Source organism: Taurulus bubalis, assembly GCF_910589615.1.
Source record: "Taurulus bubalis genome assembly, chromosome: 7".
Classification (NCBI taxonomy): domain Eukaryota; kingdom Metazoa; phylum Chordata; class Actinopteri; order Perciformes; family Cottidae; genus Taurulus; species Taurulus bubalis.
Window position 1 is genome coordinate 12,374,146 of NC_136595.1, and position 60,948 is coordinate 12,435,093.

The window sequence follows — 60,948 nt, forward strand, 5'->3', positions numbered from 1 at the left end:
ACACACACACACACACACACACACACACACACACACACACACACACACACACACACACACATATCACGCACACACATACAGTCCCTACACACACATGCAGACACACACTTCACAGCTTGGCCCATTAGGGGTGACATGTGACGTTTCGATGGGGCAAATGAAGCTCAACAATTGATGTCAGAGCCTTACAAATTAAACAAATGGGGTACCGCCATGGTGTATTAGGCCCCAAACCCCCTGATGAACACAGCCGAGGCACACGCCAGCAGGACAACATTGTCTCGCTCTCCTCTCCTCCCCTAAACAAGGATCTGAGAATGAGGGACACACACACACACACACACACACACACACACACACACACACACACACACACAGGCAGTCAACAGGCAAAATTAAACTAACCGTGCATTGATTGCCAATTGAGTCCTCTGACAAGCAAATAAACAGCACCGATTCTGAGGATCAATATGATTGACATGTCATCTGGTCTGTGATGCAGCGTCCCGTTGTAGTGTATGTGTGCAGACTGTGAGCACAGTAGGTCAAAGAATGGATGTCAATGAGTGAGTATTGCTGGCAGGTGAGGCGCTCACCATTGTTCAGCTGTGTGTGTTTTATTGGCATCTTACTGTAATGCTGCTGTGAAACTCACTTTATATTTGTATCTTTACTTTTTAAGACATTTTGTTGCATGATTTCTTCATTGATTCAAATGATCAAACAGGATTCATAAGTCAAATTCTTTATGTTTGTAATTACTTTTAACAGTAGTTGAGTTTTGAGTGAAGGTTTACCTAAATGGACAATATTCATTTTTGTCCAATGGTTAAAAACCACACAAAAGTTTGTTTGGATCTAATATGCACTGCAGTGTCGGCTCACAAAGCTCGACAAAAAGGAAGATGCTCCTTCCCAAATGCAAAACTAAGATATTCTATATTTTGTAAAAATAATATTATATTAACAAACGCGCCCATTAAGAAAAGTAAGAAATGTTAACAATATCATGAAACATAACAAAATCCATCTGCAAAAGATCACCATTGGTCCTTGTAAGATTATTGTGGTGAGATTATTTTATCAACAGATGAATGAAATTCTTTCAAAAAATTATGAAAAATCATCTCTGGGAATTTCACAGAGGTTTTCATCTCTTTATTCCCCAAATGTTGAGTCTCTATGTGTGAGTCTCTATTTGATTGACAAACGTTAAAATGAACATATAATGTTATATAATAAAGAGCGTTGTATGTACGTTTGTTGACAAGACATGATTGTGAGTCTGTCCACACTATAGGTACGTGTGTGTATGTGTGTATGTGTGTGTGTGTGTGTGTGTGTGTGTGTGTGTGTGTGTGTGTGTGTGTGTCTGAACATTTGTTAATCCATATGCAAACACATTGTCCTATCGACAGACCTTCTGAGGGGTGAAACGTCCTGGGAACAGAGGAGAGGAGCGGGGATGAGTCACGATTAGGATCTCTACGATTCACAGCACCTGCACACACTACATGCCAGACACAATCACATCAAATCAAACTCAAGGCACGCACACACACACACACACACACACACACACACACACACACACACACACACACACACACACACACACACACACACACACACAGATAAACAAAATATAAAGTGTAAAGCGGTGTTAAGGGTGCACAGAGTGCAATAGGACCCTCCTGACACCCCACAAACAGATATAAGGCTCATAACACAATCCTGTAAAAAAAGAAAAATACAAAGTGGAAACACGTGCACACACAATCCAAGAAAATCCTGGCTTTCACACACAATCACGCATGTACACAGGTGTGGCAGGTTCATTTTGTTTTCACTAACCCCCACAGCCCTTTGCACAATCCCCAGCAAATAGGACTGATGTTACAGGGCAGATATAGGTGTACAATTTCTTGTTTGGCTTTGTGAAAACATGGCGTAATGGCAGTGAGAAATTGTGTTGGGAATAAATGCATCACCTCTGTTTGGGAGGGATGCCTCATCATAAGCCATCAGCCTGTATACTTGTTTGTGTGTGAGTGTGTGTGTGTGGGTCGGTGTGTGTGCCTGTGTGTGCCTGTGTGTGGGTGTGAGTCTGTGTGAAGAGGAGGAGAGGAGAGAGATGGAATATCTAAAAGGGGTTAAGTGCCAGGGTTACCCATCCAAGGAACATTAAATGAAGGCTCTCACTTTGATGGACACCGGCACCGGGATCCCTGATGTCCCAAAATATTAGGTTTCTCTTCTAATAATGTTGGAAATATTGCCTACTGTCATGATTAATCTGGCTGGCTGCTGGGCCTGATTGCAGGTGACGCGGTCACAGCACAGTGCCTGTGTTAGTTTCCACACACCGTCAGCTTCGCTCCACACAGAGCCGCAGCCAGCAGCAGGGCTGATAGCAGCCATCGCAGCTGCCGCTAATGCAATGTGACAGCAGAGAAGGAAACCTTTATTTTAATTCAAACAACAAAAGCCAAACAGCCAAACTTATCTGCGAGCCCAACATTTTCCCTCCAACAGTTCTTTTCCTCTTTTTTCCTCCATTCCTTCCTACATTTTCTCCCCTCCTGTTTGAGGTACATCTTGTGTAAGCCGTCAGTTCTTGCTGGAACAGTATCTGGCACAGGAAGAAAGAAAGACAGAAGAAGAGTGGACGCAGAGAAGTGGAGGTATTTGCAGATGTGGAGGAAGGCACAAAAACATTTGTCAAATCAAAGCCCTGAATTATTGCACATAGTCGGGTCAGTTTCACATGCCACTTAGAGGTCCCATTGTCCTGATGTTGAACAAGACCCCCTTTATGTGACAGGCTTGAAAAACAACGTTGGCCCTCCTCATAATCAAATCTGTCGCTCCCAACAGGCCAGCAGGCCCTGCCACTTGGAATTCTTTGCATTGGCCATGGTCAGGACGTGCCGTTTGGTCCCAACAATGGCAACATTGATTTTAGTGCCATGAGAATTTTGGTTGAGCTGTAAAAACTGGGACCGGGGGGGAAACACCGATCCTTGCCTTTCCCAGGAGGGTGTGTTGCGGGGGGAAGGTGAGTCAGTCTTCGGCTGCAGGGCTATGACCCGTTGGACCCCTGGCTTAATTCAATCAGTCCAAGCATCATTAGCCCACCATTATCAGACATTATCTCCCAGGCCACGCAGGACAGTTATCCCGTGCCTGCTTTGGAGAGAAAAAATTGCAACACACACACACTTCCTGTCCTCACTTTGCTTCCTTTTGCACGCCTGTGCGCCACAATTGGAGGCTGATTGTCTCGCCACAATTGGGCCTTGTTTTCACGCATCATTTTGAGAGAGTACAAGCCGGTGTTTTGGGGAACTGATGTTACATTGATGTCTCGTTGCTATGGGGCTGGGGCTAAGGCCAAGGCACAAAGACATGACCTTCCTGTTTAGCTGCATAATAACTTACTGAGTTGATACAAATTACCCCACTTTTCAATCTACCAATTTAGTGGCTGCTTATTTTGCAGGGGTCAAACCGAGCCCTTTCATATGGGGCGTCTTTTGAAGTGACTGCAGACTACTGTGAGACTTTAGCACCGTGCTTCTTGATGCAGGGGGAGGGAATGTGAGGGGATGAGAGTCCTGAACAATGGGCACCCCTTAGACCAGCCTCTAAATCTTGGCGGTTAACTTCTAAAGAGCCCCTGGTGTCAAAGCCTGTGTTGTGGCTGGAGCTGGACACGCTGTTTCTCCGGATATAAATGTTTTATTAGAGGGCACACCTCCTCGGGCTCACCCTGTCACTGTCAGAGGTAGGAGGAACAAGGGGACACTGTGTGCCCCTGAGAGCGACATCAAACATAATGGGCTTTGCATGCATGCCCACAGCCAACAAAAAGTTATTCATTAAATTGTATTATATGTTGACTTTTATTTTTTACAGCTTTGCTCAGGAGCTTTCATTCTGCCAGAGGAACTTTCTAAGAATATCTTGCAGAATGAATGTGATCAAGATAGAAAATATATAAAAAAATATTTGGTTAAAATGAAACACTTTTTCACATATGAAATCTGTGTCTAATGAGAAAATTCAACACCAAAAAAATGCTCATTTGCCACATGCTCACGCTGATGGTTTGGGTATGTCATATGTAGCATCGCGTTGCCAGACAAATATCACAATTTGCTAAAAGTATACATAATTCATCACCAATCAGTCTTGCCTCCCCGTGCCGACTCCTGTGTTATCCCAGAGAAGATAGATGTGGGAGCGAAGCCCTTTGAGATCCAGATGGTACATTCCCAACAATAAGGTTTGGGCTTCCATTGGAAAATGATCCTTTTCCTGTGAGCGACACTAATGTATCATCGTCAGCCAGTAATGAGATGACGCCCTTGAATGGAAATCTCAGAAATACATGTTCTTTCTGCCACTAGAATTTCTTTCTTTTTTTCAAATTAAAAGCAAGTGTGTTTGCTGGCAAACTGCACAAATGCATTTTTTTTTTCAATATCACTGGAAATGTGTTGAAGAAATTAATGTGTTAAAGCAGCACACACATTCTCGTGGTTATATAACAAACTTATGTATTTGTTTTCAGGTATTTGTTCTTAGGATACAACATGTTTGTTTACTATGTGACATTTAGCAAGACTAGATACACATAATGAGCAGGGAGAAGAATGTGAGGTTTTTGATCTTGATTTGTGTCAGATTTTATGTCATAAAAAACTATATTGTTCGGTCTGTTTGCTGCATTATTGGTTAGTTGACCTTCCATCCTTTTCGCCCAAGCTTGGATAATGTTAATCGAAACCTCACTTGGCCTCTTTTCTGCATCCAACCTGTACTTTTGTCAAATTATATCACACACAGCCGCTCCAAAAATCTCAAGACGCACTGCACCTTCACCTACTGTCAGCAACAGTGAAATATGGCAGCTCTTCCACATTTACCAGAACTGTTTGGAAATTTAAAATTTTGATCTCTTTTTGCGAGGGCCTTTTGTGACCCCTATTATGCATTCTAGACTTAACGTCAAAGAGCGAGGAAGAGATTTAATTTGTTGACGATTGCCACCGATCTCCTTTAAACGTCTTTTAATTGATAACGGCAAGGGAGAGCGGTGAACTTTAAATAGACATTCTAATTATCGGCTTTAAGAAGCAGGGGCTTTTTGGGAAATGTTATGGCATTTGGAATGGGATTAATGGGCAAGTGAGGCGCTGGCCACCCCGCAGCTAAATGACATTAAAGAGGGAGATGAGTGGTGCTGCTGAAGGGAGCAAACCCACTAGTCACAGGAGCCAGGGCACCCACTGCCTTGGGCACACACACCGTGGGGTAAGGTGCGGGGGAGGAAGAAGGGGAGAGTATTACATTATCTAGTCCTCCTGGACTTCACCCCACACACACAGACACTCTGAGACTGTTTGACCATACTTTACCTATGCAGATAAACAGAAAACATGTATGAATGTGATCTGACTTGAAAAGTTTTAAATACTAATGGAGAGTGTGGCTTTTTTTTTACACTGACAAATGACAAAAAATGATTTATATGACCATTTTCTCACCATTATGGTTAAGATTTGATTCGGGTCAGGGAAAGAGTGTGGTTTGGGTTGAATACTAAAAATAAACCAACATTGAGTGTCGGTAGGAGAGGGAAAATGATCAACCAACACTTTCGACCCATCCGCCCACACAAACAGCCTGCCAACAGTGACGTTGAGGCTTTATAGAGACTTTAGAGACTTTATCACAATAATGATAATTCACATGGCCGCTGAAGGTTGTTGTCGGTTGAATATCATTTCAGGGATTTTCCTACACCAATGATGGTGTCCATTTACTTGTATCAACTCAGTACTTACTAGTCTTTTTAAAATAGCTTGTATCGGTAGAATTGTATGATGTTGTAATGCAAATTATCGATTACTTCTTACTGAATGTACAATATGTTTTGTACAATGTGTTTTGTGTTGAAATGTCAATACTGTACATTTTTGCTTTTTTCAGTTTATTGTCTTTGTATTCACTCAGAAGACAGTTTGCTTTATAATCTAAAAACTTCCCAAACTGTCACACTGTGCTGTGTGAAGTCAAGATGCTTATGGCGACTCTTGTATGTAAACTATAAAATAAATCAGCCATCATATAAATGTTTGAGTAAGAAAAAAGTTTTTCAAATTCTACTTTTCTGTGCAATTGTGTAGCCAGTTTTATTACAATTATTTTCTTTTCTACTTTATGTTAAAACATCTTGACATAGTTATTCATGATTTTTACATTTCTTTGATGTATTTGCTATTTGAAGTTATTCACAAGACGGACAGTAAGGTCTTTATCGGCAGTCTAACCAGCTCAGTGCCGATGCTACAACGTGCTGCCTAACCACTCAGACTCAATAAGGTCTTAGTGCACTCCTCAAGAACCATAATAGCCCGAACTAATTCAGCATGCCTGGCCCTCAGCGGGTCTCAGTGGTCTTGCTGGGTGTTCCAGACAGAGATCCCAGTCCCCTGTGGTCTTAGACTGGAGACCCCGGGTCTGTAGATGCTGGGGGCCGACCGGCGGCTCTGATGGATCAGCGGAGGTTTGACTGTAGGGGATCAAGCCGGGGCCTCAGGGTGCAATATGTGAATATGTGACATGATGGTAGGATTGACAGTAAGCCATACAAAAAAGACAGGTAAATATCCCTTAGACATTTTAGTTTCCTGGTTAACCTCTTTCACTTCTCCCAATCTTCACAGCTTTTATACACTGAAACTTTCCCAGACTTTTTTGTGTCTTTTATATTAGCAAAAATATCTCTCTCTTAATTTGAAAATATTCTATGGCCGCAATAATAAAATATTTATAGAAAAAAATGAGAGGACGTGCACATGCAAATTTGATTCAAGCGTTATTATTTACAACAACTGCAATACAAACGAAATAGCTTTTGACCATTGAACAGCAGTTTTTTTTTTTCTCATTAGGAGCTTCTCCCTGTTAGACATTATTTATTCTTTACATTCTCACAAAATAAGCCACATGTTTATGGTTTCTAACCAACTTGCCTGCAACTGTTTTGCACATTTATGAGGTCAGCCAATTGTTTCACCTAAATACTGTATAGTTTGCAGCCCAATTTTAAATGTTTAGCTTATGTGGACACTTTCATGGAAAGTATTATGGAAATAACTAGTCATAGTTATCATATCGTAAGTGTGTTCAAATTGCACGGCAAAAAAAATTAATTCATGTTAAACTACCGAACCTTAGATTTTTGTGTTATTTGATAGCAATGCAACAAATGCCCTCGGCTGGAATTTAATTTGGAAGTACATGGTAGTTATGTATTTATTTAATGTATTTAATGTTTTTTTTTTTTTTTATTATGAATTATTTATTCATAGGGAAAAGTATATAGCATCCAAAGAAGGGCCCTCTAAAATACTCAACAGTAAAAATAAACATAAACAATAATAAAATAGAAATAACATAAAAGAACATAAACAATGGTACAATACAAATAACATAAAAACATGAATGACTACGGTATGCAATTGTAGATACTAAACTTAATAGATAATGGCATATTTACAGTCTAAAACTAATAATGAAAAATATGGCTGGAGAAGACTAACTTCTCCTCTGAAAATCACACCGTTGCTGCACAAAAGCAGATTGAAAAAGCCTGACAGACTAATCTCTTCATACTCTGAAACAGAACCAACAGGGGTCATCCCATCAAGTCCTAAACTGTGTGAAGGGCCAGACTTGGCCTGTGGACATCACTTTGGTTGGCCCTGGGCTAGAGGATGAGACCTGGGGAGAGTTGAGATGAGGCTGTCACACTTCCCATAGATCAGTCATTATCACTAATCCAGTCACAGCACTGGGATCAGCACCAGGCCCATTCATCTAGAACCGTCATTAAAGAGCTAAATGAGAGCTGCCTCTGCTAATGAGGTAATGAGAATTTCTGTGCTAGTGTGTGTGAGTATGTGTGTGAGAGAGGGAGAGAGACAGTGGCTGAGAGGGAAAGACAGGACGGACAAAGAGAAGCTGAAAGGACAGAGCAAATTTTAAATGACTGAAAAAGAGACAGTAAAAAGACAGACAAGACAGACATACGACAGACAGAGCAGCAGACCTATCTGATCCATCTTGGCACGTGTGTGAATCAATTTGCAGCTCTCCCATCAGTATCCCTCACCCGCCTCACCCAGCTCTGTTTACTGCTCTCCCTAGCCACATGTAAACAAAAGACAGAGTTGTACTTGTTCGCAATCGCTCTTTAATTCAACACAGCCTTGAATGCATGCATGCAGCTGTTTTCTTCTGTTAATTGCAATACCACCCGGGTAAACATTATCGTCCTCTCAGTCATACTCCGGCCCAAAACAAGCACTACTGAGGCTGTGTGAAGTGGGGATGTCGTGCTTTGCTGTGTGACATAAATCAATTATTTATGCTTATGAAGCTCCAAAATATTTATCTTGCCTCGTGGTATACAAAGCTGAGGCCTCTGAAAAACAAATAGATGTTTATATCAAAGGCCTACGGGTGTAAACAGCAGAGTGGAAAGACAATGTACGACCACCCGAGGAAGGTGGCGAAGTTTGGAGAGAGAAGTTTGGGAAAAGCCCAAGATGTATTACAAAATGCACATCAAACAGAAAACACATTTCTGCAAGATAGAGATCGCAAGATAGAGATCGTCTTATGATCATATTATATCTGAAAACCCTTTTACAGTGATGGAGTTATTAGATAACACAAGAACATAAATTAAAAGCGTGATCAAGATATGGTTTACCCAAAACATGACCAGGGGAGGTCAAAGACACATGTGGCTCCATCAACAGAAAAAAATGAAGATGGGATGCCCTATGTATCAACTATGTAAGCAATAACAGTGTATCGTAAATATCCAGTTATGGAACAAGTTGAAGTGTTTACACAAACCTTCAGCTAAAAATGGATTCTAATTGCGTTTTTGGGGAAATAAAGGTTTTGATCTTTGAAACACGCAGCGTATGTATTGATTGTTGTTGAGGCCAGCTCAGATCAGTATCCTGGTGAATAATGTATGATTATGGTTTTGTTAACATTTAGCATCTAAAACCACTTTGTTAAAGTCAAACGACTGTTTGCTGTGTAAGAAATAGATGTCACACTACTTCCTGACATACCTGAACCTGTATTTCTTAAAGGTGCTCAATACGAAATTCAGAGCAAATCTATTGCCTCCACACAGCCCTCAACATGGCCACGCCTGAGCTTTCAGCTAATGGTATCAACAGTGCAAACAACGACAACAGTGCTAACAGTGTTAACCTGAAGGGGATCAGGAGTGTTTTCACGACATTGTAGGGCAACGCCATCGCCTGGGGCGGTATTAGCTGCAACGTTGTGTGAAAGGAGAACTAGCCAGTGGCGCACGTTCACGTGCACAAACGTGCGCTAAAAAGCACACATCTCTGTGCTATATAAATAAAGCACAGAGAAGCACGGATTAAAACACACACATAGGAACGACTTAATTCTCTGCTCCGGTAGACATTGCTCCACTATATCTTTACATTGCGAATAGTTGTTTGCAGCTAAATCAATGCTCTGAATATCCTATAGATAACCTTGAAACTAAATTGTTTCAAATGAACAGAAACCTTCAGATCAGTTAACCCATTACCCCCCTCCGCTCCCCCTGGATGCTAAAACTAAGCAGAACGTTCACAGACAATGTATGAATATTTTATTGGGAAATGAGACGATATAATACATTTATAAATAAATTAGGCGCTTGTCCCTGTCTCAAAATAATTCAGGTACAATTCAAAGCTACAACCAATACCATAAAAGTAAGTATGCAAAATGCACTGACATCTTTTTTTGTGCAGGTGTCCAAAACTGTAACTGTGTTTTCTGCTTCCGAAGGACTCACACTAGAATGCTCCCATTATAACACTAGAAAATGTAGGTGTCATCTGTACGAAATAAGAAACTAATATAATGAACTTTTTCTTATATTATAAAATTAAATCATTTAAGAGAGCATTCAGCAGTGTTGGGACTATAAAATTACCTAAAATGACGGTACAGGAGACATGATGTAAAGGGAGTCATTGTCAAAAAGGCACAGACGTACGTCTAGTACACTTTCATATACATGAGACATACACACTGTTTGTCAATTGAAACCCACATATGAAACAGCAATTAAGCCTTGAACCTCAGCTTCACTTCCACCTTGTTGACACTCACTCACACACACACACACACACACACACACACACACACACACACACACACACACACACTGACGCTCTCTCAGGTCTGAAGGACTCCTTAGTATTTCAGACATGGTGCTCCTGGGAATACAAACATGGGCTGCTGCTGGACTGGTTTATAATTCGGTGTTGAAGTGAGTGGTGTAAGACAAGTGGAGAGTAAACAGAAGGAGTGTAATGATGATTTGCTCTCAGTCTGTATCCACTAATCCAGGGATAAAACCCACACAGCAAAATGGTTTCTCTTGATTATCTCTCTACAAAGCACTGATAGCACACATGTGCACACACACGTCAATAGACACATGCACATATGCACATACACATGCACATATGCACATACACATGCACAGATAATGCAAGAAACAGTTGTATTTCCAGGAAATTATACTTAAAACGTGTCTTGAGCTACTAGTTCCACCTACTAACTAAAATAATTAGTCGGTGGAATTCAATTATTTAAGTGGATAAATGTATTTTCCTCAGGAAAGTGGGTGCAAAATTGAAATTAAAACAATAGATACAAAGGTAAAAGCGATAAAATTGATTTAACTTGAGAGGAAGTGTAGGTTTAGGACAGGTCAGTCAATACCATTACATGCACACAAGGAACCAGGTTACTTAGGAAATCCGACAAATTTGACAGCCAATGACCTAAACAATTTGCTTGTCTCTGAGTCTAACCCAAATTAAATACAGGGAATAAGCCTTTGAGCTGTTTTTTTGGTTTAAAAAACTACCGCAATTATTAGAATAAGACCAAGGTTGCGTTTTTCCTTTAAGAATTCAGGTTACTACAGAACGCTTACACTAACTTGGCCCCCTTAAAGCCAGTAAACACGCTGAACATCAATGATCATGAACCTTCATCCCTTCACCTGCCTCCTGTCATCTCGGTCTGAACTGAAGGGGGGCGTGAGCCAGTGCCTCATCACCATGCTAAGTGTTTACAAATTGTTTTGGTCCCCTTGTTGTGGGGGTTGTTGGGAGGTAGCTAGCGCTCAGGATGGGCTGCCCTGCGAAGGCTGTTGATCTCTGCATGACACGGCGCCCTTATGGTGTTGCACATGGCCCTCCATTAATAAACAAATGAAGGGCTCACCCTGGAGGTCAGGGGAGCTCAGCTGGCCTATTTGCCACAGCGATCTCTCGGCTCACGGGGATCCAAAATGGCCACCCACCACGTCTGCCTGTTAGACGGCTGCTAACCTTGTCTTTGGTGACGGGCAGGAGGGCAGGAGAGGGGAAAGAGGGGGGGGTTTAAGGTGGGGACACACAAAAGGGGGGCATAAGTTGCCCCCCTACCTCCCCTTCGCTGATTAGTGTGAGTGACAAAGTGGAGCAGAGAGTCCACTCAGGCCTTCATAATAAATCTATCAGGGAGTAATAGAATTCCATCAATCCTCGCTCCTCAGCCTCCCTGCCCTCCCTCCTGCTCCCCACCCCTTGGGGGGTCACCATGTCGGGGTGTGTGTCTGTGTGGTGGTGGTGGAAATGTGGGGGGGGGGTCCAATCCTCTGGGATTGTACAACTGTTATTATTCAATTACGCTCCCTTTTCTTCTCAGTTAAAAGACCATGATATCATTATCACTTAATGAATATATATAATTGGATCTTGGCTGCCGCTTCCCCCTGGTCTGATGAATACCACTCACTATTCATTCGGCCTCTGCTCATCCTCCTTTACCCGGTATCCATTACAGCAGGCTATGGAGCTCGAGATGATGATGATGATGATGATGATGATGATGATGATGATGATGATACTGTCACTAAAGGGAATTTGAAAACATTTAGTTAAACTAAAAGTATATCAGAAATAAAACTTAGGAGTTGTACTGTCAGTTTTAAATTTGAAAGAGCCAGAAAGATGCTAAAAGTACATTATAGATTAATCAATATAAAATGAGACCGAGACTGGATTCAGGCTTCTTTACACTCTGAGCATCACAAAACCAATTTTAACTTAATGAATGAGGATTTTATCGCTGAAACAATGCTTGCATTCTACATGCAATCATTGCAGTTTCCATGTTTGGTTTAATAACCCCATGGCAATTTACAGTGCAATTGTTTGCGGAAACTCATTAAGTCCACAGATAGGATCTGGATTTCATCTCCTTTTCTTTGATGACTGCACATGAAAAAAAATGTTTGGGAAAATCCTGCAGCATTACGGCAGATGGAGGATGCAGAGACTTCTACAATGGCTCCACCATCACAGATTGTTCCTATTTAAATGTGTCTCATGGTCAGCGTGAGTGTGGACAAACTCCCAAAGGACATTAGGAGAAGACAGGAAAAACCTTGATAGCTGCAGTCGTGACAGTCATGGCCATCAATACCCTCTCAATCTGCTAGGAAACAATGAGAGAGTGGGGGATAAAGATGGTGAGGAGCAACACTAAAAACATTGATTTAGCATTTGTCCACTTCATTTGTAGTGAGACAAGGGGGCGACAGGGAAGGGAGGGTTGGGGCCCTTTGAAGAGGCAAAACCGGGGAGTGTTTAGCCTCCTATTCAGATGTCGCCCTCTTGTTGAAAACCAAAAGCAACCGTCCCTCCCCTCCACATTGTTGAGGGTAAATGTGGCATGGCGGGGGTTGATCATGTCTGTGTAAATCAGACACGGGGAGTGTGTGTGAGGCGATGGGAGTGTGTGCATGTGTGAGCGGACATGCTTGTGTGTGAGGGAGGCCTGCACGCTCATGGAGGGGTACGGGGCATAAATCGTCATTAATCCTACTTAAAGAAGACAGTGTTGGCAAAGTGGCAGCACCCCAATCCAGCTGCTCCCCCCACAGAGACATTTCAGACACCCTATCTGACCCCCCTCCCCCTCCACACAGACAGCACACACCCTTCTGTCTTCCTACTCCCTCACCCCACCGCCTCACTCCTCCATCCCCATCAACTTAGTCCTCTCCACCTTAGCCCCAGTTTCCCATCACTTTCCCACCACACACCGCCCAAAACCCAGAACCCCACTCTCATTCACTCACCCATCCCTGCCATACATCACTCCAAATTAAATTTACATTAGGCCCTCCTCTATCAAGGAAGCCAAAAGAGAGGCAGAGAGAGAATGAGATCGAGGGGCTGACATCATTACCCGGCAGCAGAGCACATGACCGTCATCTATTAAACCCTTTTATACACATGTCTCAGGATTTTACCAAAGTTCATGCATACCTAAGTGCAAGTTTGTGTTAAAAATTAAAAGCTCTTTTAGGAGGACAAAGGAGTTTCTGAACTGTTGACTTTGAGAGGGGCTTTATTACCCCCAACCATGGATGTCTGGCATCGCTGTAGACAGCCCCCGTCCCTTCCTCTCTCCTCTCGTTTTTTTCTCTTCCTCTTACCTCTGGCTCCCGCCGACTCTACTCCCATCATTCGACAGCATTTGGCCGACTGTCTGAGTAATAGACAGAATATTAAAATGTTATCTGCTACAGTAAAATACTGACTTTGCACTGAAGCCTCACTGTAACTCAGACATCTCTTGGCTGTTCATAATGGGACATTGTGGCTTTAATCAGGCCACTGCACTGGAGTGTGTCACATGTCTTCTTCATGTTTCAGTGTTTTGTTTCACTTTTGGGACATATTTTCTATTGCGGTGTTTACTTTAATACAAATCTGAAATGGCATGGAAAATTAAGTGAAATCACCCACATTTGTAATCTTTCTAATCTGTTAAGGGACTACAACTCTCTGTCTGTATGATTATGACTGTGAATTATTTTGTTTTTTTAGTTCCAAATATAAAAAACGGATTTTGTTCTGCACTGCACTTGAACTTTTCATCAACATACTCTGTCATGTCCATCTTGTTGTTGTGTTCTGTGTTGTGCCTGACAGTGGAGTGGCTGTGGCTCAGTAGGGAGAGTGGGTCGTCCTTTCATTACAATGAGAAGGTTCAATCACCGGCTCCTCCTGTCCTCATGCCAAGTAGTCCTTGAGCGAGACACTGAAACTCACCTTGCTCCCCGGGCGCTTTGCAGCAGCCCACTGCTCCTAAATGGGAAGGATGGGTTAACTGCAGAGAGATAAAAACACATTTCCTACTATTTGATTCAAAGGATAAGTCTGGTGATATTATATGATTTTCTTATGCTCACCGAAAGAAAAAGACCAAAACAAACAATACTTTGATCCTGTTTGTCTACGTAACCAATGATTGATATCACTTATTTCTCTCTGCCATAGACTTCCATCGTCGTCCAAAACAATTAAAATGTCATCAATAGGTTACACTCATGCACTGGGGGACATTCTCCTTCATTACAAAGCAAAGAGGTACTGGAGTTTATTTTTTAAACAATCCCACATTCTCTATCCAGGCACATTAAATACTCCCAGCAAAATTTGCCGCTGAAAATAGTTCCCAAAATAATGCACCGTGACCAGCTGTTTTAGGAAATAATTTAGCCTTGAGCTGCGAGCCATTCTTCTGAGAAAGAGACAAAGTTAAGGGCTGGCCTATACTTGTGAAGAAGTGGTTCAAACGACAGTCTGGAAGGCATGGTGGCTACGCGGATAGCTATTCATGGCGTGAGGTGGGTGTGGATGTCACGTTGTCTGTTTTGAGTAGTTACAGAAACGGTTGGACACAGCTGCCTTTAATGCGACATTGGAAAGGTTTGAAGATGCCAAAACTATTCCACCATCCAACAAGCTGTGGTGAGAGAGTCTAGTGGCCACTTGACACATTGGTTCTAGTCTCTTCATGGCATTTGTTAACAATAAGAAAAATATAGAATAACATAAGTCTTTTTCTTTGAAAAAAAATACAAAAGTTCATAAGTGCTACACAAGGTGCAGGCTAAATATGAGCTGGCCAACAAGAACTTTGCCTTCGTAAATTATCTATAGGTGACAGCATTTTGAATTAAGTCAGGATCTATCTAATCAAAGAATACTTGTACTCAACAATTAGCACAATTGTGCTATGGACACATTTCAGTCAAACAGTACGGAGATTCAATACCCAGCTATAGTTGTAATGTGTTGCAGTACTACAGTGAAAAATGTCTTCATGCCTTTCATAATTGTTATTGTGAAAATACTTGTGAAGTATTGTTGTGGTGTGTTATCTTTGAGTTGCATGATTTTGTGCCGCCCCAGCGTGTGTTGTATTGCGTCGTATTTGTTATGTCTTCTTGTGCTATCTTGTATTATCTCGTGCCATGTTGTGTGTTGTGCCATCTTGTCGTGTAAATGTTGTGTCAGATTGTGTTGTACTTTGTCACGTTGCATTATGCTGCAGCATGTCGTGTTGTGCTCTCTCCTTCAGTTTATATCAGTGATGTATTAGGACAGAGTGTTACCTCCCCTCACCGTTGGGGATATATTTGCATTGGAGCGTCTGAAAGCAGCTGGAGTGAACCAGCTCAGTAAAGGCACCTGAGTGCTGAGCGCTTACTCTTTAATTGCTTCATTATCGCCTGTGCTAATCCCTCTCCAATTTCGACACTCTCATTTTCCACACTAATTTGTCCCGGTCCCTCTCCGGCTCTCTCCTCTCACAGTCCGCAGCGCTATGGCACCTATTTGCTTTCCAAGGCAATGATAACAATTAATGCAGCAGTCAGCGGCGCTTGTTCCATATAAACCTGTTTTAGCCGACTAAACAAGGGGCTGCTGATAAACAGACACCGGAGCCAAGGCGCAGAGCTTCACAGCACCATTTGTCTCTCTAATTATGCTTTAATTACATTTGTGTATACTAATACACTAAACATTTGCATAGAACATTCGCACAACTTTCTGATTTCTCTTTAGGAGTGCTGCAGAAGGAGGATAGATCAATAGCTCCGGTGCTTATTGAAAGAGGCCTGCACTGTGTTAAATTACATATGGGAATTGTTTAGAATTAAAAACAATGCCACAGTGCCACAGTGCTTTCTGACAAACTGTTTATTTTATATTGTTAGAGTGATTATAGAATTAGGTGGTTATTAATTTCTTAACTGTAAAACACGGTGTTACATTCATAAGAATGTAACAAAGGGATTATATATGCTCGACAAAGAGAAGTGGTGATGTTTTCTCAAATGAACTTGACGGCAGAAGGATGATGTCACATCCCATCCTGAACAATAAGGAAGTTGTTGTCACAACAGTGATCTGAACCCACCGATATACAATCGATCGAAAAACATTGCGCGTCTTTTAAACATTTTGAATCTCACTTTGGCTTCCCCTTCATCCTATAACTTAATATTTTATCGAGTCTCAAATTTCCCTCTTGACCTTGGAAACAGCAGTTGACAAAACCGTCTCACCTCAAGGTCCATTGGGCAGCCGCTCAGGAGCTTTTGATAATATTCATTAGCAGATGGAGTCTTCCCACTCGTCGTGGAAATACAGATGTTCACTTTAAGAATCTAAATAATACACAAAATCCATCTGTTGGCGATAATCATGTCAGAAACTTCACAACAGCAACCAAATGGACCTTGAGGTAAGATTGTTTTGTCAACCAATTTATATGTTGTGTTTTTGGTTTAATATGTGGTCTTCCCTTTGCCTTTTATTCCCCTTTGTTCTATTCTATACCTCTGACTGCACTGCCCTGCTCGTCGCTCCAGCGAGGCGTTCAGCTACACACCTAACTTAACTACATGTCATTGAGTCATTAACATACAAATGACCTGCAGTTATCCTGTGATCGGGGCCCTGAAATGCCACCAAATGCTAAGGAACCACCATTTACAGATAAGTAACCCAGCTAGCTCTGGTAAGTAATTCCTTGCCCCGCCATTTTGGCTAAAATCAAGGCATTTAATTGGCCATTATGAAATAGTCCTTCAACAGTTAAGGTTAGTGGTAGAGGGGATGATGATAGTGGTGGTTGAGGGGTGTAAAATGAGGGCGTAGACTGAGAGGGGACAAACATACTGCCTCGCTGTGGTGGTAAATACGACCCATAGCCCACTCCTTTGTAATTGGGGTAATGATCTCTCTCCATAGGATGATCTCATGGCCGCAGACTGACACAGTCACTGACACATGACTGTTCCTGTCACTGTTTCTGGGAAGAAAACATACACACACATGACAGCGTAGTTCACTTCCAGGAACTATGTGATGATTTCATTTATTTATACAGTTCTTAAGATGTTCCCTTTATTTAAAATTTGGAAATAAATACCATTGAAAAATATAAATTATTTTCTTAATGTGAAAATGAGAATTCCTTCATGCTAACAATTATCAGTTATCTTTAAAGATTAACAAAACAATCTTATTCCAATGACCATTTAGCTGTTAGCTTGGAAACATAGATATTTGCAGGAAATGTTAACATTTACAATCCTGAAAGGGAATACACACAAGCATAAGCAGATCATAATATATGATTGAAAGCTACCACACAAATGCATATCATAGCTAAATGTTTATTAGGTGAGATTATGTCGGCAAGAATGAAATCTCAACTTTTCAAGATTTATATTTTGCAATAACACCACACATTAATTAAAAAGCAATTGTCCAAATTACATTTTTATTATTGTAAATCCCTCTGTGTTGTTATCATTGAAATAAAAAAAATAAAAAAAGATATAATGGTTATATTATACATGCCCTAATAGTAAATATTACATGTGATCATAATTAGTTACTGCACTACATCACACGAAACGACTGTCAAAGAGGTTGCATGTTTACGAGAGTGTCGCCACCCTCCCTCTCCTTGCTGCTGATGTTGTTTGCGCTGAAAACAGTGGAGGCAGCAGCGGCAACCGCCCGATGTCTGAAAGCACCATAATGGTTGTTGGCAGTAAACCAGAATGACTACCATCATCATTTAAAAAACACACGTTCTGCCTCTCATCTTTTATTGTATTTCTTGACAGCAGTTCCTCAAACACAAAACTCAACGGGACAATATGTATGTGACAGTTAGATCAATATATATTTGGTGACCTAACCCCTCTGTCTGTCCAAGCAGGAAATCTAACAGCTATGAAGTATTTAATTTGGACCGAGTCGTAACCTATGACCCCGAGTGCAGCTAAGGCCTCTTCTCTTCACCAGGCACAGTGGAAGTTGTTGCACACTTGTCACAATGTTGGTGGCAATTGGCGCCTACCTCTCTTTCTCTCTTGGTCTTTGCCATTTGTAATGTCAGAGACACATTGCTGGCTTAAAACAGATTCAGGTGCAAACTTGCAAACATTTTGTTAGTATTTAGCAGATTTAAGCACAGATTACAAGGACGTTTCACTGCAGTGGACTGGGAATTTGATCATCATAATGTAAAAAAACAAACATAACCTTGCTCTTTTTGGACCTATATACAGTTTGGATGCATCCGTTTTTTTGTCTAAAGTCGGTGAGATATTTTAATGTTTTAGTTGTCAAACCTTAAGCTAATCTAATTTATTTAGCATCATAAAATGTTGTTCAGCTGCCTGTTCAAACTACAGTAAAACTCAAAGGGGATGACATAATCAGTGACCCTTTCATCCTGATTTGTAACTGTAAACCCGGAGATGCAGCAGTACAGCCACAACACTTAAGCGGGTCTTCTACTTCGGCTTCATCTCTCGTTTCTGTCATCAAAATTGAGATCGCAACTCAGAGGAGGACAAGATCGAATCAACAGTGAAAACAGAACAAATAATATTTCCCTCGCACATCATCTATCTGACAGAAGGCAGCAAAAGGAAAGGAGAAAGGGGAGAGAAAACAGGAAAAATCTTGGCCTGCCCGCCAATCTTTCATTCGCTCTGCGCTCATCCATCCTGCGTGCACCTCTTAATTTGGTCCTGCCACAGACTGGGCAACAGAGACCTTCAGCCATTGGAAACAAATGATCTGGCCAGGGAGGGGCAACAACTCATGGCCGGCGGTTAAACACGACTCTGCTGGGGTTTACTTTGTATTACAGGAGAGGTTTTTAAAACATTTGGGTATTTTTGGTTTTCAAGCAAATTTATACAAGACAGGTTTTCTGGGTAATTGTGTATTCTAGAACAGCATTATGAACCTCAAAAGGAACTGACTGTTTGTTAAGCCACGCCCACCTTAGCTACTGTTGCTATGCCTGTCAAGCTTTTTAATATAGCGCAGCATGTTTAGTTTACAATCATCAATAATTACAATGGCAGATTTAAAAGTCAAACATCTTGGCAGGCTTATCATTTCTAGCTGCCGGCTGTCAAATTTGCGGTCTGACACGACAGTTGTCACTAGCATATAACTGTAGCTAGCCAGCTAATTGGGCAATTGTTAGCTCAATTTGAAAATACCATCTCTGAAGTTCTATCCACATGGTATTCTGCTGAATCACTGAGGCTAAAGCAGCATGTGCCCGGCAAAAAGTCAGCATCCTCACTAGTTTTATTACAGCTACTTACTCTAACTATAGTCTAGCTATTTAGCTGCTAAGCTCACATCATTGGACAAGCAATACAGATACCTTATCAATTATATTTTTATATTATATATGTATTTTCATTCATGTTTGCCAAACATAAAGTTTTAACAGGTAACGAGTTTGGCTTGAGTGTTAACTTCCCCAAATCCAATAAAGTTTACGCCACTCCACGCTCTGATATGTAGTATCATCCTGGATTAGCCGAACATGCTAATGTTTGCAGCTAATGCTAGAACCACAGAATCCAAAGCTTACAGGCCGGCCACACTGAGTTAAGTTTGCTAAGCTATGATTGGCCAAAGGGGTTTAGCAAACGGTCAATGGGAAGTTTAGCTTCAAATACGGGTGTATTGCACATTTTCTTTTTCAGAATAATCAGGACTAAATGAAAAAGAAGATGCAATTGAGATGAAACGTTGCATTCAAGATTCAAGTATATATATGAGAGCTCATTGTGAATCAGTAACACAACTAACCTGTAACATCTGTGAGGTTTTTGGTGAAACTTAGAGCAGCTATGCGTTTACAACAGCTTCATAATCTACTAACACTACTAACTAACACATAAAACACATATGTTTACTCAAATAAAATAATGTCATACTTCTTTCTAAATGTGAATAGTTCACTAAAACATAATTATCAAATAATTACACAGGAAACTGTTAAGTGAACGTAGTACAACCTACTTTCCCATTAGTTTGATGGAATACAACCAAAAGTGATGCTCAAATGTTGCTTGAATTGCTGTAACAGCACGCAAAGAACGGTTGCAACCAAGCCTGAACATTTTGTTCATAAGGACCAGGGGAGATTATTGACAACCAGATAGACCAGTTGGTTCATGTGCAATTTTCCTAATTTAAACAGTGGCTGGATGCCAGCTGGGTGCCGGCTGAATGCCGGCATTCCACTGGGCCTGATTATTTTGTCCTTCTGCAACCAAATATATTCAGGTGTGACTTTTGATAAAACAGGAGGAAACCGCATTAGAACTCTTTTACCGACACCAAGAACCGTCAGTCCTGCTTCACATAAATCATTCAAATTGATGATGAATAACAAAATAAATGATGAATGAAAGTCTTGCCTGATGACACATGCTGACTGACAAACACACTCAACGAAGAGAAGAGAAAGACCTCAGTCTGGTCTCTGTTCATTTACAGTACGTTCTGTGTATTGTAGTGAAGTGCAGGGTGGCCACATGGTGACACTTGTGACTCTATTGATGTCAACCTAATTTTACAGTGAAACCAGAAGCCTCGTGTCACCCTCATGTGAGAGTTGAGTAAGAGGCCTAGAATACACTGGGGAGATGATACCACACACACACACACACACACACACACACACACACACACACACACACACACACACACACACACACACACACACACACACACACACACACACACTCGCTGAGAAAAGGAAAATCAAAACACAGATGCTTGCTTGGTGTGAGAGAAAAGGCAGTTTTAGTCAAGGTGCAGAAGAATAGTAACTACACGGTGTGTACAAACACACACACATGGTGACCGATATTTCTCCTGGGATTACAGTGGCATAGATCATGACATACACCAGACGGACACAAGCACAGGGGGAACTTTGTGACTCGGAGGGATCATGGCACAGATGTCAACTGAATGGACCATGTCAGCGCGACCAGTGTGAGACATACGAGTCCCCAGTGGACTTCTTCTTCAAGCGAACAGGACATTAGTGTTGATCTATTCGTTAGTCTGCTCAAACCGATTGAAAAAATTAAGGACGATCTCTGAAGTTTGTTCTTTTCACTCTCAGAATTGGCAATGTTGGTTGGTCAACCACTTTGGTCCAGACTAAAATTTGTCAACAGCTCTGTACAGCTCAATTCTGTACAGATATTCATGGTGCTCAGAGGATGAATCAGACTTTGGTGGTCCTCTGTGTTTTCCTCAAGAGCCAATATAAGGTTGTGGTTTGAAGTGAAATGTCTCTGAATAAATTAAAATGAAATGTGTATGTTTCCTTTAACGCTATTATCAAATCAGAATTCTTATTTGTCCAATGAACAAATAAAACAAATTACATTTCCATTAGCTTCAAACAGTTGACTTTTGTATTTGTGCTAATTAGCAAAAGTTAGCATGCTAACATGCTAAACTAAGATGGTTAGCATTTAGCTCAAAGCACCTATGCCTCCAATGCATACATCCTAACAGAGCCGCTAGTAAGGCTGTAGACTCCTGTTTTCACATAAAGCTCCTTTCACTCCACAAATCTCATCCCTTTCAATGTAATTTCAACTTCAACTGAAGTTTAGTTACGGTATCTGTTTCAGTCAAAGACAGGCTGTTTTTTTGCAGCCTTTAACAGCTGTTATTTGAAGTTTAGCCGCAGACAGTATAATTACATTTTGGCCAGTGATAAATAACTTGGGTCTAATTAATTAAATGCATTATTGTAAAACGCCACTGCCCTGCAAACACAACATCATGTGAGATGATGATGGTCAGCCCAGCCGCTCACCTCTCAGATGTTTTAAATTGTATTAGAGTTGTGTTTGGACTGCAGCAGCAGCGCATAAAGGAATTCCTGTCAGATGACTTTGATTTCGGACAAATACAATTTAAGGTAAGTGGAAACGTCTTTGAAATAAATCAAATGTTTACAGAGTGATTAATGGGCTAAATTGAGAAGAATTTCGATACAATAACCAAGGGTCGTGGAAGTTCAGGCACACTCAGTCCACAGTAAACGACTGTACGCTGTGAGGGTTTGTAAAGCTACCCAGCATGTAGGTCAACACTAAAGTGCGAACATTTTCAATGAGCTAGATAAATGAATAGCATTCAACTCTCACTTTGACCTTTTTCAACTTGCAGGACTGACATGTTGTAAAGTAGCCTGTGTCCTGGATGTAGAATCTATCTTGAGGGTCTGTGCGCTGTGGGACTCTATGTAATGGATTATCTGAACACCAATTTCACACATTTTTAAGAAGGTGTGAGATACAGTGGCCCTGAGAGCTCAGTGCACTGCAAGTAAACATTTAAAAAACACACACACAACTGCAAATAGATAAAACACAATTAAAGTTTTAAATAAAAAATGTCTAGTATATAGAGCAATGATTGACCTTGTTTGCAGTTTGAGGTGTCCTGCCATAATGTTTTAATGATGGTGGTCTATGAAGAAAATACTTTTTGTTTTGTTTAGTTTTTCACTGCAGTACAAGAATCATCAGAACACACTGACGGGTATACAACTATCGTGTATTTGTGAATTTGCAGCATGTTTCCGCAATGCTTCATTTGCATTTTTTAGAAGTTTGTCAAAGGGGGACTGTGGCTAAGTGGTTAGCATGCCTGTCCCTCAACCAGAGGGTTGGTGGTTTGAGCCCTGGCTCTGCCAGTCCACATCATTATGTCCTTGAGCAAGACACTTAACCCCTAATTGCTCCCCGTTGCTGTGTCTGTGGTGTGTAAGTCGCTTTGGATGAAAGCGTCAGCTAAATGAAATGTAGAAAAATGGTCTGGTGGATGGTTGGGTAGGTTTAAAAAGTCATGTATAATCTACCAAACTATTTTCTGCATTTGAAAAAAATCTCTCCTATAGAAAGACACGACTTTCATTTTTCTTTGACACAATATATAAAGTTTGTTTGCAGACAGAGTTTCCGTTTTTATGTAAATAGACATCTTATTTGCATGACCAAAAAAACTATACCCTTGTAATCACAATGACGACAAGTAGTACAGCATAGGTCATTAGCATGGTCATAAAGTGATTAGCTTGGTAACCATGCTATGCTTGTTCAGAGATTAAGTTACAGTTATGGCATATGCAATGCATTCATAACTAAAATGAACACACAAGAGTCACGTTCATGTACTATTCCAACACAGAACTGATGAATTATCCACAGGACAACCGGTTGGCTTGAATCTGATTTTTTTCTTTTTATTATTCATTGTTAATTGTTTTCAGTGGATAGAGAGCTCTCTTAGTTTCCCTCTCTTTATATTCAGTTGACATTCCTGATGGGGAAAATCCAGAATTCCTAATGAAGTGCAAAACATTACATATGTAGTGAGAAATTTTTTGGATCGCTCGCAGCTACAGTCTGGCAGTGTTCCCGCTGCATGAATCTGCACCAGCTCCAGTGCAAAAAGAGCAAGAAACAGACATGACATATGCTGCAAAGCTTGAAATGTATGTAACTTCCTCAATATTATCCTTGACTGGCTTGCTTTGTTTCAAATGTGTGTCCAAACCATGTACACAAATGAATGACCCAGCAAAGGAATTCCTTCTACAGGCTCAATGAAATGGCTTATGCAGGGCAAATTTAATATGTGGTTTTGTCTGGACAATACCAGGGTTTGAGCAGATCTGCTATGCCCTGGAGCTGGGTGATGAAGAAGAGCAACACAGAAGAGAATGGGGCCTTTGTGAGCCCTCGAAAGTTTGAAGGCCTCTTTGCAGAATGCAGCAAACCTGACCCAGGAGGACGAGTCCCTATGAGGGAAATACGGGTAACCATAACACGAGTGCAACAAATACTCAATAACTAAGCAACAGAAGAAGTGTTCATTGAAGAGTAAGTTTGATTCGCTGATACTGCATAATAATTCCACTCCAGCATCTGTGTTGGAGAAAAACAAAAAATGTCCCTTTCAGTACATAAAACTGTGAGGATAATTATGCAGCAATGTCAGTTTGCAACACAAAAAAATGGTGAGACGATCACAAAATGCTGTTATGGTGATAGAGAGTGATCATTGCAGAATCACCTGTCATCAAGGTGTCCTGGTGGCGTATAGTTTTATGGTGTTGACCATGCAGTCACAACGTTCCTATTCGTTCCCATTCGTCGCCAACGTCCCTTTCTCCACTCATTGTTGCATTTCTGCTGTCTGCGGCCTAGTGCAAGCATATTAACATTATTAAAATAATTATAACAATAACCTCCTATTGTGAGTTTGCACAGCCTCGTGGAAATTAAGAATATAAGGTAAACATTTAGGCAACCTTTGTTTCAGTGTTTGTTACCCACAATGCATCACCAAGCCAGGGAACACTGCTGCCACAGAGTAACCAGTAGATTCTCTGATTGCATTTAAGCATATTAAGCTCTTTCGTAAACATTTGATAACATTCAAAGAAGGTGTAACGCTGCTCCAAATAACATTAGCCACATTAGCTCCACTAACACGAGTCATATGACAGGAATACCTCTAATTTCTAGTGTAGATTGTTTTGATGGAAAATGCTAACATGATAATTGAATTTGCTGTTCTAGGTTGCTTTCTTAAGTCCAATCACATGGCTCCATTAGCCTTTTAGCCCCGCTTTGATTCTTGAGTTGAAACATTACAGCCCAAGAAAAAGCCCGCCAAGTAACTATTAACCACAGCACTTTGATGATTTAGAAAAATGTTTAAAAGATTTGCTTGATCCTCCACAAGCTCCTTCAGTAAACCAGAAGGATTAAAACAAAGTCAGAAACCAGTTCTTTTTGGGCTAGTAAAAAAAAAAGTTTTCTCTTTTTGAAGGAGTTTTTTCACAACTAATCACAGCAGTAATCCAATAAAGCGTGTTAATGGACAAATACGTTAAATGATTAAGTTAAAACTAGGGAGAGATGGTACAGAACAGGTCAAAAGAAATGAGATGCACACACACAGCATGCCGTGATTTTTCCCTGTAAGGGGAAATCAGTCTGTGGTTTGATTAGTTATGAGATGTTTGCACCTTTAAAAGGGAAATCCTCACTGAATTAACAACCGCCTGCAGTGCTGCACGTCTCTGGAAGTGTGTGCAGTGTGCCAATGTTGAGTTGACCAAGTGACCAGCAGAATGATATTCAATGTGAGCACGCTGCCAGGAGTCATTACAGTTCCCCAATCAGTAGACGAAAGCAGTCACACATGCCACCATCTGTTACCGGGACGCCCTCGCCAGCTCACCGTAATGTCCTTTACTTTGTTTCATAATTGAGGCACTGTCTTGTGTGTGTCAGATGTTTTATTACCATGCTTTGAATAATACCCTGTGTACAAAGTACAAGTGAAATACAGCGTGAGTGGGCCAAGATATCAGACGTTTATTCCTAAAAAGCTTGTCCTTGTCCTAAGAAGCATGCAAAAGGCTAATAACAGATGCACATTTCACATTTGATCTAATGCATTCGGAGGTATAAAAAGGCCTTTGATTACCATTTGAATCTGGCACAACAGGTCACAGTTGCTGAGGGCTGAGGGTACATTTTGACACTGATTCATATGCAAAGAACGGATGGATTTTATTTTAACATCCCACAACACTCTGGGCATTGTGGTCACTGTGAAACATATTCCAAACAACCGCCTCCATCACTTCTCATGCCAGATCTGAGTCATCCTGACTCAGACATCACAGAGTGTGATTTCCAATGTGCGGTGAACCCCCCCATTGTGTAGTACTGTGTTGGACCGGGCCGGGTGTCCTCTTAGTCAAATCAAAAGTACTTCCTCCGGCAATGTGGCAGAGCCCACTGCCTCTGGAGCCACTCATTATTACATGCGAGGGGGGACTTGTGATCTTTTTAATTATTCTGCACTTCATTTCTATCCCACCATTCAAAACGCAACATGAGAATTGATTGCCTCAAAGATCCATCTTTATAATCTCCCCAAGGCCCATAAATTATCCAACTTTTGGGGCAGGGTGGACGAGCTGTGCAGGCACAAGTAGATCCCTTTCAGAGCCACATCACTGCAGGGTGCTGGGGGAGCAAAACTGAATGGGGCTGCTCTTTTCGCTGGCTGAAAACGGGAGGGAAAAAAAGTACACTTGTTATCTTGTGAACCCTCAAACATGTAAGATAGGAATCTCTTGAATGTCAGCGACAGAAATGGAATTAACAAGAGATCTTTTTATTGTCACAGAAGGTCATTAGGCTGCCAATCGGGGTAATTATGGAAATGATCTCCCCAGCTCTTTGGAATGTTTTCCTGCTTCCATAAGGACTTGAAAGTGTTCAATCAGCCTCTCTCGTGGGAAAGTTCAGCCATAACTGCAAGTGTACCAGCAAAATCAAATTAAGCAAAGAGATTTCATTAGTATTTATAGCCCCGAGGCATTTGTAAAAGTATGGAGCAGTGGAGTAATGTGGGACTGTGGAGGGGAGAATTATTGCTTAATGACAAAGGCCATACCTAGAAGACATACACATGGATAATGAATAGGAGGACATGATTGCATCTTTAAAGAGGATTCTTGAGGGAATGTAAAATATTGATGCTTGTGTGGCTGTCTTTGGACTCCCGGCATGGGTTTCAGGGTGGTAACTTTGTTTGGGTGTTAACACTGTTTGGCTGATAACTTTATTATTCGGACATGTTTAACAGTGTAGTTTAAAGTATTAACACACACCGTAATATGAGCAAAATTACCTAAATTATATTATATGCCCAATTAGGATAAATATAGCCCCAACATAATATACTGAGCAACTTTACCCAGTACCAATGGGTTGCTTTGAACTTGTATAGGGAAATGTATTACTCTACTTTTGGGTTATTGAGTGTGCTTAATTTGAGGTATATTATAAGTATAATTATAATATTGTAATACTTTATACCTATACTCCATTACAATTCAGATGGAAATATTCTTCCTTTTACACAACTACATTTATCTTACTGCTATAATTACTTTACGGGTTAAGATTTTATAAAACTTATGGGAGGCTATAAATTATGACATATTGTCATAGATTGCAATCCAGCAATAAATCAATTTAGAGCTGAAATGATTAGTCGAGTAAATGATTTGTTGATCAACATGAAAGGAAAACTATTCTAATAACGGATTAATAACTTTAGTAATTTTAGCCTTTGCTTCTTTTTCTTGATCAAATTACAGTAAACTGACTAATTTTGAGGTTTGACAAAACCAGCTATTTGAAAATGTCCCTTTGCCTCTGTCAATGTGATCATTTCTTACTGTTTCCTGAAGATTTACAGACCAAATAGTAAACCAGTAGAGAAAATAATCAGCATACTAAAATAGTTAACTGCACCTCGACTGCAACACACTGATAAAACAGTCAAGGGGATAATTTTTCCGTGTTGAGATACTCTAAGCACATTTTCTTGATTATACTTTCCTGAGAACATTTTCAATATGGACTTTTACTTGTATGAAGTCTTTTTGCAGTCCTCCACTGTTATTCTGACCAAGTGTGGAATTTGAATCTAATCATGGAGAAAAACGATCTATTGATGTGTAGTTTAAAATGATATAAAAATGTGTTATTTAGTAAACAATCATGGATTAGGAGTCTACCTAATAAATCACAGGAGAGATTCAGGCCCAAATGAAATGAAGTCAGATAGCTATGTGCAGTAAATTGTAACACCTGATTTGAATCATTGGGTCTATTCAGTCCACTTAACCTCAGAGTAATTGACAATTTAAAGGTGCAGTCCTTAATTTCAAGAGACAGCACAATGACTTTGATTAGGATGTGGGATATTCACTTCTCCACTGGATTAACGGACATGGACACCTTTTAATAAAGCAAATAAAGGGATGAGTACAATCTATGGAGAAATGTTAGATAGTTTGCCTTAAGGTGATATAATTAGGCCTTCATGAGAATAAAGCATTTTACAGATTACATTATGAAACACTTCAGGATATATTGTAAAATAGGCACTTTTTTAACACACATTTCAGTCAATCAAAATCAAAACATTATTCCACTCCAAGTCTAAAGCTTTATTTATTTCCTCCTCACCATCATCTTCTATAATTCCTATAATTGGGTTCGAGAAGAGGTAAAGTGTCTTTGTGAAGAATTTGACGGAAGGAATATTATTATGGGCAGGCGGGGATGTAATTTAGTGTGATGTTACATATATGCATCAATAGGCAAGAGGATATTGAGTCAGGGGTCACACTGAGTGAGTTTCTTTTTGATGTAAATTATGGGAAATGCCTCACATGCAAACGTTAAGATCAGTGCATGGGGAATCACAACATTGGACACCTTTTTGGGGAACCATAGGATTTTTGAAAGTATTTGTTTTCTTATGTTTTACTCTAATTATCATTTTTTCCTTATGGATAGAGCATCAGTGCACCATAAGATATATGTCAAGGTTTCCTTATTTTTGATGGCAAATGACACAACTGAAAGTGTGCTATTAATTTGCTCACTTCAAGAAGAAAAAAAAACATTTAGCTCCTAAAATATAAATATAAATATGATTTCTGGCGACTGCTGTTTCATTTTTTTTTTCCCGGTCACTATTTACTACAACCATTTGACACCCACTTAGCACATCGTTTACAATCGTTTTATGCAGACAATCATTTGGCGCAAAGCCAGGCTGCCTCTGTTTTGATACCGCGCTAGATGCACGCTATTGAACCAATTTGCACTGTTTACAGCCTGAACTGCTGCGCTCACAACATGGTGATACACTCTTGTGCAACTCTTTAGCCTCACTCTGAATGACAAAAAGCCTACTAACTGGGTGACATTGCACGTATTTAACAGATACACATTGGCATGGTAATCCGGCTGCTTTTAGCGGGAGGTGTCACTTTCCCACCAGCAACCCGCGAGGAACATGTGACATGCGGCATCCCACGGGGGCTTCCCACCGACGGACGGCCGGAGGAGAGGAGCGATGGGCGGGCGGAGGGGCTGCGTGGAGACGGCGCAGTTTGTTAGTGCTTTGCACAATCGGACACATAAAAGTATAACTTTAAGTTGTTCTGCAAATTGCTCTGGGTTTAACTGTAAAATAATAGCATTGTAATCAAAGATGATGGGTTTGAGACCAGGGTGCACATATTCGTTGAGGTTTTTCACAACACGATAAAACACATTTTGACAATATTTTACACAGACATTTATTGTAACAAGGATGGATGAGATGATTCATTTCGCTGCTTGTATTTGATTTTTTTTACACCACAGTAATCACGTGATGAGATGCTTTTCACAGAAGGCCCCCCTCTCAAACGTTTCTAAAACGACGAAGCAAACTTAATGGCCACATTACAACTTGCTGATGGTGTGTCTATAAGGCCGCACACGTGCCTGAAGACTGAAGACAACGTGAAATAAATGTATTACTCGTCAGTAAAATATATATTTTAGATAAGTGTCCCTCGCTGTAGTTGCCAAATTTGGTATTTTTTAATTCACTGACAAAAAAGTAAGAAGATGGATCACCTGGTCAAATCCACTGGAAATAAATTGCGTGGTTTTCTTTTAAACATGCTATTATCATAATCCATAATGTGAACCATGAATCCAGACCTCATCATAATGTAATCTGTCTCGGCCCAATATGAACGAAATTTAGGTCAGTTAAGACATTATCCTTCTGCATCACCTGTAATCTGCTGCATGGTGTCTTTATAGATCAAATGACATACACACATACACACACTTACACAATACACACACGTACACACGACACACGACACACGCCGGTGGATCAGTGTCGAATATTTGGGGCCCTTTGTGTGTCTGAGATCTGGCTCCGGCTGATCCTGCAGGTTAACAATGGGCTCCATCATATAGTTTGACAGAACCTCGCAGGTTGATAGAGTGGATTCTTTGAGGAGAGCTGAAAATGGAGATTTCCACAAAGAAGAGGAACGAGCTTTCTGCAGAATTCACATTGTCGACCATGTAGAATTATTTCATATGGCTAGGAAAAATATTTCAATCATGTGTGGTAGTTATGCAACATAACCGTCGTGTGGCACAAATATCTGCAGACATGGTGAGATTTTTTTATCAATATTTTTTTTTAGAGCAACTTGTTTTATTAAATCTGACAAGCTGAAGATTTTGGCTACTGGTGTAAAAATAATTAACATAATGGTTGTAATTACATACGCGCTAACAATGCCATTCATCTATCACATCGTTTTACTAGCTGTTGCACCCAACTGCCTTCTAATTAATAAATGAGTTGCATTTCAAAAATATGCTTTTACAAACAGCTGATTTTGATGCAAGAATGAGAGTTGGGGATTTTAATTAGCCTGCTTGCGTGTTTTCATTTTGAGCAATTATCACATGTGCAGATATATGATGTACAATGTCACATGTGTTGGCAATCCTCAATGTTAATGACGATTTCACAACACCAAATATGTATATATTCATTAGATAGTTAGAACACTTTTTTGCTGAAATGACACTAAAAATCATATTGAGGGTCCACGAGACAAATAAGCTTGTAAAGACATCTGTGGCACCTATTAGTGCACAGCGTGTTTTTAAGAAATCAGCAGATTAAAGGGGAGGAAGAGTGACAGTCCTATTGATTAGGTGATCAAAGTCCATCCAATCCAAACAAATCTGCTTCACCTTTTCCACATTTAGCTCACACACATAACAACTATGTCTTCAAATGTTCATAATTGGTCTTACAGTATTAAAAAAAAGGCTCTACCACGGTTCGAAGGTGTTCTTTAAACATTATTAAATGGAAATCGTAGAGCAGAAATTACATAATGTCACAATAAGGGAAAAAAATATCGAAAGAAGTTGACTTAAAAAATCTAACGAATGAACACTATTTAGCATCTCATCCCTGTCTCCCCGCTTCATCTTGACAGTGGTCCGAGGCGTCCTCCTCTGCAGGTGACCCTGACCTCTGACCCCAGGAGAGACAGCAGCAGAACCCTACAGGGAGACAAGAGAGACAAACAAAGTCTCCATCTCAGGAATCACCAGAGGATCACGTTATTATGATCACAATTATTTGTTCGGTGACCTTGCTGGTAGTTTGCAGGGATCACATGTGGTGACTGTTTCCTCTCCATCACCTGTGCTGCTGCTGCTGCTGCTGCCTCTTCTGTCTGTCCCCCCTAATGGTTTCATGCCGGAGCGAGTTGGCTTATTATACTAAAAGGTTTTGTCGCGCTAAGCCGTGCATGTGTGCTTAAAACGTACATTTCATTAACAAACTGCGGAGGTATAAAAGCGGATTTATGAGGCTTCAAAAGATCACAGGAAGGACGGGTTTGAAACCCCCTCTCGGTGCTGTTGCAGTCAGGTTATATCAGCAGTTACGCCGCCTTTCACACAACACTGCGACCATGGCTTTTTTTTTTTTTAAAGGAGGCAGGCTGCACCTGTCTCTCCACACACACACACACACACACACACACACACACACACACACACACACACACACACACACACACACACACACACACACACACACACACACACAAACAGAGAGAAAGAGAGAGAGAGAGATCAGTGGGTCAAATCTTTTGGCTCAATGACTTGATTCCTTCAAAAAATCTTTCAAAAAAGAAAAGAGCAACCGAATGTGGCCCATCTAACTCATTTATTTGTTTATTTTAAAAGACACACAAATTTGGTTTTGTCTAATATCAGACAGAGGTCTATGGAGAAATGTGTCAAATCTGCGGTGCACAAGAAAAGTTTCAATTTGAGCAAAAATTTCCCTAAAAAAACACCTGATTTTATGGGACTGAAAAAGCCAGAAACTAAAAAGAAACATATAACCTCCCTAAACGCACACGCGCCCCGCAGAAGAGCCGGATTAAAGTTGATGTAGACTCTGGTTTCATCGGCTAAGTAGTCCGTATTGACGGAACTCCAGATCACACAGGTCACGGAGATTAACACGAGGCGAGTGTAATCGGAAGACATGTTTCCCTCCTCTGACCCATACGCGCATTATTAATGATAGCGTTTGATTAATCCCACTTTCATCCCGAGAGCAGAGGTGTCGGAGGTGGCGCGTGAAGCAGCACCTCTGTGCGCCGCTAAAGGTAATTAAAGGATCACGTTTACTTCATAAGGTACAACAAAATAACACGGGTGGGATTTTAAAGCGAAGTATAATGCGAAATAAATTCACGAAAATGCGATTTTGGTTCGGATACATTGACTTCTCTTCATGGGAGTTAAGCAATTAATAAGCATGTCATTAATAGGTGACGTGTGTAATTTATTGAAATGTAACAATGGTGATAATAATGATAATATCGATTATAATAACGCTCCCTAAATTAAAATGCATTATGTCTTATTGTGTTTTAAATTAGCTCGTGTCGGAGAAATAATCGTTAACACCAAATCTTTATTTCACAAGTTTAAATTAAAGCTCTGTCTCATATAGCTGAATGGTGTTTATTATAAATAGTTTAATTAACGTGCTAATACAATTGCTTGTGGCATCTTTGAAAATATCCGAGTTTTCATTCCTACATTGTAAATTGACGGCACATTTTCTTCAGTCGCTTTGAACGTTGTGCGACATCTTTCCCTGTTCCTCCCAAATGTTCCCACGCAGCGGAGGAAACCCCGACATCCCCTCCCCGAGCCCATCCACCGCTCACCTCCAAGCTCGTGAATAAATGCTCTCTTTGCATTCTCCCGCTGCCCGCATTTCCTACTTGTTTCAAATGTAAAACCGCGCGCTGATTGGGGTCGTTAGCACCTCTTCCAAACTCTTAAGGGAATTCTTTATTCTCTCCATTCATAGTCGCCGGTGCTGCTTGGACCGCCGCTGCTGCTCAATATTCTTCCCACCTTCGGCTAATCCTGCGGGAATAAATAGATTTCAATTCATGCTTTGCATTCGCAGCTTGAATTTACACGGAAATACCAAGGCATGCACCAAATACACAAAGCACAAATGTGGAATCCTTACGCACTGACAACGTGTCCGACATCATCATGCACGGGAACTATAGTTTCAAATAAAGTGAGGAAGAAGAAGAAAAAAAAAACAGACACAATAAAAACAACAACAACACGCAGGGCCTTCAATAAGTTAAAGGAGGATCACGTGAACTTAGCTGTCGTCGTTTTCGTTCTGCAGCTTTCAGCAGTTTGCCTGCGCAAAGTTATATCGGGTCGTGTTGTTATTGCGCCGCCACGTTAATGCGCATCAGATATTTCAATCATGGAGGCCAATTTTCTCTCCCCCTCCTCCTCCTTCCTCTGCCACCGTTAAATGGTCTATGACGGACGAACACAGAAAGCAGCGGAAAGCAGCATTGCTGATGTCCCATTGTTGACAAATCCATGAAACAACTCCAGTTTGCATGGTTTAACAGAGAGGAGAGGCAGGAGGGGAGGGGAGGAGAGGAGAGGGGGCGTGTGTCGTCACCAAACCACGTGTCCTGCGCTGATAGTATATCTTATACTGGGGGGAAAGTAATCTATCAGACAGTCCTGTTAAAAGCTCCGGCCTTTAAAAGCAGCATGTGTCACCTCGACTTGGTTCTCCAAACACCGTTCCTGTAGGAAATATACGCACCGAGAAGGGACGTCGGCGCGCAGGACATCTCCAACCAACTTCGAGGCAAGACCCCGCCGCTTCACATCACAGCAGGCCTGCTCACTTACCGAGTGGAGAATTATTTCTAGAAGTTGAAGTTGTCTTTGACTTGACCGGCTGGCTGCCGGTCCAATCGCGTTCAGATTGTTGGAGACATCCGATCCCTTGACGGGGGCGAGTGAGAAGAAGTCCAGCAGTGTGTGCGCGCGCGCACTGACCATCACACCCGGCGGCTCGGCTGTTTCGGCTCCAGAATTGTTTAAAGAAAGTGTAGAAGTAAGCCGTGAGATGACCCTGTCTGGAGGCAGCGACCGAGCCAGCGACATGTCCGGCCAAACTGTACTCACGGCGGAGGACGTGGACATCGACGTGGTGGGAGAGGGAGACGAGGAGGGCATGGAGAGGGTGGACAGCGACTGCGACAGCCCGGCCGGAGGCATCCTGCACGACCTGCGGGGAGAAGCAGGCGACGAGGAGCTGGAGGATGAGATCGAGGTGGAGAAGGAGGAGACGGGGTCTGGCGGAGGGAGTCCGTGCTGCGAGAGCTCAGGGGAGGGAGAGACGGGCACCGGGAAGGGAGAGGGTCAAGACCAGAGCGCGACGGGAGGCGGGATCCAGAAGCCCAAAAACAGCCTGGTAAAGCCGCCTTACTCCTACATCGCACTCATCACCATGTCCATCCTCCAGAGCCCGCAGAAGAAGCTCACCCTCAGCGGGATCTGTGAGTTCATCAGCAGCCGCTTCCCGTACTACCGGGAGAAGTTCCCGGCGTGGCAAAACTCCATCCGCCACAACTTGTCCCTCAATGACTGCTTTGTGAAAATCCCCCGGGAGCCCGGCAACCCCGGCAAGGGCAACTACTGGACCCTGGACCCGGCCTCGGAGGACATGTTCGACAACGGCAGCTTCCTCAGGAGGAGGAAAAGGTTCAAGAGAGTTCAGCCGGACCTGCTCAGGGACCAGACTGCTCTCATGATGCAAAGTTTCGGTGCGTACACCCTCGGGGGCCCCTACGGGAGACACTACGGGATCCACCCTGCGTATACCCACCCGGCGGCTTTGCAGTACCCGTACATGCCCCCGGTAGGACACATGCTGCCCCCGGGCATCCCGCTCCTGTCCTCGGCGGAGCTGAACAGAAAAGCGTTCAACTCCCAGCTCAGTCCGAGTCTCCAGATGCAGCTCAACAGTCTGAGCACAGCGTCCATGATCAAATCGGAGCCTTCAAACAGACCCTCTTTCAGTATAGAGAACATCATCGGGGTCTCCAGCGCCTCCTCGGTGTCACCGGGCGCTGCTTTCCTGCGGCCTCCGGTGAGCGTCCAGTCGGCCCTGCTGAGCGCGCAGTCCCTCTCTCTGAGCCGGAGCTCCGCCGCTATCGCGCCGCTCCTCAGTGTGCCGTCAAATATGCTTTCTGGACACGTTTTACCCTCAGCGGCGGCGGCGGCGGCCAAATGGCCGTCACATTGACTTTATATGAGAAAATAAACTCTTATTTTTATATAGAGACGTTATTATTATGGGGGGCAGCACAAATCAATAGGAAACACTGGACTGTGTAGCCATGAGGGGAAAAAAAGAAAAAGGAGATTTTTCTGTACAGGTAATATTTGTAAATATTTGTAAAAAAAACAAACAACAACACAAAAAAAAAGAAACTATTTACCTGTCTTTTATTCTCCTTTGTTCCAGTTTGGGATCTGTGATAATTATTTTACATTTTCTTTTTTGTATCGGAAGCTCAACTGTACACATTTGTTTCTTCTTTTTCATATACGACTCAAAAAGCTCTGAAAAGTAGTCTGTTTATAATAATAAAAATATCAAATATATGTAATTCTATGTAGCTATATTGTGTTGTAAACTGAATTTATTTGTAAATAAATCTAAGAAAGAATTAAATCAATTTGCTTTATTAACATTGCTAAATTGTTTGATGACAGATTTATTGAGAAACGCATTCTTGCAAATATTATTTTATATAAACAACCTCTCACGCTATAATGGCATAAGAAAGTCAAAGACAAGGACATTTAACATTTGAGATGTCGGCCTTTATAAAACTGTTTGAATATTATGTGCTTAAATGTACTTTCCAGGCTTAATACTTATTATTATCATCTCATTTTCACGGGGTTTTAAGTCCAGAATTTTAATTTGGTCTTTTTATGTGTAATTTGTAATCCATCGCGTTTTTACAGCTAAACCGGCATCCATATTAACCATTTTCAGAATTAGATATATATTTACCTTGCATTGCAACATTATTTCGAGATTTTTATTATTTTAATTTATCAATTATTGTTGCCGAAGTTTAAAAAAAAAGATGAAAGAATGTTTAAATATTTTAAATGTAGAGAAAGTGCAGAAGGGGTGATCATGATTTAAAAGTGAGTCCTGACATTTACACCTTCAGGGTACCAACACTTTTCTAGGCTGATATAAATCTCACATCATATTTTAGCTGTGAAGACAAACCGGTGTAAACATATGAACATTTAGAGGTAGATAATAAAACAGTGTAATTGTTTTTTAAACTATATTTATGGTTGTTTCCTGATAATGATCTCTGACTGGAGGTCACATGAGACACCTTTTAATTCACCATTACGTCACTGCTCGTGTCATTTTATATTCTGCGGCTTGGCTACTACAAAGGTAACAGCTTCTCAGTTGTGTCTGGCTAATCACTTCTACGTAAACAGCAAATGGTTTGTGTGTGTGTATGTGTGTGCGTGCGTGCGTGCGTGCGTGTGTGTGTGCGTGTGTGTGTGTGCGGTGGGGTTACAGGCGCTATATTTATCTGATCCCCATGAGAAAGAGAAAGGAGCCTCTCTGCTTCAATTCACTTTCAGACACCGAAGAAGGTGCTGATGATGCAAACGACTTCTCTAATGTCACTGTGACATTTCATTCATTTTTATTGGGCTATTATTATTAGCATCATATCATTATTATTCATTGTAGCATAGTTGTACAGTATATTATTATAGCATTTGAGAATTCGTTATATTCCCAAACAAATCCGGTTTTACCTCGTTGAGTTTTCCTCACATGAAAACACGTAATATATCAAAGAAAAAAAGGAATAGACAATGTAATGCGTTCTTGATTTCTCTCACTATGTTTTTCTCAAAGGAACTAAGGTCTTAAATATTCACATCACTCCGAGAGACAGTTCAAAGAGTTTGTGAAAGAGACGTGCAGGCACCACCAGAGGTCACTTTCAGGGTGCAGTCACACAATATAATTTATATTTAGCGAGTATATGCGGAAAAGCGATATGTGAGTTTGTCAAATGCAGCCCCATGTGTGTCTTTTTAGAGAGCTATTAGAAAGATCATTTCCGAAAGAAAACATTAAAGCATTTAAACAGCAAACCTGCGCGTAGTTAACACGTGTATACATGTCATATCTATTTTTGATTTATTTAGTGGTTGAAACAGGTCCATTGTTCACAAAGCAGGGTCCTTCAGCAAAACTCTTTTGCTCAAAGTAAAACTGCAGCGTGATGTCTCTGTGCTGTGATGCTGCGTCGGTGATGCAGCATGCAGGCTGACATCACCTCGGAGGACATTCAAACCACTAGGGGGCGTTCAGGGACACCTGGCGTCACATTGTGGATATCAAGAATCAAATAAATGTTTAGGAAGACAAAGCGACCTGAAAACATGGAGCATAAACCTTCCCACACAATCAATCACTCTTTTGTATTTATTTATGATTGTGTACAATTATACATTCATTAATCTGCTAGAATATACATTAGAATTTACTTTAAGGAGGACGAATACATTAAAATCTGGTGCAATCGTTAATTTTCATTGGCAATAGTTGATAAACGACATAGTAAATATTTGTATCCTTATGCCCCAGTAATCACAAAATACCCAATGCTTTATAGCATGGGTATTCAGATGTAGGTTAAAGTAGTATTAATCTTTGAGTAAAAACATTGTTGACGTTAAGGAATTCAGGGTTTCAGTGGCAGATGAGGAAACGTTGAAACGTACCAGACCCCACGTGAATTGGACGTCAATTGGACGAAAATACAAATAAAATCTTAAACTGAAACAGTGTTGAAAATAATACACATGGTGACAGGCGATGAGCAGATATCAAAATATGTATTTACTAGTTTTCCTTGCTGCAGTTGGTTTAAATCCATTAAGGCATACTGCTCGTTGCTGTTAAACCGTTAAGAATTGTTGTATCGAAAATAACGCAGTTCTTGATGTTTCACGACATTATGTCAACAACAATTGCATTTGATGATTGGAGGAATGCGCTAATTTGAAGAGCAAACAGGCGAACTGGAGCGCGCGCACATCGATAGTGACCTATGCAGTTGCACGCGCTTGTGCACAGGTGGAGAGAAGCCTGGACTGTTGGTTCCCACAGCTCTATACCAGCCAGTCTATATTAGTCTCAAGCCACAGCCTTTTATAAATAAAGTCCACATTGTGTGTTTTACCAACAAGTGAACAGAGCTTTAATAAATTAGCAAACATTAAAATAACATGACAAGTTAATTTAGACTTTAAATCATGAACACATTTGGAAAAGTATTTTTGATAAATTGAAACAAAAAAGTGAGGTTTTTGTTGATGTTGTGGGCGTTATTTGTTTTGCACACCTGTAAATACACTTTTGTGCAGGCTTAAGTGCAGAAAGTTAACATTTCCCTTGTTAGATACATCCAGAGATGCTCAGTCATCAAAACACCTACATTATGATTCTTAATGCTCATCCTATTAATCCTATTAATATGCATTTATGTTATAATGAGAGGCCACGGGTCCTACATCATGTGTTCAAATGAAGGGCATGGGTGAGTTTTGAGTATCAAGAATACACATGTTTTCAGTAAACTCATTTGGTGACCCAGAGGCACATGAATGTGTCCTCCCAAAGGATTCCATTCTGTGGCCCACATATCTCAGGAAAAATAAGTTCATGCTGCTGAAAAGATCAACTTTTCTCTTAAGATTATACTCCAAATCATTCCTTGATTGTGATGGAATCCATACTTGACAGTGTTTTAGTACACCTGACCCAATTGAAAAAAAGAGAGAGATGAATGCTGTTCGTACAAACACATTAAAGTAGCTGTAGTCATATGCAGCCTTAACGTCTCAATGTGTTTCATTTCCCACAAACATTCTCTCACAAATACTTTGACCAAATCTCATCAAAAGACAAGGCCGCATTACAATTTAAACTTGTATTATTCACCTGAAGGCTCGGATCAGATTACGTTCAAGCTAAAAAAATATAGCAAAGCATGAGTGCTTCATCATGTGTGTGTGTGTGTGTGTGTATGTAGTGTCTTAGCTATATCTAAACACTGAAGTAGACCCATACAAATTGGGAGTCAAACACCTGCACAAACTATGGAGGTATCAGATCACCGTGAGCATGGCTGGTTGAGGAATAACTTGAACAGCAACAATAATAATTTTAAGAATCTGTTTTTTTTGCTCATACACCAAATCAATGGTTTCTGTATGTAATGCTTATGCCACCTGAAGTGTGGCATGTCAGAGTGACTAACCAATGTAAATCTAGTTGACCAAATTCAACTTGACCACAAGTTAGCTCTCCTGATCAAATGAAATTATTTATCAACAGATGGAGTTTGCACAGTCGATATGGAAATACAGATGTTGTAATATCCATTCCAATATTAATTTATAAGCCAACATGAGTGAGGATTTTTTTTTAAAATTAACTTTAGTTCAGGAATGAACTTTCACTCGGTTACATTTGATTTTGTCTGAGTAGTTCCACTCTCATGCCAAGTTGAACCGCATCAGTGTTTTGTTTCTTGACAATAAATTGCTCGATGTTGCATTGTCACATGTCAAAACTCCATGTGCAGATGTAGCACCAGCTTTTATGTAGCGAAGGGGTCCCAATTCACTCACCCCAAGCTGGATTGTAAACATCCAGGTAATAACATTTTTATTTGAGGGAACAAGCTAACACTGGATCACATCATGTAGCTTTGACACAAACCCTCAGACATATCTGAAATACCAGTTAATGCATTTTATAATAGGATTACCAAACAATTCAATGATGATATAATGAAGATTAAGTTTTGAATGATGGGTCTTTATTTGTTCTCATGTTGACATGTGACAAAATAGCAGAAAAAAATCATGTCTGACTTGCTTTAGCGAACTTGACTGTTTATATGATAGACTACAATGACATTGGCAAGCAAGGACCTGGCCTCCATCATAACTAGGTCATCTTCCACCACAAGCTATAGCCTTCTTCTGGGCGGAGATCACAGACAGTAAATGTAGGTACAGCAGTTGCTGAATATTTAAAAAGGCATAGAGATGAAGCAATAAATGACAAAGTAAAGCTGGCGTGGCCAGGCATTAATAACTAATGGGTACCAGTGAGTAATAGGCTGCTGCCGTTGTAATGAAAGTGTCATTGCAAATCAGCAGTTGTCCGAGGTTATTATTATTTATGCATAATTGATGCCGGAACCACAAGGAACATGTCTCACCCAACAAATCCCAACACCTTGGGAGCAAAGACGGTGGAGTCAACAGAAGTAAAGGTCACAGAGGAGAATATGCCCCATGGCTGAGATTTACATTGTGAAGGGAGGGCAGGGGGAGGCGTGCATTGTATAACCACACACACACACATACACACACACACACACACACACACCCACACACACACACACACCCCCCAAACACACACACACACACACACACACACACACACACACACACACACACACACACACACACACACACACAGATGTATAAAATACATTTTGAGTGGTTAACCACAGAGCTGTAAACAGAAGGTCACTATAACACATGAGACAGCTGGAATTCTTCTAATTGAACGTTCGTTGAGCATTAGTGAAATGAGAGCCTTTTCTTTGTATTAAAGTTAAGCTACTTTGAAGCATTCTTTCCATAAGAGTCAACTGTATATGTCATTCATTAATTTCGCTAAAAACTTGCCAGAAAATATTTGTCCATAACTGTAATAAGTTGTTTTCTAATTCACAGAAAAAGAAAACTTTAAGATTCACAAAATCTTCTGTTATGCTGATATTCAATATTAATCATTCAATATTCCTAATTTAGATACAATATTTGGAAATTAAAAGATAACTCACATATATATATTTACAATTATTATAACTTATATTCTTATTTTAGAGATGTCTAAACACATGATACAAATTGTGCCTAACGGAAAATTGTAGTTATATAGATTGGTTATTGTTGGGCCTATATTAAATTGACATACAGAAATGGGCCAGCTTTATGACCCTAGTATAAAAATTGAGGAATTTACTAACAGTGATTGGAAAAGAGGGGAATTTCACTCGTCATTTAATAAGTTATACATGTTGTTCCACAGCCTGTGTTATATCAATAGCATAGCTTGTTATTATATAATTAGAGATTCTCATTTACTACTTTATGAAAGACACTTCTTCAAGTTATGACCTCTGAATTCAACCTCAGCTGTGAGTTATTGAGATATTAGTGGACAAATAGACCTTTAATAATGCACAATATCCATCAATTTGTCATAAATCTCGTTTTAACCAATGTTGCGTTCATAGTAGCTGGACATTTTGACACTTTCATATCAAAGGAGCAACTACTAACAATAAATGATAATGAATATTGAAAGTCACTAGTGATATAACCATACCTTTAACATTAAGAAAAGACTTAAACTATCTGCTATAGCTGCAGTTACAACTCATTTGATAAAACTATTCCAGCCAACATTTATGCTGCGATGGCTTGAGTAAAGATTCGTTTCGTTTTCTTTAGGTGTTCTTGAACGCCTCATGTCTCTAGCTGGTTACGTCATCGTCCAGTGCCCAATGAAAACGCGCTACGAAGTCTTGGTGGTGACGTACCAGGAAATGTATATAGATTCCAAAAGCAGACAGATTTCTTTAGCTTTTTCTCCTCTTTAAGATAATTTAACGGTCGAAGTAATGCAAACGTGGAGTCTCGTGTCAATTTGTGTGTTGCTCGGCGTTGTTGTGAGATGGAGCGTTTCCCTAAATGCATATTCAGGTAGGACGAGTGCAGTTTACCGTGAACACACTGCACCATTCAGAGAGTCACAGCGGTCTTCTTCGCCACACCACTGTTTATCTCAGTGTTACTCATTTAATATGTTATCGAGTATTGACAGAACGTTGTTTTGTTGCTGTTAGCGGTTAGCACCTAATGGCTTGTGTGTGTGTGTGTGTGTGTGTGTGTGTGTGTGTGTGTGTGTGTGTGTGTGTGTGTGTGTGTGTGTGTGTGTGTTTATGTGTTTACGTGCCGTCAATCATTGGTGTAGTTTCCCATTCATCAGACTAACAGCGGAATGATTTTTCTCCAGGGGCGGGCAAACCTCCCATGTTTGGCGACTATGAAGCTCAAAGGCACTGGCAAGAAGTGACGTACAACCTTCCTCTCCAGGAATGGTCAGTCTGACGTTTGTTTACTCAGGGGAGCAAGTTTGAGAAAGCATTACTTTTATATACAGAACAAGCAGTTTCAGCTTATATTTGGTTACTTTTTGGGTGATGTTCTGGATCTTTTTAAGTCCCATTATTACAATTATTTCCAGTCACTGTCAACGCCCCAAAAGGGCTCATATACTCTTTGCAGGTGCCCGAAAGAGATTTGTATAAGTGTGCACCATAAAAACATTAAAAGGATCAATGAGGAATCCAGGACCTCTACATTACATCAATGGCTGCACCCTCCATTTGTCCTCCCTCCTATTTGTCTGATACTTACACAGTTTCAGATATAGATAAACAACAATATGTATACTTTTCCAGGTACGTCAACACTACTGAGAATGACTTGAACTACTGGGGTCTTGACTACCCACCTCTGACTGCCTACCACAGCCTGATCTGTGCCTACGTGTAAGTCATTTTTGTTATTTAGAGATTATATAATATAGGACTCTGCTGCACTGCATGAATGTTAAAAAAAGTTTCCATATGTCAGTTTCTACTGCATTCTATTCTACTGTCTATACAAACGCGTGCTTGGCATTTTAGGCGTTATTTTTTAGAATGCTATAATTTCTAGGATTTTTATTTTTTTTACTATATATTCCTGCAGAGCCAAGTCGATAAACCCTGAATGGGTGGAGCTTCACAAATCCAGAGGTTATGAAAGTCCAGCGCACAAGTTATTCATGAGAGCTACAGGTACAGTAACCATGAGAAAATGCATTGAACAGTTTCCATGATCTACCTCAAACTCAAGACTAATTTACTTACTTCAGGGTTCATATGCAAATTAGAATGGTATGGAATTAGATTGTTAGTCATTTCCAGGTCTGGATGAGTTTGGGAGAAAAAAAACCTTGTGTGTTCAAATTATAGTTCCATATTCTGTTTTCTGAAATATAGGAATCAGAATTACCAAAAAATAAATTGATCACATAAAATGAGTGCTTTTCATGGAGTTTGGAGCAGGCAGCCAGCACAGCCAAAATGTTCACCACCGTGTGAGAAAGCACGGGCCAGAGTGTGCTTAGTGACTTAGAAAAGCAATGCCAGAAGTATGGCTTGCGACTGAACGCACACACCTCCGCAGAGCTGCCTCTACGCCTGTACGTCACATTCTGCAAAACAGCTCAGCCCCAAGGAAAAGATGTTTGACAGTAGAACGTCGTCCAAATTTCTGCATCGGCCCCTGGACCGAACGACCACATTCGATAAATGCAAGCTTTCTGATGATCCCAAATATAAAGACTGGTTGGCGAAGGATTCTAAATGATAGATGCAAAAAGATAGATGCAAACTTTATGTAAAATTGTCCAACATCTTAAACATGAGGGAGACAGCAAATGTTTTGATGTCAAATATGGTTTGAAAAATCTACATATTTTTGGAATTTTGAAATGGAAAATGTGTTGGAACCCTGTTACCTACAACTTAGATATAATATACTATGGTTGTTCTTTCTTTTTCAGTTCTGGTGGCAGATTTGATGATATTCATCCCTGCTGTGGTTTTATACTGTTTTTATCTGACTGATGGCTCCTCTAAAAAGAAGGTAACACACTTGCCTAACATGACATGACATCTAATTGTTTTTTTCAGCTAAAGACCCAATGAGCCACATTTGTCTCTTAGTGTGGAGAACCCACCCTTATTAAAACTGATTACAGGGCCGGTCATCCAAATTGAGTCATTATTGCAATAAAATATGATGCCATTACTTTTTCCAAGTTATGGATGTATGAATACATTTACAGTACAATCAATTAAGAGGCATCTTTGTCATATTTTATTACAAGATCGGTAGTGTAAAGTGTTCTTAGAATCCCGGGTGGTTGTGGGAAGAGAAGTCCAAAATCCAAATACATGTGCCAGCTTTGTCTGTAAACAGGCGGCACTAGAACAGGCTATCCCAGCATGCATTGCCTTTTGCTCAGTGTACAGTGTGTGACAGGCATTTTATACATTGATGTTTGTTATTTTGAGGTTTGTCATGCAATAAAGTCTGCATATGTTATCAGATAATTCAAATGTGTGAAACATAAAATTTAATGCATCATTGTATAATCTTTACTGGACTGTAGTTAGATTTTAGTTATGTTTACCTTCTACACCTAATACATGCTCCTTTTCTCCAGGTGTCCACTGTGTTCTGCTTCCTTCTTTACCCTGGCCTAATTCTCATTGACTATGGACATTTCCAGTATCCTTTATGTACAGGTGCATTTATACTATTTATTCACTGTATTATGGGATATCATTATTGTTATTTGCTTTGATGACTTCCTTTTCAAAGTTGCAAATCTTGGTTTTAAAGTCCCAATCCTAATAAGAAGGAGTAGTATATCAAGTTAATAATATATATCATATATTTTCTCATTGTTTTGTAGCTCTTTATGTTGTATTGATTGACAATGTTTTATTTTTTAAGGATTCAAAATATTTTAGGTAACTTGATAACTGGTATTTTATTATTTTAGACCACCAAATGAGGGTCTTTTGAATTGCCAATTTAAAGCTAATGTTTGGACATTTTGCCCCACAACTACATTAGATATTGCTTCCCATTTATATGATATCATATCCATTTTATATTTTGTATTATATAAGCTGATTTTCTTTATAGAATCACTCCTTTATTAAAGATTAAATGGAAAGAAGCATTAGCTGACATGAGATACAGTTATTGTATTTCATGTATGCAGTGTCCTGTCATGATAGCGTTTTAAAACAATTAGAAAAAGACACAATTAAACACAACAATATAAGAGTTGATGAGTAAATGAGCATCTGAACTGAACTGGCCCTGGATCAGCTCTGTCTCTAAGGTACTGGTCCCATACCAGCACACTGAGCTGTTTACCTCCACTTGTCTTGACCTGGAGACCCCTTTACCACAACATTGACCTTTACCGAATCAGGTACAATGGAGTGAGTCTGGGCTTTACCCTGTGGGGGGTTCTGGCTCTGGGGCTGGGCTGGGATGCGTTGGGCTCTGTGGCCTTTTGTCTGGCTCTCAACTACAAACAGATGGAGCTGTACCATGCTCTGCCTTTCTTCTGCTACCTGCTGGGGAAGAGTGTCAAACTGGGCCTGATGGGGCGAGGGTGAGTCGTTTTGTTTGTCTTGTGTTTTATCATTCACTGCTATCACTTGAAGTGGCCGAAACTGCATGTTTCAACTACACTCACCTAAAGGATTATTAGGAACACCTGTTCAATTTCTCATTAATGCAATTATCTAATCAACCAATCACATGGCAGTTGCTTCAATGCATTTAGGGGTGTGGTCCTGGTCAAGACAATCTCCTGAACTCCAAACTGAATGTCAGAATGGGAAAGAAAGGTGATTTAAGCAATTTTGAGCGTAGCATGGTTGTTGGTGCCAGACGGGCCGGTCTGAGTATTTCACAATCTGCTCAGTTACTGGGATTTTCACGCACAACCATTTCTAGGGTTTACAAAGAATGGTGTGAAAAGGGAAAAACATCCAGTATGCGGCAGTCCTGTGGGCGAAAATGCCTTGTTGATGCTCGAGGTCAGAGGAGAATGGGCCGACTGATTTAAGCTGATAGAAGAGCAACTTTGACTGAAATAACCACTCGTTACAATCGAGGTATGCAGCAAAGCGTTTGTGAAGCCACAACACGCACAACCTTGAGGCGGATGGGCTACAACAGCAGAAGACCCCACCGGGTACCACTCATCTTCACTACAAATAGGAAAAAGAGGCTACAATTTGCAAGAGCTCACCAAAATTGGACAGTTGAAGACTGGAAAAATGTTGCCTGGTCTGATGAGTCTCGATTTTTGTGGAGACATTCAGATGGTAGAGTCAGAATTTGGCGTAAACAGAATGAGAACATGGATCCATCATGCCTTGTTACCACTGTGCAGGCTGGTGGTGGTGGTGGTGTAATGGTGTGGGGGATGTTTTCTTGGCACACTTTAGGCCCCTTAGTGCCAATTGGGCATCGTTTAAATGCCACGGCCTACCTGAGCATTGTTTCTGACCATGTCCATCCCTTGATGACCACCATGTACCCATCCTCTGATGGCTACTTCCAGCAGGATAATGCACCATGTCACAAAGCTCGAATCATTTCTAATTGGTTTCTTGAACATGACAATGAGTTCACTGTACTAAAATGGCCCCTACAGTCACCAGATCTCAACCCAATAGAGCATCTTTGGGATGTGGTGGAACGGGAACTTCGTGCCCTGGATGTGCATCCCACAAATCTCCATCAATGCTATCCTATCAATATGGGCCAACATTTCTAAAGAATGCTTTCAGCACCTTGTTGAATCAATGCCACGTAGAATTAAGGCAGTTCTGAAGGCGAATGGGGGTCAAACACAGTATTAGCATGGTGTTCCTAATAATTCTTTAGGTGAGTGTATTTTATCTTTTTACGTTTAGCTTTTTGTTGTCTCTCCTCCAACGGGTTTTCGCACACTCTTGATAATGACTATCATGAAATCAGCATGTCAATTATTTATTTTTTATTATGTTAGCTGCTCCTCAGTCTTTCCGCGAACCCTCGTAGCTGCAGAAGTCAAAGAGTCAAAGTTTAAGCCACAGTTCACAGACGATAAAGTGTGACCAAAGAATGAATCATGTGAGAACTACAAAACAGCAAAATGGATTTGTCATTTTCATCTACTGCCTTCTTGAAAGAAAAGAAATTAGGATACAGTCAAACGTCAACGTATAATATACTCTATTAGTTAAGATCATAACTTGTGTCTCAATAAAGCAGCCACTGGCATAGGTTATTATTCTCAGGATTATTTTTTGTGTCTGAGAAGGCATAATTATTCAACCATGTCATTGTTTCGTTATATTGTTTTTTCACTCTGCAAGTGTCAGGTGAGTGCTCAAAGCAGATACGTAATGTCAGTCTATAAGCGAGCCGTGTCCTCAGGAGAGCCACAGAATGACTGAGGTAATCAGATTGGAGGCTGTTACTAGTGTGTCCAGTGTCTGTTTATCTAGTAACAATGTACCAAGGGCATTTAGTAGCAAATGGAGAGCTGGATTAGAAAGGCTGGGGAGATATGTCCAGATGACACTCTCGCCTTGCCCAAACTCCTCAGCTATGCTGCATGTGCAACTTAACCAGCAGCTTCACAGTTACAGCTGACAAGATAGTCTGACCCACACTGAATACTTCCAGCTGATGCATGGCTTTCACTGCATTCCTCAACACAAGGGTCAAATCCCAAATTTAGGACTTGCAGACAGAATGTACACATTATTTTAATATACGAAGATAAATGTAAGCTTCTGGTTAATGTCAATGTTTGTATTTTTTTGTATTATTACATTGACCTATTTCGTCATTATTGATGCTATATATGTACCTACTGCACTTTGTGACCCTCTGCATGTAGGCTTTTCCTGTTGGTGAGAATTGCTTTAACAGTGTTGGTGACATTTGCCCTCTGCTGGCTGCCCTTCCTGTCTGGTCCCGGTCACGCCATGCAGGTGGTCAGGCGGATCTTTCCTGTGGCTCGTGGCCTGTTTGAGGTACAGTAGATTTTCTTGATTGGAAAGTTAGTTCTAAGAACCTCATCTGAGAAGCTCGATCTTGTCTTTTAGACTCTTAGTCTTATCAAAAAAAAGCATTTGTACTCTTGTCATGCAAGCGTCTAAGATTAGCTACTCACAATCTCAAAGTGTAATTTAAAGAAACGGGAGGAATAAGGTAGCATCTCCTGATACATCAGTATAGTGCAATATATTGGCTACCTGATGTAACACCAGCATGGCCTGGAGATTAGATGATTCATACGGGTCACATGCAAGTTTCCTGCGTCCTGTGACCGTATCTCACATTTTTGGATCCTTCAATCGACCAGTTTGTGATTAATTAGCTCCTTTCGATATCAGTATATTGTGTAAGTAACAGTGTGAATCAGACTCCTGTGACGTGGTATCTACGGGCTTCAAGTCAATATAATTTCTGTTGAAAGGTGATGTTGTTTCAAGACATAACACAGTGAGGGATCATTCTAAATTGTAATCCTGTTTAAGAGAGAAAGGCTGTTTGATATTATGGGATGTCTTGGTGATGGCTTGGAAGTTTTCTAGGAAGTGACATTTCTCAAAGAAGATAAAGCCCTTTTTCAATTTGAACAATTGACAGCACAAGGCTTTGACCAGTGAATGAAAGTCAAACACAAGCAATGTGGCACTCCTCATGCCGTACACACTGCTCCAGAATACTCTCAGCGTGGTGAACTCCCTCCACCCTGCACTGCTTAGCCGGTGGGAAATGGATACCCTGCAGGATCAAAGAAAACAGTGGAATAAAATGGTGAAAGGTCAGGAGATCAGTTTCACTCTATCTCTGGGAGGAGGTGTTGGGGTTCAGGACGTACAGCAGTAGGATATAGATAAATCTAAATAATTTATGGCCTGGGTGTTTTCAGCACTTCATAGCAGAGCCGTGTTCTAGCCTTTTGGACTGAAGAGTGGGGCAAACGCTACATTTAAAGACGTATCAGAGCACATCTGACAACTGTTGCCTAATGCCAAATATCTTTGGAAAGCATGTAAGTATGATATACTGTTTCATAGCACGCACACATACATTTGTATGCTGTGGTCGGTCAGTCGTTGCCTCTTAGAGAGAAGAAATATGATGTTAATTAAAAAAAAAGGAAGAGATTTACTGAACAGTGAAAAGATTCAACTAGCCGTGTGAAGAGCTGTCATGGCAGGAGCAGTGGTCAAGTAACGGTGTGTATTTCTGTGCTTGCATGTGTGACTGACAGCTCAGGGGCCAAAGTTTGCGGCTCTCATTTCTGAAACCCCGTATCCCTCCTCTTGTCCTGGTCCCCGAGGTGGCACCCACCACAAGGTGTCACGGATGTGAGAAGTAATTGAAAATTCTACCAGGGGAGCAGATGGCAGCATGCGCTGTGGCATTATTTGTTCAACGAAATGATACAAACATAATACACAGGGTGTGAGAGACACTAAACTCCCCTGTGACGACAGCACGAGAGGCTGCCGGGTCGAGTCGTCCTGGACTAATTGTGATTATTGTGCACGTAAGCAGGTGCTTTGGACAAGGGGTGAGGTGGGGTGGTGGGAAAGCAGTGGGCCGCTGACTAGTGGTCGCGGTAGCTTCAGGGCAGGAGCAGTTGTAAGTTTACCCACTGAGCTGCATTCTGGCGTCTCACGTTGCTGCCTGCTCACAAAAATGGCACCAAATGCTTCTCCCTGTGAAATTCCAGGCTAGCTTATAGGTGAAGGAGCCGCACTGCTCTCGCCCCCCCACCGTTCATGTGTTGCCCTCCGGCGGCGTTCAGGAACATTCCCGCGGCGGTTATTTGGAGCAGGGAGGCAAAGAGGAAAGAGACTGGGATGGGGCCGAGACAACACAACTCTGGACGGCCCAGTGCTGCTGACCAGGCTGCCTTAAGATCCACACAGCTGTGCTGTGAGCAGCTGTAGCACAGAAGAGCGGGAGGAGGCCAGGAATAGTTTTTGTAGACAGGGCCACACACTCAAACCATTCACAGTGGAATCATAAAGCTAATCTACGCACGCTGTGGCTGTGACGTGTGATATCATGATGCACAGTGGCGGCCTGGCCCTCAATATCATCTGATCCCTGCACAACTGCTTAAGCAGTTAAATCAACTGAATCTCACAGCAACGCCCTCCTCATCTCTTATAAATCACAAGTATGTTTAAGCCTGGCATTAAGGCTGTAACATGTCTTCCATATTATTCACATCTGATTTACAGGTTATTTAAACAAATACTCCTTATATTCAGCTTGCCAAATGTGCTTTTCATTGTTGTATATCTTTGTAAATTCAATCCGTAGGTTTGGACTGTTGGTCAGACAAAACAAGTAATTCAAAGACATCACTGTGGGAATAATTGGCAGATTATTTGAGAATGAAAATTGTTAGTTGCAGCCCTTGTTTTCAGCAAATTACTGTCGTCAAATGGTAAAAAGAGAAGCTAATTCATTAAATTACATAGAGAATTGTCTAACATGTCAACATTATATATGTCCCAGTATAGTCAGTGGTTGGTTTCTATTTGCTGGTTATGTAGAAACTCCTCTGGTTTGACATTTGACCTTGGGTCACCAAATTTGCAAATACGTCCCATGTTTGTCTGACGGGTGAAAATTTATGACGGAGGATTAAGTACAAATGTCCCTCTGGAATGCTTCGGGGAATGTTTTTTTTTTTTTTTATTGCACTTTTAATGAGGAAATAATTATTCTCAGCAATGGCACTTATGTGCTTTCTCTTCACGTGAAACTCTGACTATTTCTTTTTTATATACAGGCAAGAAGACGTCTTGAATTTTATAATGTTTTTGAGTGACATCATTTCTCATTTAACCAAGGTGTGTGTGTGTGTGTGTGTGTGTGTGTGAGAACAGGATAAGGTGGCCAACACATGGTGCAGCTTGAACATTCTGATAAAGATCAAAACCATTCTGTCCAATGACTCCCAGATCTACCTCAGGTACTCCCTCTTTCGATTTAGCAAGGTTTCACTTTTTCCTCCATCTTTTCCTTCTCTCTTTTGTATCTATTCTTCCTCCGGCTCTTGTTTTTGCTCATTTCATTTTCTGGGAAAGCAGTGCTCGCCCAAGGGAATGAAAACTGTGATCCAGCTGGGTGGAAATTAAATCATCGCTTAACAAAACATCGTGAGGGGAACTTCTGATCATGAAGTCACAGCTGTCTTTGGAGATGTGGTGACAAGATGAGATGGAAACATGTTTTATAAACGGAGATAGAAGCAGAGTGAATCAATCTGATTTTGTTTAAGGAATGTTATGGATTATGTGCTTTATTAAATGATAAAGTGTGTGAAAGACAAATTAATCATGCTATCAGGAGAGACACTCATGACATTCAACTAGATTGTCTCTGCCAACTACTCTTAGAGCATCCCAAGAAGGGTTTGGATAAGTTATTTTGACTAAAAGCTGAGAGCCTGTCCGTTAATGATGAGAAAACAGTTGTGTCATGGTGGAGCCTGCTTAAATAACCCAGCACGCTAAATTTAGGAGTCCTATGGTCGCAGCATGGACACGTTTCTGCCAGACTGCTAAGTCTGGGGATCAAGTTGGACTTCTTTGACTGTAGCGCATTTCAAACAATTGAAAAACACTCTTGTCTTTTTGGCACGGGGAGTGGATTGGCTAAATGCTCTGGTGTGGGCATACTGTGTACATAGAATGAATCAGCTGTGAAAAGGGATCCATGTCCTTCCGGACCGCAAAACCCTGCTCTAAACATAACATGCACACATACACCTAACACACTCGCTGTCATACCCACTAAATACCCACTTACTGTTCCTTTACTGCTATCTAGCTGCCACCATCACTATCTCTGTCTATCTACAGCGTTTTATTGTCTCTGTCTTTCTGTGTCGTAGTACAAACACATTGTTGCCCTCACGCCTTGAACTAACTCGCTGCTCCACCTCTCAGCACATTCACATCCACACTGACACATAGTCACTCTCTTCCGGTGCCTCCACCCCGAGCAGGTGACAATTGAAGGGTTAAACTAATGCCTGTAACCCTAAGAAGGGGCCAGTATTTGGTCATTTCCCACATAGCAGAGGTCTTAGTTTGCTTAGAAGGGGGTGTCTAAAATTTTTTTTTTTTATAAACACAGCAAGATGGATCCATAGTAAGATTTTGGTTTGGCTTTTTGTTTGCCTCAGATTATATAATGCCACTGACTGCCAGATTGATTCATTTTCAAAGTAGAGAGTGAACTGCTATTCAGTTCATCATAATCCGTTTTTACATGACGTAGCAGGAAGTTGTTCAATATGTTTAAACCTGGATTTATGTGCAAATGCACATTTTCATATGGACTCCAATTTGATTGGATACTAGGACCTGTCTACTGCTGTATAGTTTTTTCCTGCTGCATCTCTCACGGAGGATTTGTATGTATTTAAGTGTGCTCATGTGAGATAATCTTAATTAATTAATTGTAATTTTATTGTTTTGCAGTTTGGCCTGCACTCTCCTGGCAGTCCTACCATCCTGCATCAGACTTTTGACAAAGCCCACCTTCTGGCAGTTCAAACTGGCCTTGGTTAGTAGCATCTAACTGATGTCAGAGCAAAAACAAGCTGGAAGTACAGACCCTCCCTCTACAGAGAGAGAAGGCCTGTTCTTTTCACCAATCACTCTGTCATTTAATTACTTTAATCTGGAAACGTTCTGCATTTCACCATTGTCTAAAATAATATAAAATAAGTACAATGTGAGCATTATTGATGCATCCATTCATACTTTATAATTTTTCCTTCACTGCCTTTAATAAAAAGTATGCTGTCCAGTATTATTGTTCAACAGTAGTTGTTCTCCCTTTTAGGCAAATTCATCTCTGGCGTTTTTCCTCTTCTCCTATCAAGTTCACGAGAAGTCCATCCTCTTGGCTGCCCTGTAAGTACAGAGGTATTACTTCTTGAGTTTTTGTCTCCCACTGTGATTTCTCCACATGCAACGCCAGTGATGGTAACAAACAGTGTTACTTTTTATATCTTGTAGCAATACCTTAAAATATTCATGAGTACAGATTTGATTTCTGCTCACAGAGGAGCCATTTGCCCGTTCCCCCTCTTCAGATCACAGTTTATGTCCTGCAGATTGTTAATGAGTTCAATATGTGCACACTCTGTAAAAGTGACATCATCCTTCTGGTGTGCTCCTCTCTCTGCAGATGAACAATCTATTTAGGTACAGACTTGCTAACTGAGGGCTTATTCACCTCTGTCATCATACTCTGTGCCACACAGACACAAAAGCAGCCTTGCCAGCTTCCATTGTCATGATATGACTAAATGCAGGACTTGCAAATGTCAGCATGAAATATAAAGCATAAAGTGTAATTCATTACCATTCACCTCCATATATATAAAGCTGTGTAGGTACAAAGTGAAGCCTGGCAAAGATCTGACAGCAGGGGAATGGTTCCTAGATCTGGGCTCATCTATTAATCTAGATTAGGGTAGATTGTTGCTTTATTAACTATTGACTTATATCTCCCATCTGTCCGCCTGAATCAATCAGTAATGCATGTCCAGGGATTAGAAAAGAATGGCAGGCAGCAGCTCTGGGCATTGTTTGTGAAGGATCAATTATTGGGCTGTAACAGGATCGCCAAAGAGCACTGGCTGTAATTATGGGCTCTGGGACCAGTGGAAAGTGCCCCCCTCGGAGCCGTGTACAGCTAGCGCTGGCTAGCAATGACGCAGGCAACCAGGTTCTACTAACAACAGGCCTGCAGTAAACAAAAACATATACACATGCCATGAAGTCATAATTTGAGCTTCTTTGCAAAACATTTTCACGTCTTCAATGATACCGTTCAAATATTAGTTGAATGTGTATGTATTCGTGCCAGGGCAGTTGCAGTAAAAAGCACATAAGGATGTCAGATAATATTGTTAGAAAACCCTTGACTGCCTTGTGAGAGACTGTCAATAATTGATTGTTGTGGGTGTCCTATCGAATCAGTTTCTGTAATATTATACATGCATGATATCTGTTCACATCCAGCTGCGACCTAACATGGCCTCACTCCCTGTCTTAATGCAAAAATGATATTCAACGGTGCTTACTGCAGAGTGTGTTTAACAGTGAGTATGTCAAACTTTGATGTTTTCAAGGCCTGTCTGCCTCCTGCTGAATGACCTCCCCCTGATGGCTGTTTGGTTCCTGCAGGCCTCGACATTCAGGTGAGACTGGGGAAGAAAGCCCACTGTAACTAAACACAGGTAGAAGATGGGATTCTTTATATGGGAGGTAATTTACTGTAGCTTTTCAGTGCATAAGCTAAATAGTTTTGAGGTTTGGGATTCATGCTCATGAAAACATTTTGGTGCTGTTGTCATGTAGGGAACACATTGAGTATTTACCTTGAGTTAGTCACTGGGGATGTTTTATGTAATTTATATGTTTGTTTTTTTATGACGTAATCCTCAATCAAGAAGTCATACCTAGCAGATAGTTAGCTTAGCATTAAGACTGGAAGAATTTGGAAACCATAACATATGCCTTTAATTATTAGTTATTAATAAATTGTATCCCATTGTTTAATCATTCAACATTTCAGTTATCTTTTGCTATTGGTGAACATAAAAAGTGCAGAAACATTAAAGCAAATCAAAAGTACTGTAGAAGGCAGACCGTTCATGTTGTATTTAAAGCACACAAATATATAACTGGAAAGAAGAAATTACAGAATTATCGATTTACAACCCAAAAGTCAAGGTTATCAGAGGTTAAGCCCCACTTGGTCTGGTATGACCAGATGCTTTTAATGTCTAATGTTGGGGGGGGAAGTCTAAGTTGGTGCTAAGGTGGGCAGCGTTTGAATGCAGCATCTCTCTTTATTTCTCACCACAGTTAACTATCAAATGAGACACTAAAAAGATAAAAGGCTCTTCGATGTGGGTTGAGCTGAGGACCATGAATGGAAAAGACGAGTAGTGCTGCAAATGCTCGGTCTAACTTTCACCAGCTGTTGTTAAATTCTTCCGGCAGCACTAATTGTTGTGCGTGTGGTTTAGTATAAGGATATCTGGGGATTACGTGGCATAGTCTGCATGCCTGCTGTCTAAGTGTGCGCTGTGTAGGGACAGGAGGTCATTCTGTAGCTGCTTTTCAGTACAGTCTGACGTGTTCTTTCACATTTATCTGCATCTTCTACAGACTCTACTTAAAGAAATGCATCTTTTGTTCGCAAAATTGACTGAATGGATGCTCAACCATAGCAATTTTAAGAGGACAGAATGCAGCCAGTCTGTTTTTAAATTGACAAAGTATGTATTTCCAAATTGTTGTTGTTTATCTGCTGAATGGAGTTTTTTTTTTTAGTTTGAGTAAAAATTGAATGAGTGGTTGCTTTGTGAGTGGATGGGTTTTAACAAGCTTGGGTGATGTGCGATTTACTATGAGTCAACTGTTGTTCTTGTCCGTGCCCCTCTGCTAAACTAAGATAAGCTTCGCATGAATGTCAGAGCTATCTCTCCCCAGGGGACTGACTGCTTGTGCAGGCCTGCTGGTTAGAAGCTCAGTGGCTTACTGTTGCCCTTTTCTCAGCAAACTTTATACTAAACATAAGTACTTACTGCTGGACATGTATAAATGATATGAAAACACATCCCCTGCTATCTTTTAGTCATTAAACATGGGTCTGGTTATTGTACATAACAGCAGACATTGACATCTGCAAAAATGCCTGATTTCTAAAAATTAAATGCACTATTGTTCTTGTCCCTCTGTGCAGCATGCTGCCTCTGTTTCTGAAGGACGGTCTGCTGGTGCCCTATGTCGTGACCTCGCTGGCCTTTCTCTTCTTCAGCATCTATCTACTGTCTGCACTGGAGACCTGTTCAGAGGATGAGTTGAGACTGGGAAACTACCACAAGCTGCTTTTCTGCCTGCCCAAACTGGACCTGGCCCGGATTGTGAGATGGAAGGTCAGTGGACTGCTGTACAACAACTAACACTCAAAGACAACTGTGTTACAACAACCAAGCTACATTTGGTTTAGTAAATCAAGAGGTTAATCCTACATTTAACCATTTCAGTATAATTTTTTAACTTCTACATTTAAACATGTATTTAGGGTTTGCTACTTATTGAAATATACTTATTTGTAATGCTTATATAGGACCAGCATATCTACAAAACATTCTTGATCAGTTCTTTTCAGATCTACCCTTGTTTTGATCTATAGATGCCTTTTGACAAGCAAATCGGCAAAAACAAAGTTATAATGCATGAAGAGACATGCTAACTACTACAACTGCTAAATTTAAGTGAGTCATAGACAAAAATCACAAGTTTCACCAAAGACTGTGTCCCCAGTCATGCTCAAGTCAAAACAATATTGTCTTATTGGGGGCAAAGAGTACATTAACTAAGCATACATGTGATTTCGTGGTTTATATTTGATACATTTTGTAGGTCAAGCTGCAGAGGTTGAGGTCTGGAATCCCAAAGATTTGTACAGGAGGCAGTAATTTATCTCAGTGGTTGCAGCTCTAATTGGCTGCCAATAAAATAAAGGTCACGCAGATTACTTAACACCTATTAACACAGATGGGGAGGGCAGTATTGTAGGTCTTCATCTTTTTTTTTTCAACAACGTAAGCAGCACATAGGAGTCATTTTAAAGCTACTATGCACCAGATATCTCTTTGATTATAGCATCTTTAAAATTATTCTAATGCCCTGAGGTTAAAAATTGGTGTAATCTATGTCTTCATCATATTCATCTCATTGTTAGCAGGTCAGTTGGCATGAGTTTCCCTCTACAACAGGGTCTTTTTGACATTACCACTAGGAGTCGCCAGAATCCCAAATCTTCTAATCCTACACACATAAGCTTTAAGTTTAAAGCATGGTTTCCTTTTTCTTCTGGCTCAGACTTAATGGAAACGGTGGAGATATTTCTGCTTGATTAAGTTAATAGTTCCTCTCTGCTCTCGTACATGGTTGGAGGAGGATGCACAGCTGATGCGTTTGTAATAAGACAGGGGCTGATTTTAGGATCCCAGATGGCCTGTACTTTGAAAGAGGCACAAGACCTAAATTGCAATCGTGTGAGAAGATATACCCAACTGTATAAATAAATATCATGTGCCGCTGTAAGTTGTGTAAGCTGTCCGGGGATGAAAGTCGCGAAGAATTATTTATCACTTATTTAAGTTTCCACAGCGTCTGAAGTGGCTTCACTGCCAGCCCCTTAGCGACAGGGGCTCCGTCCGGTAGGGTGTCAGAGATTAAGAGAACGTGTCTTTTTATAGCGCGTGTCATTAACACAGGTTTGCCTAGATATATTTATTTACACAAGCAGCATAAATAGCGAGCCCCGATGTTGGCGATAAGGTTTCATGGGTTTGGTGTGGCGGGGCGGGTGTGGACCCGAGGTGTTTCCTGCATCTTACTCGCCGACTTATCTCTGGCTCATAAAGCCCAACTAGACACATGAATGAATGAATGAATTCACACCAGCAGTTCTGTTTGCAACTCTGTAAAAAGGCAAAAAGTAGATTTGTGGGCCTCAATACAAATCTGCTATTCTGCAGTGTGATACTTTGAAGCAACTCTCAAATGTCCAATTTGCTGTAAATCATCCAGTGATACATATGCAATGTCATTTGAGAGCTCTGTCAAATTAATAAATTCATTGGTTTGATATTACATTTACACTTAAAATTGAGGGGTAAGCTAACAGCTTGTTCTTGGCCTCAGGTGACCTGTCCTTTCATTGTTTTTATGAGGAGCAGTTTCTGGTTTGGAATATAAATTCAGTCATCACAAAATAAGCGATTCTGCAAAGAGTTGTCTATGTTAAAGGGGAAATCTCTGCAATTTACAGAGGCTGCAATGTCCTAAATTGTATTCCCTAGAAAAGGTCAAACTTAAGGAATGCTGGATCCTTTGCTTGACATAATGCAACTTGTATTAGACCCTCTCTGCACCTCCACATCTTTTAAAAATCCACACAAGTCGACATCTTTTTGTCAATCTAATGTTTAGTCTCTCTAAAGTTGCACTTGAGCACAGCTAGTCTTTTCGTGTTTTATTATGAACTCGCACGATCTGATCTTGTATCCATGTGACCACTCTGTCCGTCTGTGTTGCAGTTCTACATCAGCGTCGCAGCCATGGCTGGTCTGAGCATCGTGACTGTCGCTCTGGTTCCTCCACCACATCTCCCGGACTTGTTTCCTGTGTTGGTGTCTTCTACTGCTTTCGTGCACTTCTTGGGAACATTTATATATTTTAATATTGTCCAGTTCAGCGAGCCGCCGAGCAGAAAGAGCCAGAAGAAGACCAACTGATAAAGGCACTCACTAAAGGCAGTGATATGCCCAGCACATTTTTGCTTTAGCTCATATTGCTTCAGGGAAGCCAGTGTTACACCGTGGGTTACGTCTGCTCTTAATGTACATAAAGACTTTCACTCGTATTCAAAAGAACATTAATTGGCAACATTCCTTATTGTACAGAATGGCAACTCCGAGGACATAAAAAAAGGAACAGATAGAGATAATTCTGCAGTATGGACCAAATTAATTAATGAAATCAGTCGCTTCTTTTACCAAATCTCAATCAAAATTTGAGGTTGGACCATTGATACTTAACTTTTCAAACCACACTATTGCTGGCTAATCAAACAAGTACAAATAGACAAGCCGTGTGCAGCCTTCACATATGACCTCAGATAGCTCTGTGTCTGTATGCTAAAGCTAGGGGGGGGCTACAATAATAAGAACAAGAACACCTGTTGAAAGGTTTAGTTATGGTTAAGACCACGGGGAGAGGTGTTGATTTCATTTTGTGGTTCTTTTAAATCCATAGTTTGTGGTGGTGCTAGACTTAATGATATTCTAGGGTGTTCATGTTATTTTGGCCACCCTCGGTACCTACTCTTGGTATTGTGTGATTAAAACACATACCGTATGGGTCTTGATCATAATTCATGTGAACATTTTTTTTACAGTTTTCTACTGTATATTTTTGTATCCAGCATTGGAAGTTCTTTTGTACAATCCTTGTTTTTGTGAAAATAAATAAAATTCCTCGATGACTTTAAAGTGAACACCAGTTTTAATGCCACATTGTTAAAATGATTTAATTTTGAGCAGCTTCATATAAACTGTCTACATTTACCAAGTAGTCCGCTAAATCACCCCTAACAGTCTGGCAGAGACAGAGCCAATAATTGGACAGAAATTATATCTTTCTAAGCTTTTACTCAACATCATTAAATATTCATTACAAGTCCTAGATACTACAAGGGCCCTGCGCAAAAGACCTGTTCATTTAAAACAAAACCAGCGACAGGACGGGCCTTAAAAAAAGATGATGGAAGGTGACATATCTGAACATAATGCTATAAACTTGAAATACCACAGAAAAAAAAGGTACAAGCAATTTCTTTCTCCAATCTCCGAGCGAGTTAATGACGGGCATAAAAAAATCCATTACAACTATAAATGTTATCAGGTCAGTGAGGGTTGCCTGTGCATCTGAGGCTCCAGGCCGGTAGCCAATAATGAGACAAAGGGACAAAAGATCTGAGTTAACTGTTACTACATTAGGACATGAACACAAGAGGCCAATTAGAGGTGGTGCAAAGGCGTTGGTCTGCCCTTATAGCACATGTGTTTCAGTCGTGCCAGTTCATTTTGAAAGATTTGTGGAAAATGGGAATTTCCAACCTCTGAAATGGGAAAAATACTATCAGTACTAAGCTAGTAATATAATACAGGTAAACAACTAATACAGCTGGTGTAAATCAAATCCATACATTCAAAACAATAATTGCTGGTCTAACTTATTCAGATTAAATAGTGCTATAATAATTAGTTGAATAATCGACTTAAAGAAAATTACATTTCAATGGCAACTGAACAACTCATCTGCCGAGGAAGATTATGTCATACAATCAAAAGCTGTGGATATTAACAACAATTTGGTAAGTTAAGTACAATTTTTTTTTTTTTTTTGTGAATTTATGTCACTGTAATGTTGATATGTTTGGGAATTGTCTAATGGTTGGACAGAAAATGGCAATTGGAAGACATCATTTTGAAACTGATATCAGTTTTTTTCACAATTCTGAAAGTGAAAAATAATGAAAGATTAATTGCTAATGGAATTTATTTTTTATTAGCATTTGAATATATTATACATAAATCTCTCAAAGACCCATTAATAAACCAGATACTCAAAGGGAATACGCTGCAGTATGTGACAACACACTCCCAGCCGCAGAACAGTGTTATGAAAGCTACAAAACGCAACACTCATTGAAGCAAGCTGCCGTGTCCGGCTGCGTTTACACTGCTATGTTGTAACTGGTATGTGACAGATTGCGTTTGCAATTGGATACTCATATATAAAAGTGTCTCATTCAGCAATTTCAGCCTAATAAAATATCCAGTTTTTCACTGTCAAGTCACAGTGAAAGTAAGTCTCCTGTCACCACCCCGTCTCTGCCTGCGGAGGATGATGTCACCGGTTTCTGTTCGACTGAGAGTCAGGCACAGGGGAGTAGTGACTGTACCCGCATAGCTAAAACTTTGTGCTAATAGGAGATGAAGAAGATATCCTAAAGGGATAGATTACAAGAAATAAGAAGATGAGCCAACAGTTTTAGATCTCAACCTAAAGAGGAAACTGCATCGGTAAGACATTCTCTGTGATGCATCAGTGGAGGCAAGGGGGCATTAAACACGGCACGGATCTTTCTATCAATCTCCTGCGGGGCCAGTATCAAAACATTAGTTTTGTTTATGAGCGTGCTGGCTTTGTCCTTCACGTGGCCTCTAAGGGTGATAAAGTGAGAGTTACACGATCCACCTTGTGCAGAAATAGGAAATGTTGCTGTGAACACCAGCT

The 60,948-nt window shown here is 40.6% G+C and overlaps 2 protein-coding genes across 2 annotated transcripts; both read left to right on the forward strand.

Annotated features, from left to right (window-relative positions):
• The first annotated feature begins 34,115 nt into the window (after window positions 1-34,115).
• On the forward strand, window positions 34,116-35,874 carry foxd3 (forkhead box D3). The gene has a single exon (XM_079221494.1). It carries the CDS (start codon window positions 34,275-34,277, stop codon window positions 35,454-35,456), a length of 1,182 nt encoding a protein of 393 aa, XP_079077620.1. The 5' UTR covers window positions 34,116-34,274; the 3' UTR covers window positions 35,457-35,874.
• A 6,064-nt stretch (window positions 35,875-41,938) lies between these two features.
• Window positions 41,939-59,131, forward strand: alg6 (ALG6 alpha-1,3-glucosyltransferase). Its single transcript, XM_079221152.1, has 14 exons — window positions 41,939-42,070; window positions 42,384-42,468; window positions 42,832-42,921; window positions 43,124-43,212; window positions 43,983-44,065; window positions 44,649-44,713; window positions 45,432-45,617; window positions 47,907-48,042; window positions 50,929-51,014; window positions 52,531-52,615; window positions 52,898-52,968; window positions 54,195-54,263; window positions 55,817-56,009; window positions 58,185-59,131. The coding sequence occupies exons 1-14, from the start codon at window positions 41,989-41,991 to the stop codon at window positions 58,380-58,382; spliced, it is 1,518 nt and encodes a 505-aa protein (XP_079077278.1). The 5' UTR covers window positions 41,939-41,988; the 3' UTR covers window positions 58,383-59,131.
• The last annotated feature ends 1,817 nt before the right edge of the window (window positions 59,132-60,948 follow it).

Coding starts and splice junctions, on each gene's coding strand:
- alg6 (XM_079221152.1), top strand. CDS start 41,989: ATGCAAACGTGGAGTCTCGTGTCAATTTGTGTGTTGCTCGGCGTTGTT. Junction 45,618..47,906: donor CTGGGCCTGATGGGGCGAGG/GTGAGTCGTTTT, acceptor CTCTGCATGTAG/GCTTTTCCTGTTGGTGAGAA. Junction 52,969..54,194: donor TCCATCCTCTTGGCTGCCCT/GTAAGTACAGAG, acceptor GATGTTTTCAAG/GCCTGTCTGCCTCCTGCTGA.
- foxd3 (XM_079221494.1), top strand. CDS start 34,275: ATGACCCTGTCTGGAGGCAGCGACCGAGCCAGCGACATGTCCGGCCAA.